This window comes from Numenius arquata, chromosome 10 (assembly GCF_964106895.1).
Source record: "Numenius arquata chromosome 10, bNumArq3.hap1.1, whole genome shotgun sequence".
Lineage (NCBI taxonomy): Eukaryota > Metazoa > Chordata > Aves > Charadriiformes > Scolopacidae > Numenius > Numenius arquata.
The window spans coordinates 42,640,668-42,712,756 of record NC_133585.1 but is presented as its reverse complement, the minus strand read 5'-3'; the positions used below and the strand labels follow the sequence as shown (position 1 = coordinate 42,712,756).

Genomic DNA, 72,089 nt, shown 5'->3' with positions numbered 1-72,089 from the left:
TAAAAGATATTACTTTTCCCTACAAATCCTGTCTCCTTTATACTTTCAGAGCATCGCGTTTCCAAAGAGCCTACCACAGCCGCAGCGTAGATAAAGCAGCCATCAAGGGTTATGACGAACACTTTTTTATGTCCTCTTCTTTTTCTTTTTTTTTTTGTCCTTTTTCTTGATGTTCACATTTAACCACTTCTTTGGTTTCCCTTGATGTTCTGGATGTTTTGGACTGATCTCTGGCCTCGTTCTGCTGTTCAGCTTCAAAGCTTGAAGCTACTTGGGGAAGAGAGAGCCTCGAGCGCGGTCGCCGAGTGTTTGGCACGAGAACCCCTTTGAATTTGCAGCGCGGCTTTGCCTGCAGCTTGGGGGTGCCGGCTTAGTTTATTAAACCCGCCTGAGTACAAAAACTTACTGAAACACCTAACTGCAGCAGAACAGGCCTTTATTACTCTGTTTTCTCCATGGTTCTGGGTAAAAAACCATGAGAATTCAGGGGGTCAGGTTTCTTAGCCTAAAGTGGGGAGCAAGAGCTCTGGTGGGAGTTTTGTGGGGAGCTGTGGTTCAGCCTGGCGAGGCTGAACTTCCCCCAAGAGTTTCGGTCTCAACTTCCGTTTGCATTTTGTGGGTCAGCACTTGGCATTTTAGTGACACAAACTTCTGTCCCCGCTCACCAAGGGCTCCTTGGTTTCCCTGTTAGTTATCAGCCATATAAATGTGTAGAGAGATTTACGGGGGAGATCCCTGGCCTGAAGACTTCACAGCTGAAAGAGAGGACAAAAAGAGGTACTTTCTATTTAAGTAGAAGGAAAGTGAGGGATCACAGAGAAAAATAAAAGCCACAGGAGCTTGTGGCGGCATTGCTTAGATGAGAGATGCACAGCTGCCTTGTTTTGTCTCTTTTCTTCTGCTATTTAGGCAGAGGTGGACATCCCAGGAGCGTATGGAAGGGGCACATCCTTCTTTCTGGAGGAAATATTTTTGCAAAAGAAAATTAAAAGAAATACAATGGCTTTTCAGATGCGGAATAACAGAAGTAAAATGGTTTTCCACTCCACTTGGAAAACACAACTGAGAGGGTTTTTAAAAGTAACGGGATATTTGCTGTCATTTTTTCTGCTTTCCCTGCTTTTGGCAGGCAGATAGGACAGTTTAGCCAATCTTTAACACCCTTCTGCGTGTAATGTCAGTTCTTCCGGTGCTGGTTTTATTTTACCATCCAATTACAAACATCCAAATTTGTAGGGTCTTGAGCACCCAGATCGGTTCCTCTTTACTAACCCCATCTCTCCTTGCCCCTCGCTCTTTTTCCAGCTGAACGCACCCCAACAACTTGTCTTCACGGCCCATCCGTGCAGCGTTCACTGGCTTTCAGCTGACTATTGAAACAAATGAGCGTATGAGCTAAAATGATCCAAGCCGTGTTATACTGCACACTTGTCCAAGTCTTAGGCAGAGAAGGCATCTCCGTTAACGTTATAAGAAATTCACACTGCTATCTAGTTCGTCAGCAGGTTCCCTATCATTTGTTACATCTTTTTGACAGTCGAGCATCAATTTAGAAATGCCCTGCAATGAACCCAGAGTGAAGAATGGCTCAAGGTCAAGCAAAGGAGGACACGTTGCGATGCTGAGCCAGTCTTAACTAACAGCTGCGGGTCTGAGCAGGGTGGATGTGGATGTACACCCTTCCTAATTCTCCTCCTCGCTGGCGAGTCAGAAGGAAATGGGCTAGAGTGCTGAAATTTGTCTTCTGCTGCGCAAAACACCAGGCGGAATACTAGCCAGTCTTGGCTACAGAGCATAAAATCTCATTAGTGAATAGAATAACCAGATTTCTTACTATCTGCTTATGGGGCTGAGGCCACCATGAGGAGACACGCGGCCAAGCACGCACCGTCCCTTCTCACAAGGGCTGTCTGATGCCACGGGAGAGGTTGGAGATATACTTTATTTACATTTGAGATATGCCTTATTTACAGCAAGCCCAAGTATCTCTTCACAGTTGCTGTGCTTTGGCAATATAACCAGCCCTGGAGTGCGTTACGCTGGAGGCCATATTTTGGGAGGATGAATGAGAGTCCTCATTTTGACAGATACCAATACAAGTGATTGTGGCCCAGTAACATTTATAGTGAGCAAAAATCCAGCCCAGACCAGTAATAGAGATGTTCTTGGCACTTTACAGAAAAGTTGGAAACAATTATCGGAGCCAAAGGTTAAAAAAAAAAAAAAGAGAGAGAAAAAAAAAGAGTGGGTAATAATTGTGAAACATTAAAAGCATACTGTTGAAGGCCCCAAAAGACTATCTAGGAGGAGAAGTTTCATGCTGGTTACCAAACCAGCCAGCCTAGAGAGAAAGCAAAGGAAGAGTTAGAAACATAACAAATAGAGTAGAGGGGAAGTTGATGGTGATGAGTAAAAAGCAGAGATTAGGATCAGTGGAAAATTAATAATTAAAATTGCACCTGGAGCACTCTGTGGAGGAGACATGCTTTCCCTGGCAAATTAAAGGAAAAATAGAGTCCTAATAACACTATCAGACCATTAGCAGGTGAAAATAGTAGGTTTTGTCAATAATATGCAACTGCTGATTGAGCATTTCTGTTCTGGTATTCATGAATAGCAAAATGATGCAATCAATCACACCAATATGAAGATGATGGTAAACAGGTAGAAATATTTCCCCTTTCCACTGGAACTCTGGGTGTTAGTACACATTCAATAGCACCTTCAGGTGGGACCACAGCCTCAGCTGTCTGCCACAGCTCCTCCCCAGTGTCTGGGGCAACCAAAGAGCCTGTTAGTCAGGGCCAGAATTGCTGGCCTTTTTAGAAATGATAAAGAGGTGCTGATCCCAGCTCAGGCTGTAAGACAGTGTGGTTCAAGAGCGGAGTCAGGAGTCCCTCTTTCAGAGACTGGCATCACCAGGAGAGCAGCTGGGAGCAGTAACTGCTTGGGCACACCAACTTTTCATCCCTGAGTGCACATAAACTTACTACCAAAAGCACTAGGCAGCTGCTACCAAAGCGTGATGTTTTCAAAATCATGAGATTTGGACAACTCATTTCAGGAGCTAAAGCAAAAATGAAGGTGGAGAAAGAGGACTCTGACTATGATTTTCTCTGTGTTTTGGAATATTTAGGATGCTCCAGAAGACTGAAAGATGCAAATACTGTACAATTATTTTTTTTTTCAAATCATGAGGTGTCCCGGATGATTGTAGGCTGGTTGGCCTCATACTGAGCCCAGGCAAACTAGTTGCACAGCTGATGCCAGCTTCAATTAATAGAGTACTAAAAGAGAATAATGGAGTTAGTACCAGGCAACATCTTGCCAAATTATGGTTTTGATGAGATGAAAAGTTTGGTTGATGAGGATATTGCAGATATTCAGAGTGTTACATAACATTATATTAAAAAGAGTGATTTAAAAAATGCAAATATATTTGTATTCAGGAAATTGCCATGATGCAGCTGAATTTCTGGAGGGATTCTGTGGAAAATTGTTCACAGCCTGCGTTTTTAATACTTTCATTGGTGAAAGAAAACATAGTCATTTCTCACAGCTTGCGAGCAGTGCAGAGGTAGCAGTGGGTGAGGAAGATGAGAGGAGACATACTTGGTCAAACACGGTGCAGCATCACCATGTGTTGAGGCACAGAGAACATCGGCTCGACTTGGTTTCAGCCACTGGGAAATGGACACTGAGACAGGCTTTTGGAGGACGTGGTGGCTTTCTGGCTGATTATTGGTGCACAACACCCCAAAAGGGCTGGCATGGTCTTTGGTGGACGCATAGGTGGGTGTGGGGATTCTGCTTTTAGTGTGAGCCCAGCGTCTCAGGAAGGTCAGTGTTGAGCTTAGCAAGGAGAAGAAGGAAAAACTGCTTCACCGCTAACTATAAGTACATAATGTGACAAGCATTTACCATTTCTTTTCGAAAGATTTAATAAAACCCAGTCAAAGGAAAAGAAAATGCAGACTTGAAATAAGGTGTATGTTTCTGAGGGTGAAACAGCACACACCGTAACAACGTGCCAAGGGTGGAAGCTGCATCTCTGGGAGATGACGACTTGAGTTGTGCTGTGTTTTACCCGCTGATGCTGTCTGGTGCAAAGAGGATTTGGTCTGGGGAGTTGCTGAGCTGTGTGGCATGTCAGACTGAGAGATCACAGCCCAGCTTTTGTCATCGGCATAGCCAGTGGCCACCACGCCGTTCAACTATTTATTAGAAATTAGGATACCCCGCAGAGAAAGCTGTGACAAGCTATGCCGAAGCAGCACTTCCTGCAGCGTAGAGATGCCTGGAATAACAACGAAGTCTTATAACTTGGATCAATAAACAACGAAGACCTGCCACCTCTTACGCGTGTCCTGCTTAGTCACTGCTTAGCATCTCAGCGAGACCTGCCTTCCCCAGCATCCCAAGTCCCCCATAGCACCTCCTCCTCGCCCTTTAACTCCTGCAAAGATCTCACTCTTCTTGTCACTTGCTGCAGCCCAGGTTACTTTGACACTTCCAGTGTCTCTTCTGAGTCACTGGCACTTCCAGAAAGTGAAGGCTGTGGAAACTTCTTCCTAATGGGCAGGAAAATTACTGCCACTCCACAGGCTTTCTACTAAACTACTGAAAGTGTTATTTCAACATTAGCATCTTTCCTGTTAGTTCCAGTAGGCACAGATCCCTCTTGGTGATAGTGGATACATGCATAAGTGTGCAGAGAATCAGCTCTCAGGGTTATGATCTTGGTAACTCCCTAGATACCACATCAAAGTCAAAGAAATACAAAATAAATAAGCTAGTAGTTTTAAATGATTATTCATCCTCCCTCAGCTGGGAGCTGCAGGCTCTTACAAAGGTACGCTTGCTGTGGGATTCAGAGGAGAGTTCCCCTTACCTCTCGGCAAAGAGAACACTTGTAGAGCCATAAGAGGGGCACAGAAGCAAAACCAAAGCTTTGACTCTCGGCCTCATCCTTCCCTCTTTGTGGCTTCCTTCAGGTTTTGGATAATCCAGCAGCCTGAGGAGCCCGGTTTTGCAAGTTGCATCTGGTGTTTGAAAGGCTGAGGTTATTTGTACCCACAGCAAACAGTGATATACGATGGCTTTTCAAGTCAAAAGCACTCAGAGTCCTCCAGTCTCTAAAAAGATAACAAAAATCATACAATCTTGTGCTTGAAACATTACTGCTTTTATGAAGACAGAAGTATTTATAAGCTTCAGCCGGCTTTTAGTACTGGTAATATTTCTCATCAGTAATGAGAAAGCATTTCATCAACAGAATACACTTAAAGTAGAGCTGTACTTCATGTGCTGGGGACACAACAGGTTAAAGTTTCCTCTTGTCTTCTCGCTTGTGCCCCATCCCTTTGGAAAAACATAGGTAAATATATCTTTGGATAGCCCGCGGTGAAATGAGTTGCCGTGGGTAAAATACCGTCCTGCTGTGAGATCAGCACCTAAAAATTAGAGGATTTATTGACACATTATATTCTGTTTGTTCCATTTGAGGCCAAATGTTGTTCCACATACATAATTACAGGTAACAGTACCAAGTATGTGAGAGCCATCAGGTCACCATCAGGGGCCTTTGCTAATCGAGATAACCAGAAAAGCAAGTGCAAACTTCACAGGCTGTTTTGAGTCCAGCTTTGTGGGGGTCAAAGTCTAAAGCTCCCAGGTACCACTGATGCTTCAGCAACTGTGTCCTCGGTGAGCTTGCTAAATAAAAAGTGACACATTTAGGCAGGGCAGGAAAGGGATACTTCACAAGGAGCTCTGATTTCCCAACTATCACTCAACTCTTCTCCAAGTATCAGGCATATTTGCTTTCAGGCAGTAGCACAATCAGCCATCATAACCCAATCACCCAGCATAGTCCCTTCCATCCTTGCTGTCGCCTCGCAGGAGATCCAGGATCTTGCAGGAGATGCTTGTTACCCACAATAACTTCCACTGGGGTGGGAGGTTTTGCTGACCTTGTCACAGGGTTTCTGATGCTTCCCCAGGGCAGCGAGCTTTCATGATCCTTGTGCCTCTTTCTTGGACACCTACTTAATCAGAGAGTTACCTGTGCATGGGCCTTCCTAGTTTGATCTTTGGTTTGGATGTGCCAGACAGCAAACACACACAAAATGTCATAAAAGGGTCTCAAAATATAATCTTACCCTTCAGCCCATCCACAAGGAAAAAAAAAAAACCTTTTACTTTTCCCCCATATGCTTTAATGTTTATAAAAACGGGGGGGGGGGGAAGACAAATCCTTTTTTTGCCACACCTTCTTATGAATATCCAACCTTCTTATGATTATTCAGTGTACTAAAATGTTACCTGTGGTTACTTTGCTCCTTAATTTCACATAAAAACTTGGATGGAATTTTCTGATTCCTGCTATATGCTAAATACACAGCTCTCATTACAGAACATGTTGGTGGGACTATTAAGCTTGACTGCCCTTCTGACTTTTTCAGAATTGAAAACATTTTCTGAAATCATTCGATGACACTCAAAAGTGCCTTTTTTTCTTACCAAAAAAAGGCATGCAGGCTCTCCTGCTCATACGGCAGTGTCACTGTGTAGCAGGTACACTGCCGAGACATTGAGCCGGTCAAGCAGTAAGCAGTGAAGTCACTGGAGAAATAAAACAGGTACAAATCACTTGAAATGCTAATTTTTGCCAAACGCATAACCTCCTAACCTCCTATGGCAAAGTGTGATACGTCAAATGAAACAGGAGTAAATACGCTGATGGGTCGAATTTACGGAGAAGTCAGCACGGGGTGAAACGACATGGGAATTTATTATTCTTATCAGGCACTTTGCATGACTTCTGCATGCGGACTGCTGGGTGTAACGCCGCTTAGCCCTTAGCACAGGCTCTGTTTTGCACAGAGTAAAGGTGTTTTGCACCCTGTCTGCCTAGTCAGGGGCATAGTTGCTGCGCAGTGTGAACACCCAGGAAAGAGTGCAAAATACCTGTAAATCCTACCTCGAGACATTCTCAGTGATTTCAGTGCTTGCTTTCAGATTGCCAGCTTAAGACAAAGCCCGAAACACTGCATTTTTCCAGGTGTAAAGGCTGAATGCCAAGAAATAATCAAAAAAAAGAAAGAAGGAACATAGCAATATTTTTTCTGGATTTTTAGCTGAAGCTAAGTTTATCTCTGAATATTTTACAAAAGCAACCCATATGAAATGTGAGAGTTCTCAGGTACCTTAAAAACAATGCTTATTTAGTCTTGCACAAGTCAGTCGTAATGTTGGGTTAATATCTGTTTAATTCTCCTACAGTGTTTCAGGCTCAGGAGAAAAGCACTGTATCTCAAAAATACTCCAGAGTTAATCAGGGATGTGGCAGCATCTGCTTAAGAGAGACCCGTAATTGAATCATCCCTAATTAACCTATCACCTCAGCAGAAGGGAATAGGATGTTGGTACCACTACTGAAATGGATGAGAGTGATGGGAATGGAAAGGGGGGAGGATGAGGGGAAGAGAAATAAAGCAATTTGCCTAACACCTAGTTTTATAACAAATTTGGGAGGAGGGAGGGAAAATAAATTAAAGCATATGAATCATTAAATCTTTTCAGTATATTTAATCAGACTGTAGTTTTAAAAAAATTTGAGCATATTTACATGTTAATCAGTGCATGATTTAGGTCCAAGAAATGTTTTCTCCTTTGTATGGTTTGGGCTGCTGACAGTATTTACAGGGGTTTTTTCTTATTATCATTACTGCTGACCTAATTTGTATTTGTAATAATTATAATTTCAAACTAGGAAAGAAACCCTTTGAAAACTAGTGGGCAGAAAATAAAAGCAATGTCAGAGATCTCAGCACAGGAAATACAATATCTGTTGTATATTTATTGAATGAAATGACTGCACAAATCAAAATGAGAGCTATTTCCTATTTGAAATAAATCTCACAAACATACAAGACAGAACCTGAAGAACACTGCTTGATTTAATGTTGTTGTTATATTTTGTGCTAGATAGCTAATATACAGTAATTGCGATTTGTTTCATGCAGTGCCCTGCCAGACTGTTTTAGATTATTTGAAGACTGTACTTCAGCATCACAACCAGCTTATGGTACCACAGCCAACAGACCATCCGACTGAGGTAGTATACAGTGAAGACAAGCTACATCTCTTTATGTTTGACAAGTCACTGAAAACATGCAGGCAAATAAATCAGTAGGCGCTGGAAGAATATATTTAGTAGTAAAAATATGTAAAATGTATTGTTAAACTGTCATTCTTAGGTACAGTAATCCCCCAAATGGAGGAGACTCATCACTAGTATATTCTAGGATGACTTTACTGAGCAGTGCATAACTCCCTCCATTGGCACCAGCTGCACTTGCCCTGCTTTGGGTAATTTTTCTCTCACCTTTCCTCAGAAACACCACTTTTGTGGGTAGAATTTAGGCTAGGGCTAGCATGGTGACAACTCTAGCTGGGTGACTGACAGTGGTGCCGGTGCACTGGGGCTGCAGCTTGTGGGGGGGTGGGTACCGACAGGTCGTGTGTATGGATACAGGCACATATGTATATACAGTTAGTATAGCTCTAAAGCAGCCCCGAGATGGTTAACACTAAAATAGACGTTTCCTTCATTTTGCAGACAGACCCAAATATAGACTTCTACAAGTCTTTGGAGTGTTGTTGCTTCTCGGAAAGCATCCCAAACAAAATTTGAGTGTTGACAATTTTATACTTGATACGGAGTTTGGGGATTTTTGTAATTATGTTGTGTTTAAAAGTGCTGCAGTGAAAAGCAGGAAATTCAAGTTCTCCCCTTCTCTAGAAGGTAGATGTATAGATTTGTCCATCAGCTGTAGTGTAATTCACATTAATTTTGCTCCACTGTGTTTCTATCCAGGCTTGTAAAAATGCCTTGGATGAAGTGGTTTTGTTGAGACTATTCTAGTTTAGACTTCCTGTAATTGAGGCTCTTGCTATGTATGTTTTTGTGTATGTAGTGTACACATGTCACTACCCATTATTTACGCAAACAAAATCAGAACATGGAAGGCTTAGGTCTAGTCTGACCTCCCTTAGCACATAAATGATACGTAATGCAAGCCTCGCGTAGTCGCACTCACCGTAGGTTCACTGAAGATGCTTTGCAGCAGTTCAGGGGTGCATCACTTTGCTCCTCCATTCAGTTTTGTCCTGTGCAAATTGATTATATTTATATTTATATTTATATTTATATTTATATTTATATTTATATTTATATGTATCATTAGCTGTTATCACTCAAATATATCCCAAGGATTCATTTTCCTTTTTCTAATGCTCTTTTGCCTAACTAAAATTTTCAAGCACTGTAAAAACTGAGGCTGCTCTGTAACGTCCCACATGGAATAGCTTGTCATGATGTGACAGAATTTTTTATTCAATTAAACACATAGATGCTAATCTTTTATTCATAAGCTTAATCATGTACAAATACAAGCATGAACGCATTTGTACTTTGGTTCTTCCTTCAGGGTCTGCTTATTTCATTTCTGGAAGGTTTTCTGTTTGTTTTAGTTTAATGACTGCTGGACACACCAAACTGCATCGTATATTCACCGAGAATCTTTTGCCCAGAAGTGCTTTACTTTCGGAGGACATAATGAAAGTGTATCTGTAGCAGGAACCCGGTAATTGTTTAACAGAGTAGCATAACACTATCTCGTGCCTTTGGAGTAAAACGAGGAAAAATATCCTAAATTTCAGGGAGAATAAGAGAGAAGTTTAATAAAATTGGAGCTGAGGAAATTACGCAAAATTTATTGCCTTCTCCTCAGTTAATAGTAATGTGAGCTCTCATGAAATTTAGATGTTGGGCCTTTCTGCACCCTGTTTCCATCGGTGCGATACATTTAAAGACAGAGCTAGCTTTTAGGATAGCTTGCTACTTAGCAAAGCCATTCATGAGCATCCATCCCTAACACACATGAGCGAGACTGGAGCCTTACCCTGTGCCATTGCTGGCTTCCATTGCATTGCTCCTGCCGGCCAGGGCTCAAAAGCAAGGCAGTGCCTGCAGAGTTAGCTGCAGCTTGTATGTTGTACTGGTATCAGTAAGAAAGGTTCTTGCTTCACTACAGTGTGTTTGGTTTTTTTTTTAAATAGGGAAAGAAGTAGGTTTCAGGAATCTAAGGTAGGAAAATAATTAGCTTTATAGAAAAGGGATACTGAGCTAGCTGCTGAAAAGAATTAGTACTAATGTCGGGATCGGATGGTCCTGTGTGTTACCTTTGTCATGGGACAAGCCAAGGAAATACTAGTGTCGGCTCCCACCAAGATGGAGCGGTCACAGTTGCTTCCGCATAAGAGCATCACACACTCAAAGAGCTTTCCGTGCTGCCTCCCTGCTCTTCCTCTCTCCCCAGCCCTTTTGCCACGTTGGCAGAGGACCAGGAGCTGGGCTGGGTGGAGGGTAGTGTTCTTTCCATGGCAAAGCTCCTCAGCCCTATTACTGGCTTCCCAGAGGGACGTGTATCTGGCAAAAATTAAAGCAGCTTCTTCCATCATGAGTGCAGGGAGAGGAGTTGGCCCTGGCCCTTTGGCTGTGGTGAGAGTAGACAAGTGAAGTGCAAAGAGAAGCTCTCCAGTTATAGACAGAGTTGGACTGTAGGAGAAGTGTCTTTTTCTTAGGGATTACAAGCTTGGATTTACAAGCTAAAGGGTTGAGATGTTTTGGGGGAAGGATAGGAGCCCATCAGACAGCCAAAGCCCATCTCCTCCTTTATATTTTGGCTTCCTTTGCAGTGTTTTGGATTCGCTTGGAGCTGCCTTTGCCAGCAGTTTGCACCAAAGCCAGCTTGGTTTGCACCGAGGCAAACAAGCAGCAGGGTCACACGGGCTCAGCGCCCAGTGGTGCTAACCCCCCTGGGAGGTGGTGGTACCCTAAATCATACAAACAGATTCTCCAAGGACCCCCTCATCGCCGTCTTCACTAAATTCAACCTTCCACATAATTATCAAACTTGCAAAAGAATTTTAAAAAAATACCCAAGGAAAAAGTTCAAAGATGCTCCCAACCTGTGTCGGAGGATGCCTTAATAAACATATGAAAGGAGGCAAGGGTAGGCCTTAAAATAGTTTTCAGATATCAAAGATCTGGAAGCGAGGAGGAGAACTTTGCAACAGTGGCTCGCAAGTGCAGCGTGCTGGTGACTGCCTCTGTTCAGCATCAGACCCTTGCTTTTTTCATTCATTGTGAACTCCAATCAAAGCGGGGGGCTATACGAAGCTTTCACTATTTAGGCCTCCAGATTTATGTGTTTTCATAAAGAGGCGTAGCTGTAAATGTGACTGAGTCTCTAGGAGGCTGTGGGCTAAGGGTTGGGTTTCTTGTGTACTTCAGTTATTTCAAGTGTATTAACAGCACCATCTTACGTTAATTGGGTAATCCTGAACTATAGTGTTTTATGGGCAACAAGAATTAAATACAATTTAGGTACAATTGACCAAAGAGGGCTTATAAATGTGTGTGGATCACATGAATCCCCATAATTAGTCCCACACATTCATTTCATGTTGGACTATTGAAGCACACAAATTATAAAGGTTAAAAGCAAAATTTCTTTCCAGCTGACATGGTGGCATTTCTGTAAAGCTATAATTTGAGTTAATACGGCATTCATTAATAATAATGAAGCTTTTAGTTTTCATAGTTCCTTTATTTATTTTCTTTATATTTTTCACAGTAACATAACTGCTGTCAAGTTTCAGGTGTGTTCTACAGAATTAATAAACTTATTACAAAAATAGACCAAAAGAATCACCTCTGAAGTAAACTGCCAGCTGTGATGAAGTGATCCATTTGATCACACTCTTCAAAGACCCTTTTTTATGCATTTTAACAGATTAAGAAGAAAGGTTATACTTAAATAGAATAACCGGTCCCTGGTTCTTAACTCTTTTTAACCTGCTTGTTAAAGTGGAAATTATCAATAGCCACCTCTCCAAACATGTTCCTTCTACCTCACCAAATTCGAGTTCAAGAAAATGGAAATGTAATTTTAAAAGTACTCGTTCTCAGTAAGAGCAATTACGCGTTCACTTCAGGATGTGTTTCGCTGTCAGTATCGTGGATAGTTAAAAAGCATATTTTTATTGCAACTGACATCTTTACTTATTTGCCTTGTAAAATAAGCAATGGAAATATTTCACTTTTTCAGGGGAGCAAGCAGTTGCTGAACAACTACCCTGTCTACATCACTAGTAAACAGTGGGATGAGGCTGTAAATTCTTCCAAGAAAGATGGACGACGGCTCCTTCGCTATCTCATCAGATTTGTTTTCACAACCGATGAGCTTAAGTACTCATGCGGCCTTGGGAAAAGGAAAAGGTCAGTGCAGTCAGGAGAGACAGGTCCTGAAAGACGTCCTCTGGATCCAGTAAAAGTAACATGTCTCAGAGGTACTGCATCTTTTCGCTCAGTGTCCACCATATGTGATCTCATTTCACCACATTGGCTCTGGCTCAGTAGAAGCATTTGGCTGACAGTTGCAGAACTAGAAGGGGTTTCAGAGGCAGGTGACAAGCAGCCAGAAACCCTCCACTTTTTTTTTATTTATACATACGTACATATATATATGTACGTATGTATTATATATGTGTGTATTATTTTTTTTTGAATGGGAAAAACCATGGCTGCTTATTTACAAGAGGAGACAAATAAATACAAGGGCACATGACACTGATATACTTGAAAATGCAAGGAAGGAAAATGAGGCAATCCTTTTATCCTTTTATAATAAACAAACAAGTCATTCTTTAACACTGCTATACAGCAAAATTAACCAAAGGGATATTTATAGCCTAATGTGTAGTAAGCATATGACGCTTAAGGCCACAGTGCATCGTTGGAGTTAAAAGCTAACCATGTTTCAAAATAGGTTTGAACATTTTGTGGGGCCAAGAACATCTACAGGTTGATTAGAAACAACGTGTATACAAATACATTGTCAAGGACTTAATTCTTGTTTGGAGCACTGACACAACATTGACTGAAAAAGTAAGGGAACAACTTTCCCCCATGTTTAGCCACAAAATGAGGGGGAGTTTTGCAAGCATTTCACCGTGTCAGAGAGTGAGGAAGTTGGACAATACAGAGAAAGAGTCTAGATTGAGAAGAATTCTCTCTGTTACAGCAGTTCATAACTTTGGTTTCCTAAAATTGTTAGAAAGGCCTGTTACTAGGCTTTATAATGACACATACAAAATAGGGCTTTTTAAAGACCAGTTAAAAACATGTTTGTGCTATCAGTGTCTGCATTTCATAAATGCTTATTATTTCTTTAATTAACTCAATTTATAGTATTTTATGAGCACATGCTTAAAATATAAGTTGAACTGACTTCAAGAGCTAATCAATGCAGTGTAAAAAGCTAAATATTGGTCAGTCAGCGATAAAAATATTTTTAGTCAGTCAACTGGAGTCTAAAGTGTTTATATACATCAGACAGAGCATCTGCCCATCTAGGGTAAAAGACTTCAACAAGGCCAAGTAGATCAGACTTTTAGTTGGGGTACATTGATGTAACTAGGCAATGAACTCAGATTTTACATACAATCAAATTAGGCAAAGATTCTCTTTTTCTACTGCAAAGGAACCTGTTAACCTCTTATGTGATACTCTGTCAGACCTTATACTCTATCAGAACTTAAGAGAAGGGCAAGTCCATTGCATACCATGCTGCACAGAGGTCAGGAGAGAGACTCAGGGTTCCAGAAGTTCTCCTGGAAACTGAAGACTGAATATGACTGTATTAATCATTTATAAATTACTTTCAATTTCACCTAATAATTTATGTACAAGCAGAGAGTTAATACCCTTTGCTTCCCCTTTGTTCCCCTGCTTCCCACCAAGACTAAAGACTCCACCTGTAGATGGACTTTTGCTTACGGCCGCTCTCCTTTCTGGGGTCCTGGACATACAGAATGTGTGGAGCGCTCCTTGGGAGAAAAAGAAAGGCCAATTTCCTTAATTTCCAGAAGCTTGAACAGGAAGCAAAAGCATTCAGTATCTAAAGACCAGTTAAGAAAGAGAGTAGACAGCTCTCCCTTTGGTGAGAACATCACAACTTTCTCCAGTGCCAAGAGTTAGCCACTGGCTCCTACCTATTTGCAAGCCAAGGTAACAAGTGTCTGAATAATTCTCAGCATGTCCAATTATGCCTTCCCACCGTACCAGGGAGTACAAACTGCTCTGCCTCTCCACTCAGTAGTTTCAACATCTATGAACATTTTTAATACATCCCTACAACTGACTGATGTCTGGAGCCAGCTTTAAAACAGCTTGGCATGCTTAAATTACAGCATTGCTCCTTTATGTGGTAACCATTTCTCTGAGAAAAACACCAGTCTGTGGAGCCCCACGTGAACATAACTAGGTAGGAATTACTGTTGCCTGTGTGGATTTCCAGGGAAATGAATTTAAAACCGAGATAGCTATCACTTTTGCAGATGCACTGCTGAAGGAGCTATGCAAAAATCATGTCCTAATTGTCCAACAGATGAGATACCTTGCAGGCACAGGAACTCACGTAAAAGCACAGCGCTCCCCGGTCTCAAGATGTGGTGACAGTAATGAAGTTACCATACGCCACTTATTGTGCTGGTGGCTTGTCAACAGTAGAAAATAGAATTTAAAAATATCCTGGGACACACAATACTGCATGAGGGAATAACTAATGCTACGGAATAAATAAGCAGCTCAGTTTCCATATGAGGTACAGTGTATCCAATATATCTAATAAGGTGCCCTCACATTTAAAATCGTATTTGGACATGTCAAACTCCAAATATACCTATTTGAGCTATGTCTAGCAGTTAAAACTCCAGAATTGGTAAGGCACCTTCTGCAAGTTTAGCATATTGCATGTCAAAGAATCTGAAAAAGAAATTATAAAAAATGTAATCATCACATACAAATAGCTGTATGTGGAAGCAGCAGCTACTTAAATAGCCAAATTACATGCAGTACAATTCATTTTCTCCTGCATTGAAAACTATTGCAAGGCTCCCCAAATTAGCCCTGTCATCTCATTTAGCTATTTCTAAGGCCAATTTCGTCTCTAAAAAATAGGCGTCAGATTTGGGAAGATGGAAAGAGCTGGACTAAAAAGGAAAGATATTCCAAATAGAAAGGAGCACCAAATCGCAATAGTGATAGTGATGTTTTCAAGCAGGTTGTGGGCTACTGCAGCCTGCAGATGTTGGAGCAGCCAGCAGAGGGGGATCATAAAGATCCACGAGAGTAATCACCTTAAGGTATAAATACACAACAGGTTTCAAATTAAATACATTCCGGTTCATGTTGACTTGTACATGTACTGGACATGCTGAATCACAAGCGTCACTTCGAATTAGTTCTTCTCATTTCCACAAGAAGGGATTTTATCTCCAGGTCCTGTGCATCACATAATTAGCTCAGGTATAACAACATACACTGCATGTGGAGAAGTACGCTTGTACAGAAATAAAGGAGGTCCAAGTGGCATTATCATGGCATCCCCCATAAGGCTTTACTTCTGCTTAAGTAGAGCAGTAATGCCCCCTTTCTTACTTCCCATGAGCTTTTGATGCCTGGGCAATAGCGGATGCTGCAAAGACAAGTTGGTTTTTTATCCTTGCATGTTTTCCTGCAGAGTTCATTAGGATGCATTGTACTTCCAACCCAGACTGGTGGATGCCATCTGAAGAGCAAATAAACAAGGTATTCAGCGACGCAGTAGGACACGCTCGTCAAGGGCGTGCAGTGGGGACTTTCCTTCACAACGGGAACTCGTATTACGAAGGGACTGACCATCCGGGATCACAGGATGAAGTCTTCAATAGAGGTATGCAAGACGGATCTGGCGATTGATGGCAGTGAGAGGAACCTCATACAGCAGTAGTAACCACTTAATTTAGGAGAGACTATTTGTTAAACATACTTACCCTGCTGTCATTTAAGAGTCCAAAGCATGTTTGAACACATACTGCATACATTTCAGCTTCTCCATCCTACCATGTCCCAGTTAACAGAAAGAAATCCATTTCAAGACCTGCTCTATGGGACTTCTCAGTGCCTATTATTTGCAAATCCTTCATAGCACCCTCAAAGGGAAATTGCAGTTCACTTCATCTAGTTCTAGAGGAAAGGTCATGTAAAAATGATAAAAATGTCAAAAGAAACAGCAGCTACCATCTCGTCTGCCTGTTGATAACAAGCCCAGGTCTGGACCCAGAGCAGCTGGGTACTATTTGCTTTGCCCGAGTTGGAGATGTAAGAACAAGTCTGCACGCTTATAGCAAATGAAGAAGTGGTCTCCCATTTCCTAACAGAAAATAACATAATTATAAATGCTACCTTAAAATACCACACAAGATGGAAAATTCAGGGACTTCCTTTAGCCAACTCTGCCAGGAAATTAATCTTCCCGGGTAAAACAGCAGCACTCGTCAACAGCAGAATCCTTCAAAGACCCAGAACAATAACAGGCACTTCTAATAGATAAAAATTGCTTTGTATATCAGATAGACACTATATTTATCTAGATTTCTAGGAGATTAGAGTTGATCATGACAGTTTTCATTAAAACAAGATTGCTAAAAACAAATTGCCATTTCAGAAGACAGGTTTTGCTTTGTCTGTTCCTATTCTGCAGCCATATTATGTAGCTTTAGAGGCTTTAAATTGCCTTTTCTTGGGTTTGGTTTCATTTGTGTTTCATATCCATTTCTTGAAATAGATGAGGCAGTGTGCTGGTCCTAACAGTCAGCGGTGTATTCAGGGAGGGGTTGGGTAAGAAGAGCCTACTTTAGCCTTCTGTTTTAAGTAAACATGGAGTCCAGACTAACTGAGAGCTGTAAAAAAGATCTGTGTTAGAGCAGAAGCCAATTCATGACAGCGTACAACATTGGAAGCAGATGCCAACCTTAAAAAGAAAAAATCAGTCCACTGAAAAACCTTTCATTTTAAAGGCTGATGTCCCTCCAAATTGATGCACTCCAGAAATGCACAATGCCAAAGAAATGATACCTTTTCCTTTCTGTGTCAGAGTGTTTCCATCTCCTTACCCTTGTCCACTCACTCAGGCCAGTGCTGGCATCCTTCAGAGCCTGAATTAGCTCTCCTTGAGGCAACCTTTCCCCACTGGCATGTACAGGGAATCAGTTTTTGGAAAGAAAGTTCACTCTGCTTTTGACCATCCTTAGTGCTACCTCATCAGCGTTGACTCTCCTGAACGCGTATCTCATACTCCCCAGCTTTCCTAACCACCTTCTGCAAGCCACGAGAGAAGCTACTTACTGCTCCTTTTACCCTTCTCCTCTCCTTCCTGGCCTCCCCGTGTGTGTCCTGGGCAGGGCAGGAGACGCCCAACCCCTTTCTCAAAGACCAGGAAGGTCCCTCTGGGCTGAAGCACACCTCTAGCTCTGTCATGACCACGCACAGAGGACTGGGCCAGACTTTCAAAGGCCAGCTCACTCACATGATAGTTTCTTCCCACCATCTGCCTCCTCTTTGCGTGTGGCTGTGGCTGGTCTCTCATGGCCAGCCCCTGCAGCATCTCGGGACACGGGCTCCACCGCACTCCCCTGTAGATGGGACCTCGTGCAGACAGGATATGCTTTAGGCCCTTAAATGTCCGATACCTCTCGGTTCATTTTATTTTTGGTGATTTTTGAAAGGGGGTTGAAAGATACTTGCCCCAGAGTAACCCATTTAATTTCTAAAAGTGAATGAGCAGTTTAGTCACACTGGCGCTCACCAAGCCAAGGGGTTTGGGACACCTTCCCTCACTACAGGCAGGAGGTGACTTGCTTCGAATGGTCAACGGTGCGTGGTGGCCTCCGGAGGAGAAACTCAGTGTATAGAAATGTCACAGTACAGGTAATCCTATAGTAGCTTTTCAGTGTTGAACTTACACTTTTTTTTAAAAGAACTATAATAGAAGATGTTACATTGCTCAGATGGTGTAAGTCTTGCTGGTCTATGTTTAATGTGGTGACACTTGCCAGAACTACTTGGTAAAACATGTCAGAATGTGTGAGTCAACATTATACTGTAGAGTTGTCCACGGCAATATGTATCACGCTGTATTTTTGTAAACATTGTGATGGTTTCCTTACAAATGTTTAATCGTATGAGGTTAAAAATACAAATGCTTCTTTTATAACAGTCAAAATTATTGGACTGGACAGACCTCTCTTACTTAATAACCTAAAGATTTGCTGAAATAACTAGTAAGCCTAGCTTTATTTTTAGTGTAAAAAGTGTAGCCAGCCTCCTGGAACCACTCACAATCCCCTGCTCTCATATTGTACAAAATAACCAAATGTATAGTTTCAGCCTGGAAGCCGCTTTGGCACTAGAAATGGCTTTGCAGGTTTGGACCTTTCTTTACAAACAACATTTTGCCCTCAGTTGCTTGTGTGTGCTGTCAGTGACGTGAATTGTAGTCACAGACATTAGCAGACACCAGCTCATCTTCTTTTGTTCATGTTTGGTTTTAAAATAACAGAGTACAACAACTTTTCTCGGTTGTCTGTCTTTGTTTTTATTTGCCGTCATGGCCACTTGACTCTCAACCCACCCATTTCATTTAAAAAAAAAAACAAAAGCCACCACAAACCTTCACAACCGCTTATTCTGATTAATTTCTTCACGAGTCATTACAAATCCATGCACATTGAAGTATCTCTATATCCACAAGATGTTAGGTGTAACGCTATGGGACCTGAAATAATAGATAGCACGCAAGCCCTCGCGGAGCGAGATACGCGCGTCTAAGCAGGGTGCTTTGTAAGTCAGCACATCCCTTCCCAGCGCCGGATGCAGGCGGCAGGCTTGCGACAGAAGGGAACCGCTATCTATCATGTCACTCCAGAAAGTCCCAGGAGGATAGAGATTCTTGTCTTATCCTTCCATGCTCTTTAATCTTACTGTCATTTATGTATCTGCCTTCTCTCAAAACTTTGTGTAGCAGTACCGCACGCCCATCTGTGCCAACATGCCTTCGCTATATTTTCTATGACAAATATTTGTGGAGAAACTGTGATTAAAAAACCATTAATCCTGATATTTTTATTGTTATGGTGTAGTTAATTCTATGAATACTTTCTAATGATGATTGTACTGTGTAGAGTAAGTACAGGTTAGGGATAGACCTTTACCAGATATTGTACAAAAGAAGTGCATAGTGTAATATAGACTAGTAAGGTTTTTGTGACAATTTCTATAGGATGTGTGAATTGTTTTCTATGTGGCAACACACATTTCTTTTAAAGAATATAAAATCTTAGATAATTTTTTAAACAGTCAATATTTTTTAATTATAAAGACATTTGTTACCTACAGTTTACTATTTCAGGTGTTAACTCTAATTTGAATATTGGTTTTATTACTACATACCTCCAGTTCCATTTGTTCTGTTGCATAAAAATGCACAATAAAAGTTAGTCTCTGGTTAACCTGTCTCTGTCTCTCTCTTGATGTTATGTCAGTGTGACACCTGTCACAACTGGCTCTCACTAGAAATATATATGTGTATATATACATTTTTAGATGTAGATTCATATAAGAGGCTAGAAGGTTATCGTTTGCGTTAAATGCTTGTTCAGTATGAAGCACCGGCAGGCACGGTGCAAGATTATGAAGAATTCAACTATGAATACAATATAAATAATTTTTGCCTCAAAATATAACCACATATATTCATGCACTGTTTAGACAGAAAGACTGCTCAGAGGAAGTACCCATCTGCAATCCTAAGACCTGGATTTTCAAGCAGTGAAGTTTAAATCCCATTTTAATTCAAAATTCAGCGATGGCTGAATGTCTCCTGTTCTCTTAAACGCTTTAGAAAATCCTGTCTCCAAATAATTTGTAGAGGAATTACAGTGACAAACATCCTCCCGGCAGCCCCTTTCTGCTGGGCTGGGAAGCAAGACTGCTGTCATCCATTAGAAACGGTTGCCAAATATTTCCATTATAAAACAACGATTTTGGGTGCCTGTAAGGTTGCAAAACTAACCGAGGTTGGGCTCGTATTTTCTAGATCAGGGGTTTCAGCCTACTGTATTTTTTTTTTTGTGAAAATCGTCATTAGTGAAAACCCTTATTAGTGAAAACCAAACCAAAATAATCTCAGGTAATTCTGAGAAACGTAGGGTTAAAAGAAAAAAAAATAGTTGTTAATCCCTCTGAAAAAAAAAAAAAAAAAAGAATAATAATTCTCATTGGAAAGTTCTGACTTCCCAGACTTCTGGGCAATGACTTGAAATGTTAGAGGGCAGATCCGGAGGCAGGAGGGAACGTGGATGGGCAGCACAGGCAAGGAACCTGCAGGAAAAGCTGGCAGGGATGGAGAGCGTGCAGGTAAGGGACCAGAAGCAGCAAGCGGGTGTTTGAAGCTTGGAAAGATCACCAGGGAGATTAGGTCTAAGGGCAGAGTCCGTAAGGATTTTCACGTAACCGAAGGGGAGCAGGCAGCACGGCCTGGGGGTGTAATTCAGTAATGTCACGCTTTATCACTCTTCCACTCAGTACCCGTTAAAGATACGGGCAAGGCAGCAGTAAAACCGTGCCCCCGCTCTGCCCCAGCGCGGGTCTGCTCAGAAGCAGGGCCCACCGCTGCCGGCAGTTACGCCTTTGCTCAAGTACGGCAAGGCATGGCGTGGGGGGGGTTGGAACTCGATGATCTTTAAGGTCCCTTCCAACTCTAACCATTCTATGACTCTAAGTACTAAGATGCCCCTGAAGAGGACGTTTAAGGTCCAAGTCTGCCATTGAATCTCGTGCTTATGAAGGAATTTGGCTTTTACCTCATTTGCTTAGAACAAGCTCCTGTGCAAGCTCACATTATAAAAGCCTTTGTAATCTCTTTTTAATAAAACTACTCAAGTTGCAAAATCTAGGCCCCAGGAGCTCAGTTAGGGAGGAATTGCTGTTTTCTCTGCCACCTTCCCTCTGCTGAGCACCCCTGTGACTGGAGCCAGAGGAAGGAGTATCAGAATAGGAAATGCTTCCATCACTCTGGAACTGCTACCGGAGTCCCAGGGAACACAGCATGAGGTCGCATGTCTCAACCTGCAGCCTGCTGTGCCCAAAACTGAGGAACTGGGAGAGTTCTACCTCTTTTTAGAGGGGTTTTGTGAAGATTAGTGCTTAAGAACTCAAGGCTGTAGCGATGAGCAAAATAGAAAAGCCTTTGGAGGAGGCAACAAGCCTGTGTGCAGAGGAGTTTGAGCACGTGCAGTACCTAAAACCAGTTCACAGATTAAATGATGAGGATAAAACAAAATACCAGATGACTGCTGATGGAGGAGGAGCATCCTTCTGCCGGTGGCTGGGATGCTGGGCAGCAGTAGCACTCCAGGGAAGCAGGGACTCCCTGCCACAGCCCGAGTCCCTGGGAATACGGGGCAGATCTCTCTATGTGACCTTGCCCAGTGAATACAAAAACCCTCCTCCAAAGGCTCTTCAACATCTTAAGTGTTTGAAAGCAGCTTCTCCTGCAGATGTATGGTGTTAAGGAAAAAAGATAACCACCGGCAGATTGACTACCTGAGTTGAGAGAAAAAAAATCTGACGTGAAATTACATAACAATGTTGGGAAAAATGAACCACCTTTGTCCTTAAAACCACTTTAAATTCTCCCACTCATGCAGCAGATATAATTGCCACTACTAAGGCAGTCTTTGTAGAAAAAGGGAAAGAACGGGTTTGCTAATGACTCAAAGTAGTTTCCCATTAGGAAAGTTAATATTAAATTTAGTTCCCATTTAGGAACAGGGTCAGTTGTACAGCAGAAAAAGTCTAATTAAACCTTTCAAAAATGCTTTGTCGTAACATCAGTGAAAACCTGGAAAGTCTTCTTGCAAAAGGATGTGAATCTGAAACAGCCAACAACTGAACTATTTATTGAACTGATGGAAAGGATTTATTTTTTCTAAAGAACAATCCAAAACAAGAAGCAGAGCAGTGAACAGTCCTAACACAGTCTCTTGACAAAAGGAACGAGAAGGAAACACCCAGGCTGCCTTTCCCGTCCACAGCATCAGAAGACAGTTCCAGGGTGAGACTAATCTCCAAGAAGATAAAAAAATTAACCTTGGCACGTTCATAAACTCACCAAATGGTAACCAGAGCATCGCTGCCCATCTCCCCCGATCATCCATAGGTGTCCCATTGCCTACTGAGCAGATGGAGCTCTTTGAACAGACATCAGAATTAGGCTTCTCCACCCAAACCCCTTGTTTTGAACTACGTGGAGACTGAAGCCATATCCTGAAGGTCAGAACCAAGGAACTCAGTGCAAGGCATAAAGGAGAAGGAGCAGAATGGGTCGAAGTCCACTTGCATCACTAGCTGAAGGCAGCAGTGATGTTCTTTGCCAAGTTCTCTGTGGGTGGCAAATTGCTTTGCCAGCCCAAGAGTCTCAGAGGAACTCAAAGGGAGGGGTAAACCTTACAGAGGATTCCCTTTTGAAGTGTAAACTTGAAAGCAACGATTTCAGTCTCAAGTTCCTCCTTCTTTGTCCTTACACACGTAAAACGTTAGATTTGGTATAAAACCTTTAAAAATTATACAGCAGCTTTTAAATTACATGTTCATTTAAGCATTGCTTAGTATTCACTACTAAAGTGAACACCTACAAGACAGCATGGGAAAAGACAGCAAATGGAAGGACATTGTCTTGTAATACACTATTTTACCTTAGGACAGGCTCTCAGAGGTACTCAGGTGCTCCATGAGACCCTACTGTAGCTCCTGTTAAAACAGAGGAACTCTGATCTCGTTCTCCTTTTCACAGGTGCTAAACATGCATTTCACGCAGAACTTAAAAGTGAAGTTTTGGTTCCCAGTTAAATAGTGAACCTTCCAAAGGCTTCATCCTTTCTCTACCTCATATTTTGAGCTTTCCATTGGATTTCCCAGACAACATCTGACCGTCTTCAAAACTGATGGAAGATGCACATCAGCAACATACCCTTTTCTTTAGCTCTATTTAAGTAGGTAAGCAAGGTCAAGGAAGTTAGACAACATCTTCCTGAACACTGTTCCTATTCCTCTCGTTCCCTTCCTATCTTTGTGAACCAAGATGACAGGAGCATACCTATTTCCTTGCATTAAAAACTAAGCTCTTGGTGGAAGCAACAGGTCTGAGCTGTTTAGAGAAGCTGGGGACAGTTAGGTTCTAAGCTATAGCGCGGCTTTCTTTGATGGCAGAAAAAGGAAAAATGCCCTCATATTTATGCTCAGAGAGAATTAAGCAATGTGAATGGTGTATCCAGCAGTAGGCGTAGGCATTTGAGGTCATAAGCAGGCATATCACGGAAATTTTGCACAACTGTGACTCACAAGAGGAATATTTCCTCATTCAAACTCAACAATTACCAAAGCAAATGTTATTTCACATCTGTCACCACGGGACCAAATCCCAAAGGCAGAGATCTCATTTCACATTAAAAACCAAAACTAAAAACCACCACAGATGTGGGGGCTCCTCCACTCTCATTCCTCTTCTATTTTTCTCTCTTGCATTTAATAGACTAATACCTGCTGAAGGGAATTAAAGGCTACAGAGAGACTTCTCCCGTGAGAACCTTGTCCCCAGGACTAGAGATGGGATGCCTTGCCAGTGCCTCACCCTTAGCCTACAGCTCGGGCTGAGAGAAAGCCACCGAGAGGGAAAGGTATGATTTTCATTGTTCTCCGCTCGTGTTTGTTCTGCTGGGGATACCACCTCTTGATCCCTTCTCCAGGTGGAGAGGGGCTAGAAAATGGGCTGCCAGGAGAAACTGAGAGCTGCCAAGAGAATTCCCACACCAAGGAATTCAGCCTTGAATTCAGCCCTGAGTGTCTTGCCTGGGCATCAGCTTTTGGTAAAGATTAGCACTTCAATTTACCCTTAGCATATAGAGGTCAAAATCATGCATCCCTAGAACAGCAGCAAGCAGAGAACAGTGATAAAATCATGCATCCTCATCTTTACTGGGTTTCAGTTGGAGTTTTTTTTTTTTGGGGGGTGGGTGGGTAAGAACTTGGACAGCTTTGCTGGGATTGTCAAATTAAAGTTATTACATAAATATAACATATAAACCCAACCTCTTTGAGATAATCTCCATACCCTCAGCTATACACGAGCTGTCTCTCTTACTCCCTTTCTTCATGTCACCCTCAGATCTGGGTCAGGACTGGTAGTCCAAACTGGAGACGGCGCCGGTGGGGCGTCTGAGCCAGGCAGAAAGAGCTTGCTCTGTGCTGGGGAAGCAACTGCGCTCTTCGGGAGCGAGTGGGATGAGAGGCACAGTCGCCAGTGAAGTACGGAGCGTTAGTAAATATAGCGGGGATACCCTCGGCAGGGTGCTCACGTACTGGGCACATGCTGTTTAACAGAGAGTGTGCTGCCAACAGAGGCAAATTGAATAACAAGCACAAATAGATGGATATAACCTTTGTTTTGCACCCATAAAACACTGTTAAACGCATTTTGAATTCAGAAACGTAGCAAATCATCATCAACTGCCTAAAGCCAGTGTTCTTGCTTACCTTTACAATATATATAAAATATATTGAAATATATTGAATTAACAGAACACAACCTTTACCGGCTATGTAACATTTTACTGAATAATTACAACTTTCAGACATTTTACAGGATGTACCGAATTCAAGTATAATTACAAAAGAAAGAACATATGCAGAGAAGTATTTAAATGTCTACACCTCACTAATCAAAATGACTCCCCCATACTAATATGAAGTAAGCGAGACACGGAACGAAAAAGCCAATACAGCAAAAAGCGTCAGGATGGAGGGGAAGAGCATTACATTTGATTAAAACACTGCATCGAAAAATGTTTCAACTTTGAGATTGCCCTTTGAAAGTTCTACCACCAGTGAAAATCCTCACCATTGACTTTCGGATTTAATACAATTTTGGCAATAGCCAAAATGCTTTCGAAATGCTTCAGACATTGTTCAAATACTTCTTCTCACATAGTTCTTCATCGTCTTTAACTTGAAGAGAAACTTACAAAAAAACCCTTTATATCATATCATTTATACACCGCCACATATTTTTTCTTCTGTCTTCAGATTTGAAGCAGCTGATGACAGCCTCACAAGTTTTTATAACCAAAATTTAGACTGTATTTAAAAATCAAATGTTATCCTTGAGTGCGGAGCTGTATTGTGCTATTTTAAGACGCCTTCTCCCCATAACAGCACTATACAAAAATTTGACCAGGCTTACTGTTAGCGTAACACAAAAAGTAACAAAACTCTTTTATTTTAATTGATGGCTTTGATTTACACAGAAAAGAAATTGTCCTCAAGAGCCTTGTGTGATATAGGATAGAACAACAATTTTCTGCCTATCTACTATAATCTGTTAGAGTATGTCTGTGGTATTTCAAAAATGCACCTCCTTTCCACATTTTGTTTTGAATGTTTTCTTTAACGCCTTTTCAGAATGTGATGATTTAACTAGAAATCTTGCTTATCCACAAATATTTAAGCAACCTGAAAAATAGACTGACATTACAGTCCATTGCAAGAATTCTGTAGACCTTGGAACACCGCACCTTTTTTTTAGTATGGTGCTTCAATCATTTTCTGGCTGAAAGAATCAATCCATTTCCTCTTTAATTCACTTCAGCTCCCATTTCCACAATTAAAATTACTCACCCTCCGCTCACCAAATACACACCTCACCAACAAAGCTCCAGACTGAGATTACACCATCGCCCTTAGCAGTATGACTAAATTTTCAGAGGACAAACAGGTTTATACCTGCAAGACTGAGTATCATATTAGTAAACAGTCAAAGAGAAGCACTGATTTTCATTACAGGAAAAAAAAAGATCTGAGTTTTTGCCGGGGGGGGAGGGAGGAATCACCCAACTATCTGCATATTGCTAAAATGAAGAGAATGTCATATTACCTAGTTTTATGCATTCTAATAAAAAAAATCATTTCTTACTGTTCTTCTCCTCTCCAACCATCATTTCTTATTCTTGCCTACATTTTTTAGATTGTATTCATCTTTTCCTATTCCCAAATGCTCAACACCTTAGGTTTTTTCCTTCCTTGCATTCTTTTCTTTTTACCACACACTTTGTTACAGTTTCTTTTCTTTTGCTTCAGCAAAGCCTGATTGACTGCAGTTTCTATAGCCCATACAACCACTTAGAGCTCCCAGCACATTTTATTTTCCTCAAAGGACATGTATTTCAAAAATCTGACTATTGTGCTTTAAAGCCCGGATTCCTATTTCTTTTTATATGCAATAAAGATATAGTCTACTTTTGATCTTAATTATTTGTGTCTCACTAACAAGAAAGGAAAAAATTACTCATTTAAGCTATGCAACCCTTCTACAAAAAAAAAAATCTTTTCAGTACACCTCAACTTCTCATAGACATTAAGCAGGTAAACTGCAAAAGAGATGTTAGTTGTACTCTCTATTCAGAGCTAACAATAAGAATAGAAGCAGCACAATACTGAAGCTAGAAATAAGAAAGGACATTGTCATCATATATTCACTTCTGCAATGTAAGCCTTTGGGCATGCACGAAAGTTCAGGTTTTGTACAGGAGTCAATATTAATCAATTGCTCTATTCTACCAACCCAAAATGCCTAAAGAACATGTGACCATAAAATGAAATACTTTTCTTTCAAATGTTAAACAATGTGTTTCTGTGGGTTCTTTTGTAAGAAACACATCTAAATCAACTTCAGAAAAAAGGATTACCCAACCAAGAATTTTTAAAAATTGCCACGCTTTCAATACACAAAAGCCAAAAAACCCTTTGCAGGAAGCCTGTATTGGACGCACTCATCATTACTAGAGGTACTTTCATAATGCATAATTTTTTCTTTGTTATGGAAAAAAGGTAAGTCAGCTAAAACGATAACAAATAAGGAGAACACAGAATTGCAATCAGTGTATTACCTAGACAAAACATACTTAAAACTCTTCCCCATACTCACGCTTATCAAAGAGGGGCCAGTAAAAATATCTCAATAAAAACCCAAGTCTCTGAATACAGCTGAAAAAACTGCACCTGCCAGAACCAGAAAACTCTGGTATTTTTGGCTAACATGATTTTTAGCTTTCAAAACAGCAATCACTACTGTCAACTATCACTGAACAAGAAATCCAGAGACCACGAGTAGCATCTAGCCCTGCTATTAAAAACTTAGGATGCTCATAATGGCTTCCTCCTATAACAGTAATTTAAAAAATAATAAAATCTGTGTGGGAATCCAAGGAAGGAGAAAATCAGAGGTTACAAAACCTTCAGCTTGAGTATGAGTCAGAGGATAAAGAATGCAACATGTCCTGAAAACCTATGTTCTCCTGTTCCCTGAGTCCCTGCTACTTCCAGACCAGAGCACACAGTAAAGAGTCTCTGTAATACAGAAGAGCTCTGAAGTATTTACTACTACAATATGCTTAATAAATGCTTCAGAAAGCAGAGGGGTCCAGGGGGACCACATCAAACACTGAATTCCATGGCGTATAAAGGAGGCAATTTAGACTTGAAATTGATTCATGGGGGAAAGATAATCACTCCAGAATTTTATCTTTTACAGCAAAACAAATTCTACAGGAAAACATGCATTATTAGTGTCCAGCCAACTTTCACTTAAAATACATTAAGATCACTCAGCATATTGGAACACTAAGACAATGTTTTCAACCATCGCAAGTTTTACAGAATTGAGACACTGCACAACACATAAGTGATCTTTCACAAAGCAGAGGGCAGTAGTACTTCGAATAGAATTTGAAAAAATAGAACCAGGCCAGTCTACAAAAATAAGGCCAGTCTGCCTTGCCAGACTGCAAGGCCAGTCTACAAAAATAAGTTATTTTACAAGAACACACCTTAATTGAAAAAAAATCCTAGAATATAACTTTGTTAGCTAAATCCTCACTCATTTTCCTTAAAAATTCTTTTCCTTAAAATCAATCTAAAAGAAGCAAACAACATGGAATTGCATTTGTGATAAAGAAAAAATCCACTCCTCCACACTTTATAAGTTTTCTTTAATTCTGAGGATTCTATCATGTAATTCCAGAAATCATGTAAATGCATTAGCTAAACATTTTCCCCAAAACCACTAAAACAAAAGTAAACTAACTAATGGACCCACATCACCTCAAATTTTAGACCATAAAGACAGTTTAGAGAAAAAAAGCAGTAGAAATGTCAAAACTGTTAAAAAGAATCTGCAAATTATAATATATATTAAAATGTAACAGCTTGGAATTACTTTTCCTTTCCAACCTTGACAGGCTCAATGAATCAATATTTTCATCCAACTGCAAGACATGTAAACTTACAAAGTACTGCCAAAACCAGTCTGCCAGCCCTCCTGTCGTTCATCACCATCCAGGTCGTTTTTAAAAATGGAACTGGGTCCGCAAACTATGCAACTGTTATGGACCCAAAAATATTCATGTTCTGGCTTCCTAAATTTAACATATTGTGATACTATATTCAATAACGTAACTGGGAAACAAGGATCTGAATTTTATCTTGAAATACAAACAATATGTATGTGGATGGGTATGCTTCTGACTCAGGTAAGGAAATTTAAGACCAGAATTCATACGAATTACATCTCTGATGAATAAGAAAACATTTTTATAGACTCTTGGAGCAGGTGTCTTGTAAGAATATAAACTCGTGCCTCCTCTTAAACAGGATATGGGAACACTTTGGTACTGAGGTAACATTTACCAACCTCTCAGTGAAATTTCCACCCTGCAAAGTGCATGCTAACACTACTCATGCATCAGTACCTCCAGCATACACACCACTTGTGTCACATTGGCTGTCTCCACTAACCTCCCCAGTAAGAGCATTTTCCCAGTTTTACTTCCCATCAGGTATTTAAGATTTCTGGAATAAGGGGTTTATTAAAGTGTTTATTCAAATTCAAAATCCATATAAATATTTTAGGAAGAAGGAAAGAGGTTATGCATTATCAGGTTCCAGTGCTCTTCACGAATAAGACTAACATGAGCAGAGTGCATACTGAGATGAGATGAAGTTTACATGGAAGGGCAAGGAGAAAGGTAAATAATTTATAATGTGCTAAAATATGCCTTATTTACTGGATACATACACTTCCAAATTACTTTTAAACTGCATTTCAAATCATCAGGCTTAAATATACTAGCTAGTTCTACAATAGGAGAAACCCAGATAATGTAAGCCTTCTTGTGGATTAGCCATAATAAGCTAATATGCTATAAAGAAGCCACCAGTGAAAAGGGATTATGGACAAGGGTACTAAGAGATCCCTTCTCCCACAATTAATGTCCCGTCTGTAACTAAACTCTGGAATGTTTTTCTACTTAAAATAACCAGAATGCAAAGTGCTTTGCAATTGTCAAAAGGCGTGCTATTTTAAATTCTTATAATTCACTGGCAAGTGACACTTAGTATGAAAAAAACATTCTAAAAAGCTTTTAGTCAAATCTGGACATATTGGTCTCCACAACTATTTGCTGCAATGCTTACAATTTAATCTTAAATTGATTTTTGAAGACTTGTGTTTCATATCAACATTTCTTCTTTCAGCAAGTCGGTCATTACTCAGCAACTGAGTCATGGAGGGTCTTATTATCACCTCTCACCCATCAGCAATTCTGATTTTACTGAAATATGTTAAAGTGCATAAAGGATTTTCCTCAGAGTTCTTTATATGCAGTTATTTCACTTGTATTTTAACTTGCATGGATCAGTACTCATGCCCTTATTAATAAAGACTGGGTCTCAATCTTATACAACTTGGGTGCCTATTGCAGAAAGCCTTGAGGCTGATTATATACAGTGCTAGAATTGCACATTTCAAAGTTATAAACTCTAAGCACTTATCTCAGGATTATTGAGAAACAGCAATAGAATTACTTTACTTTCCCAAACAAGCAAGGTCAATTCTTAAAAAAACCCCAAACTAAGCGCCTTAGAATTCAGATAATGTCTAGAGGTAAATAAATTAAAAATACAATGTATTCATTTGTTTAATTATAAATAGTTCTAATACAATTTTTAGTACTGTAACTTCCAATGACATCTCTTACACCTTCTAGCAAAGACCGTATTGGGCAATACAGCCTATTAAAAGTGTAAAAAAAAAGCCAAAATGCCAGGTTACTTTTAATAAGCACTACCATAAATATCTCCCAGATTACATCTGAAATACTCAGAAATAAGAGAACAAGTGTCAAAGTAGGGAAAAAAGAACAAAATTTAAACAGAGGAAGTTCACTGAAATCTCTACACAGTAATTTCTTCACAGTAACTTAACATGCTCTGGCTACCCACATACAGTTGACTCCACTAAGGACAAAAACCTTATTTTTCTGAAGTGCGGTTGATAATCACAACAGTGGCAAAAAGAAGGTTTCCAGGTCATGGTACTTGAAAGAAGGCCAGCGCCTGTTTGAAAGAATTCATCTCATAGAAAAGAAAAGGAAAACTGTGAAACAATCACACAGCTGAAATATTACAAATAGTTTAAGGTTGGCAGGTTCCACTGGAACAAACTCTTCCTAGCTAATCTTAATATCTCCCAAGAACCTTTAATGATATCTTGAAAGAAACTAAAGAAGTGCAAACTGACTGCAAAAGGGACCAAATGGAAAAACTAAGTGTGTTGTATATTTTCAGGCAGCTATATTTGCCTAACTAAACCTCAGGTCTTAAGTTCTGAATTGCGGTATATTTTCTGACAGACTCTGCTGTGGAATTTTAAGTCAAGTAGCTGTTTAAAACTGATTTTGCCATGGAAATTTTTGTCTGCAAGTCTAGCGCTCTTCCAGAAACAGAAGCAGTGCTCACAGTCCAGGAAACCTACAGCAAAAGTAAGGGAGGTATGGTGGTGAGGTCACTGCAATTCCAGAAGCTTTTCAGCCCTTTACATGACTTCTTTCCAAATAGTAGCAACCTGAAGATTTCTTCTGTCAAGTCTATAGTATCTCCAAATCCACATGACGAACATCAGGATTTCGTTGCTGAAATGAAATGTCAAAAAATAAATTTTTATTGAAAATATTCAAAGACATTTTTGCATATTGATACAAATAATGTACTTCTGGTATGATGTTGGCAACTGGATAACAAATCCCTTTTTCTAGTAACATAAGGATGACTAACACAGGGACTATTTTATAATGAGGAATATCTTCAACAAACATGGCTCATACTATAAGCAATATTTTGAAGGCTAAGCCATCTTTTTATTTGACAACTACTTTTCAACATCACAGATTAATTAGTTCTTACGCTTTATAAAGTATGATTGATTTTAAGAGGGTAGTTTGTTTTCATATTAAACTGTCCAAATAAAATTTTCTTAAAGTGAGATATATGTAACAGATACTTTGCTGACTAATGGGTAAGATTGCTGAAATAATTTATTCTATGCCATTGAAGCTATTTATAAAGATTCAAAATACCATTTCTATTAAGAAATATGCTTTTTCTGATATTGTAGAAATATGTTATGGTCATTACATGGATCGTATAATCCATGAGAGGTTTACTGAAAGTCACTGCTTCAAAGTCATCCAGCAAGTGAATCTGACTAGCATATTTAGTAAAGCATATTCGACAGCAACACAATCACTGAAATGCCTGCCTATACCAAAAAAAAGTATTCATGTTTATAAACTGATTAGTCATGATCCCACTCCTCAAAAACCATGAAGAATTGGATCTTCTGGTGCAATTAAACTCAAAAATAATATTTTTATTTTTAAACAGCACCACTCTAGGGATAGGAAATAAAACTAGAATATTTATCAAATATAATATGCAAAGACAGCCATGCTCTTGAGCAGCGTCTCCTGATGACCAGAAAAAGATAGTCATGACTGGTCCCTATGTCTGGCAGTCCATATACTTACAGTTCTGTATTCATGCCAGAAAAGGTAAGATTAACAGCCACAACATATTTATAAAATTAAAAACTGAAACAATCCTTTGTTACATCAACCAAAGGATATTTAAATAGCAGAATGAAAAAAAAAAACTAATGATAAGAAGGTTATGACAGGCTTATAAAAGTAGTAAACACTGCACTACTTCAACAAGAGCTAAAGGTGTTGAGTAAAGCCTTCATCACACACTGGTGAACTTGATAAAATGCTAAGAACCAGATTTAAAAAGTAAAGAATTGAAATTTGCTTCTTTACAACCAAAACAGATTTCAACAGCCTGTAAGTAACCTGACATTCTGAGAATACAGTAACAAAGACACAATCAGGTCTTATTTCATGAAAATATTGTTCTACAGTGATATAAAACTGACCAAAATACATAAACTGATCAATGGCAAAGTAAGGGTCTGTAGCTGGTCAGAACTTAGTTCGTGATACTATAACAAGAAAATTTGCATTAGGATTATCAACCTCTTCCCCTCTGCCACATTTACAAACAAAATCCCAAAAAGTAAAAGCAGTGATATTGTTTAAAATGTATCACAGGATAAGCACTCTCTAATAAGCAGCTAAATGTTACCTTTAGGTCCTTCTCAAGTCTGTCTACTTCAGCTCCCAGTGTGTCAATGATATTCTCACCATGCTTAAGCATGAAGGCTTCTAATTCTTCAAGGTTTTTCACTTGTTGTATTTCCTAGAAAGAAATCAATTTTAAGAGGTTGAGATGAGGAAAAGAAAATAAAGGAGTAACACTACAGAAGGTTCTGACGTATTTCAAGTGGGGGAAAAAAAACACCACTTTTCAGCTTCTGCTACTTCCTTTCAAAACGTCATCTGTTCTTAGGTCTCAAAGGCACAGAAGAATATTATCTATTCAATGAAAACATCTGGCTTACCATTACACCTGCACTCGATATAAAACCCTCCTAATGGATTTTCTCTTTTATTTTCCAAGTAAGTTTAGAGAATCTGGAAGTTTCTGGGGTATCCCTTGCTCACAGCAAGGCAGAGCAGGCTCGCCCTGTGTATTCTTTCCTCATTTTCATACATTCCTGCTATTCCATTGTACTGCTTACTCTGAGCATCACATTATATCCGCAAGGATTACTATGAATGCCGATGTCAATGGGCCTCCTCCATAATACCAAAAAACTTGAAGACAGTTGAGAGGAACTCAGCCTAGGAGACCCACAGCATATGAGACTGAAGGAAGGGGGCTGAGGAAGACAGGATGCTCTGCTCCTCCCTCCAAAAACCCAGAGACATCAGAAGCACCAAAGCAGGTATTACAGCACTGTCATGAGCTTTCCTTAGAGGTCTCACAGCAAGCTGGCCAGAAGCTGTTTGCCCTGTAGTATCTCAGCCATAATTTATACAATACAGCTGCACTATGTTTAAGACAAAAACTTCTTTACGGTGAGGGTGACAGAGCACTGGAACAGGCTGCCCAGGGTGGTTGTGGAGTCCCCTTCTCTGGAGATCTTCAAGACCTGCCTGGATGCAGTCCTGAGTAATGTGCCCTAGGCAAACCTGCTTTAGCAGGGGAGTTGGACTAGACGATCTCTAGAGGTCCCTTCCAACTCTGACAATTCCATGATACTGTGATTTCACGAATTATTAAATAGCTAATTCTTCTTGTGTATACAATTACAACACAACATAATTTTCTTTCCCTTCCCCGCCCCCCATTACTCTAAAACTGAAGAGGAATAATATAATTGAGCGATCTTAAAAGATATTCCAGCCACAATAACCTGTGACTATGATCACAGCAAGTCTAACAAGAAAAATAAATGAGATTTCTCTGAATGACAGCATTTCAACAAGTATTTCACAACTTTAAGAAGAGTAATGTTAATAACGATGCTATTTGAATGAGCTAGCTCTTTGCAAAACTACAGATCGCAAGGCAAGCGTTAAGTCTGCCCCTGACTTCAGGTGGGTGAGTCCTGTTGAGAGCAGCTGTGCTTCAACAACGGTTCTATAGCTGACACTACATGAAACTACAATGACCTGTGTAAGAAACAGTTGCCTACCTAGAAACAATCAGGAACAACTTTCCCAACAATACTAGTTGGAAGAACCTATGAAGGTTCTGTGCAAATGCCAAAGGGAATAGTGGATAAAGAACAAAAGTTAACAAAGCCTTTGAAAAGAAAAGCAGGGTACTAACCAACTGCAACAGCAAAGCGACTAAGACTTGGCAATATAAAACCCAGCAAATCTGTGGCGCCTCAGCTGTACAGAGCTGATAGCACTCTTCCTTTCAAGAAATATATTAAATAATCCAATACAAGAACAGATCACTTAGCGCACTATATATAATATACACACACACTTATTTTGACTTTAAGGGACGGTACGTTTTAAAAACTGGGACACCGACTAATGCTTTAAAAAAAAATGCAGTAATTTAAACATAAACTCAGGGAACTTCAAAGTCACGTTTAATGGACAATCATAAAATACAGACACCTGACACCTACTTTTCATTTTGAAAAGGTTGCAGAAAAATCTTGTAGCTACACAAGCAAGCATATATAAGCAATAGTTACAGGTGAAAATGGGTAAGCAAGCAAAACATTTTGCCCACTTAAAACTCTCCTGGTAATTTAGATAAATAATTCTTTACTTCATAGCTCTCCCATGTCAAATTCAGCTCAAAGTAGTTTTGCATTTCTATATTGAAGAGAGGGATCAAAAAAAGCTACTCTGAACTGCACCAAAATCAGACACAGATGCTTACTTAAGGATGGTTAATTGTTAAACACTGTCAAAATGCTAAGTCATGTGGTGCACACAATCCATATTCAAGCCTAGTCTGAATGGCAGGATCTGTAAACTGCGACACTGCATCTTCAGCACCCAAGGCAAATGGCTCTGCCAAAATTGATGCTTGTTCTCAGGTGACAGGATTCCAGTTTTAACTGGAGACCTTGCAATTCAATAAAAAAATATTGGAATAATTATGTTCTTATCAAAATAATTTTGAACAAATCTGCATTTTCTAACAAAAAATTGAATTAAAAATCTGCCCTTCTCCTACCCAGACCCTACACAACCCAGAAGTGGATCTATTTTAGCAACACATAATATGATTCTGCATACAGATATTTAACACACTAACACAGAGTAAAAACATCTGCAATCCTTCAAAATGAAGAAGTGGAATGCATCTCATCTACTTGAAAATCTTGGGTTTAGACATACTTGAAATTGGAAAGTAAGTATCAAATGGTGGAAGTTACAAAATCATTTTTGTAGACATACTTGTAGCAGCAGTTCAATGTCTTGTTTTTCCAGGTAAGAACGAGTAACAACCCGTCCATCAAAGTCTACTTCTGCCTTGAATCTCACTTTGCTCATTCCCATGTCTGTGGCTTTAACATCATGAATTGCTCTGAAACACATAATTTTTAAAGAAAATGTAGAACAGCATAAAACAAACAACTAGCTAGTTTGACTTCTGATGTTAACAATATCATCACACTAAAATGATTGTGTAATTTTAAAACACTGTTGCGTTTGATTAATGTACCCTCATTTTGTCACCATGCACTTCCATTAAATACCGAGTGATATTTAACCAATTATACTACTTCCACAGGTATTTGCTACACCAAGAAAGGTATCCCACATCTATAAAGGGCTCACTGCAGTAAAAGACAGGCTACAAGAAGCATCGCAGATTAAGAACTAGACTAATAGTATTTAGAAACAAACAAAACCAAAAAATAAAAAGTGAGAAGTTCTCCGAGTTAAACTTTTAAGTTCAACTTGCTACTACACAGTTTTTGCGCATATACATGCAACTATTTAAAAATATTTAACTACTCTCAGTTCTGAGGTGAAGAAAATAATGTACTGCCAATTACCGAAAGCATACATTGAAAGGATGCTTCTGTAATTGCAAAGTTACATTTGATATAAGAAAAAGTTATGGATATTGTGCTTGGAACTCATTTTTCATCATACTGAATATTGATCACAACTAATCACAACAACACTATTTGTAAACCCTGGAAATGTGTACTTATTTAAAGGTTCCTAATAGACACTAGAACATGAATGTTGCAATATGTTTCGTATTTTGGTTGTTTGAAAACTTCTGGGTTTTTATAGCATAGTTTTGTTCCAGTTTGTTAAACTCCGTGATGTGTGAATACAGGTAGTAAACAAAAAGCCCTCTTTTCCAGGGATAATAAGATATGAAGCAAACTTAGGACGCAGACATATTGTGGTGGATTTCAATAGCGGAATAGATGTAAAATAAAATCCTCTAGTTTTTTTTCTAATTAGATTAACACAAACTTAGTTAATCTTTAAAGCTAAGTAGAATTTAGAATTGCCACAGCAGAGTAAGTTTCCACATTTTTCCATCAAGGCCAGAAAAAGAGTGGAGACTAAAATATGGGGCATAAATCACAAAGAAGTTTCAAATATTTGAAATAATTTCTTCTGACACTTCCAAAGCAAAACAAGTATCGGAGGTCAACTATAAAATATTCCAAAGACTTTGGTTTTATTAACAGAAAAATGTAATCTTGACAATTTGTTAAATTCTAGCACAAATTTTAGATTCAGCAATAAAGCTCACTTGATGGCAAGTACTAAACTTGCTTTCCATCCATTTTACTAAGTTGTGCAATTTCACAGCATCTTTAAGTTTAGCATGCCCTTTGTCTTAAGCAAATTCGATCTTCCCAACTAGAAGTGCTTCTTCTCATCTGAATGTTTAGAAATTACAACTAACTTCACCAGGGGTGCAGGAAGAAAGCAGAAGGCATATTTTGGAAGTAGCCTGCTAGAGTGAACAGTCAACAAAGAACAGGAAGCAGAAATTTAAGATGAACAGTCACAGGAAACGTTTATGGAATTTTTTTTAATACTCAGAGTGGAGTAAGCACATTGAAAAAATAAATAGATCATGAACTAAATATAGAGACACCAAAAAACACATCTTAGTAAACATTTAAGCAGATTAGAAGAACTATCAGCTTACTGGTAGCAATAAAGAATTTCCAGCTCCAATCAAATTTACACAGCTATTTTGTGGGAAGCTACCATATCCAAACAGTATTAACTGCAGTGACCTAACTGGCATCCAACTACCTCCTCACACAAGAGGGTATTTAAGATAACAGATGTGGTTCAATGAGGGTTATTGAAGAGAATTTGAATCCATGTGATTTAAAAATGTTGAAGATACAGTGCCTATCAGAGCTAAGCAAGAAGATAATAAGAGATATTTGAGATTCTCATTAAGCAGTAACTTGATAACAAAATTCAGTGGAATGTAAATGAAAAAAGTCTACCTTTCTGCTTATAATCTGTCCGGGAAAGATAAGACAGTGACTCAGGAGGAGAAAAATCACTAATAATTCAAAAATACAAATGTGCACATACTAAAACTTAAGCTACAAAGCTTGCTTATAGAAGCTTCTGGGATGGCTAGTGGACATCATCAATTCAAACTAAGGAAAAAGAGCAAGTTTCACATTAAAGAAAAATTTGTTAGAGGACATCAAGTCCTTTTTTTTTTTTTTTCCAAATCAGAATGACAGATTTTCCAGCACAGCAGTAGACAATTACTCAATTGCTATTACAATGAAATAAAAATTTAAGATGAAACTGTCACTAAGAATGCTTAGGGATCCACGATTACATTCCATAAGAACAGAATCAGGACAGTCTGCACCACAGCATATATTTTATTTCACAGTTCTGAAAGCCTTATGTCGTACACTTCAGTTAAGCTGAACACAACAAAGATTTAGGCACCAAAGGTGTGAATCAGAGTTAAGAATGGAGTATTTGTGTAGCAAAAAATGAAATCAATTTTCCAGCTGAGAACAACTCTGAAAGCCCATTCTGGATCATGAATGAAATAAGGACTACAATTAAAAATTACCAAGCAAAATGAAAAGAAAGGGGAAATAAATAACCATGAGCCTAAAAAAGAAATCAGGAAGTCCAGCAAATTGATAGGAGAAGCATAAAAAAGGGCATTTTCTGTGATACAAACCAACACTTTAAGTATAGCAGAAACAAAGGATAACCTGAAAACAAGTCTGCCAGTAGATGGAAATGGTAAAGATGTTACTAATGATACAAAATAGGCAAAAACATGCAATAAGCTTTTCTTTCTCTATCTAAAAAAGCAAATATGTATTACTACAACAAAGCATTCCACTATTAGTAGCAAAGAAGCATACTGGATATTTAAAAGAAAAAAAACATTTCTAATTCAGCAGGCTCCATAACCTGCATTCAAGAGAAAAAAAAAAAAACTAGGAATAACAGTGAATGCCAATTAATTTTTCATCCTGCAATACTGATGAGAATTTTAAAAAAAGAGAAGATTAACAACACTGTGCCAAAATTTAAGAATGGCAAATGAGGCAATCCATTTAACTAAAGACAATGTCATCTGACAACCCAAGGAAAAATAGTGAAAGAGGTGGGGAAAAAAAAAAATACATTAAGAACATTACATTCCAGTCATTAAGGTTTTAGGGAATGCAGATCTTGTCAAACAACCTTCTAAAATAATTCAGATTTAGCTGAAAAAGATACCAACAACAGAGACATTTCTTTTAGTAGTACAGCAGTTAGAATTGTCTGATAAACCAAATACTTAATAGTTTGCAGCAGAACGTGGTGTTCAGGCAAGCTATTGCTGGAATAGTAAATTGTAAGTGGTGGTGGAGGTGATGGGAGGTAAACATCAGAACCTGGGGATACTTTGGTCAGTCTGGATTTAAAATACCTTCTGACAAATACTAAGTGATTCCCTAATAGATACCCTTCATATTTGGCAGAACACATCTGTAAAGAAAAATTGCAAACCCTCCCTGAAAGGCCAAGGAAGGGCTGTTGTTGCAAGCAGCAACTGTGAAAATGATTGCATGAGATGTCAGGTAGTTTGATAACTGAAGACCCTGAAAGGTTGAAATAAAAACGCCAATATTAGTCACAGTCATAGAAGCAGACGAGTACTCAGGAGCTTCTTTTACATTTGGTGTCAGTAGGAAAAATTTAAGAGTAGGACATACTGCTACACAACCCCATTATGAAAGTTTGAACATTCAATAAAATGATGAAAGTTGTACAAGCCCAAAGCTATGATGAAAATGTACAAGTAGCCTTTTGAAGAAATACTTTATGATAAAAGACTTCCTCATTTCACAGGAAAAAGTTGAAAATGAAAAAAACCAAAAAAAAAAAATAACCAAAGGCTGGAATAAGAAAAAAATTAGAGTATCTCTCTCCCCAAATTATGCCTAGCTACAAGCAAGGGTAATATACGTTTACATCTCAGAAAATTCTGAGATCAAGACCAGGTGTCTTATTAGAAGATGTTAAGTTAACCAAGCTCAAGACATTAGGCTTGTTACAAGAAAAACTTGGTCAAAGACAAACTGTGCACTAAAAGAAATCAAAGGGGATAATGTAATGGATCTAAGAAAGAAATCACTCAAGAGAAAGCACATTCAAAAGATCCTGCAAACAGTGTTATGAGAAGTACTTAAATGTGCTTCAGCTTCTAACCTTAAGAGAAACACGCACTTGCTTACCAATTCTTCACTTTTTTTATTCTTCTTTTTTAAAATTAAGTTACTTCTTGTTTTAAGAAAATATCTACAGCAAGGAGATCAACTAAGTCTGCTCTGTTGAGAAGTTATAGCCACCTACAAAATGGAATATAATATAAAATGGATAGGAGAAATTTTATGATTCTAGCCTGAGACAAGCAAAAGCCATCTGTGCACTTTAACTGTGCAAACTCACCTACTCTAACACAGCACTGTTTACACATGCTCCACCATTCAGACTAAGCCGGGGCCACAACAAATACTTTAACAGAGTTTAGTTACTGACATGTGAAAGTTCTAACACAATCCTATTCCAAAATAGGAGTCTCCTTTAGCTTCTGGAACGAAGGGCATGTTGTTCAGATCTGTTGCTTGCAACCGAGATGATGCAGCACTTAGTTTCTCTCAAGTATTCTGGTGTTAACTAAAGGGCTTGGTTGTTTTCCCCCCAGAGCTCAGTAATGACTATGAATTAAAAAAAGTACTAAAATATTCCAGCTGATTTACACAGAAATATATTCCTGAATAAAGATCAAGAAGAAAACAAAAAGGGGTTTGCTTCTAAATCAAGGTTAATAGGGTTAAAGTAAGCTAAAACAGCTCCTTAAAAAGCATTTAAACAAGAATTCCGTTTACAATGAGCTATAAGTTTATTTCACTGCAAATTGCAAATTTCCAAAGAAAGAGAAATTAGCATTGAGTTCATTCTGTAAGCATCTCACATGCAGAATCTATTACATCATAACACTACTGCAGCACTTTACTGCCAACTGCTACAGAATTCCAGACACTGAATATTAACAGTAACAGAATTTAAATATCTAAGTGCTAATAAACCATAAAAGCAACATTACAGCATTATTTAAGTGCTTGCATTTCATGTATTTGAAAATAGTTTTACGTTTGTGATGGCTTTCTCATTAAGTCATTGTCAATTCCTGTAATTAATGTAATTGTTAGAACATACTTGCAGTTTTATTTCAGCTGTGGAACATCTGAGAGGTACGAGTATTTGTTTATTGGAATTTTTAGCACAGAAATGGAAGCTAGTAACAACTAAGATTCTGAAAATATCAATACAGAAGAATCCACCCTAAAAATAATAAATGTCACTGAATTTCTCTCGTTTAAAATGCCTGAACTATTTCCCAAATGCTACTTTCCTGCTTCTTGCTCTTAGTAAAGAGTGAGCTGTAAAGATTCTTACCTTACTACAGGATCACTTTCCAGTAACTCGGTGAGTCGCTGCAGTTGTTCAGGTTGAATGGATCGTCCCAGCAGGGCTTCAGTGTTAGTGTAGATTAGAAATGCTGACACAGTTCCTAACAAAGTTCCAACACCTAGAGACCCCACACTGTCGTAATAAGGGTTTCCTAAACAAGACATGTCAAATTAGTTTCACAGAGCATTTCTAAAACGTAGCAGACAATTCAGATTTCACACTGAAAGGAGTACACAGTTTTGGCAGGGTGTGGGGGGGCCGGTAGGGGGGCTGTTGATTTTTGCTTTCTGGTGGGATTTTTTTTGTTTGTTTTGGCTTTTGGTTTGCTTGAGGCTTTTTTAACACACTGGCAATTCTTTCCTCCTGTGGGACAAGACGAAGCTGAAAGAAAACAAGTTATCTTAAGATAAAGTCTCAAATCCCTCCTGTCCCTCAGCCACTCTTGTCTCCTGCAGGACTAATAAATGAGTAAGCCCTTGTCAGCTATTTCTCTGTATAGATTTACCTTTATTAATATAAAATTATGTAAATCTAAACACAGGTAGCAGCACAAAATCCTGTGTTCCTCAATTAGTAACTCAAAAACCTGCACAAGTATTAACCATTCCTGGAACAAAGCACTTACATAGTAAGTTTTAAACACATTCATTCATACTCCGATTTGTAGAAACAGTAATGTATTTTTAACTTCATGAAGGAACCTAGAGATGGAATAAAAGCCTGACTTCTATACGAAAAATGAAACTTGCAATTAACTCGCTAGAAGACACAAAGAAACAAAACTACCATATTTATTTTTTGAACAATTGAAAAGGAAAAGCCAATACTTAAAAAGGGACAAATTTCCTCTTTAGAAAATGTAATTGTGCAGCAAAGATAGACTTTGAATCAGTTGCCATATAGATGATCCTACCTGTGTGAGATAGGTTTGCTACACTGTTCAGAAGCAGCTACTGTAATCTGAAGATAACACTAATAGCACTAGGTATCAAAAGGAAGGAATGAACTGGGTCCTTAAATCCTCCCCACACGCACAGGGAACTGCACACCACTGAACAAGGAAGTTCAAAAATCCCAGAATGGACCAAAGTGATTTACTTAACTGACTACAATAAACATACCTTTAGTAAATAATAGCCTAGTTGGTATGATAAAATAGCTCAAAAGGAAGTTAAACCCATCTGCATGCATTCTTTCAACACAACCCCACCAATAACAGACATATTAAAAAAAATAAACTTTTTTTATTTTAAATATTTTCAACTCAAACTACTAGAAATCCAATCAGAGAACAGTATAAACCTCCAGAAGTTTACACAGTACAAGCATCAGAAAAAGAGTAGAGATTTAAGTTAACCAATATAAACTAAATGCTCTGTGTTCACACCATGCACAGGAGGAACTTCACATCCTGCTTGCCTCAGTCCAAGGTAGAATTTTACCTGTTAAAGAAGTAAGACCCATACAGGTAGCAGCTACGGCCACACTCAGAACTGCTGCAGCATCCTCCAGTAACACCACATTTGTACTAGGATCACGACTCTGCACGACTGAGTATACAACAAAAAAATTACATTGCTTTGGAAAGCTTTGCTTTACTACATTATGCACAGTACTTAAACTATACTTACACCATCAACTTAAGAGAAAAATTTCCATAAGTATATAGGTGTAAACTGGATTTTTGCATATGCACACACTTCTGAAAGCATTCATAAATACACAAAACAAGCCTTGTGCCAATTATGGAAGCTTCTCCAAAATGTCTGAAAAATCTAAAGAGGCATTTATTCTGAAAAATGCAAGTAGTTTAGTAGAAGTATCTAAGTACTGTTACTTAAATCAACAGGTTTTCACCCAATTTGTAAAATGTATTTGCTACTAGAATGGAAAACAGATCAATAAAGCAAGGGGAAATGTAATATAGACAAAATTGTTTCTGCCATTATGCAAATACCGGTAAATAGATTCTGTTTTAAATAACCACATACCTTATTGCTATAACGACACATACCATATTGATAAAATGACAGACCCTTGGCTTGAGCACTCCTGCGAATTTCATTTATAGCAACAAGTAGGGTAGCTGAAACAACACCAAAGTGAGTTGCTGAAAATGGTTAGAGGCAAAAACACTTGTTTCCATTTGGAAAGGGGGAACTTTTCTTTATATAATAGCAACAGGACATCAAGAAAGTTCTAATTATTGATATTTTCAATAATGACAAAGCATAATGTTACCTTCTTTTCTACATGCATGTTTCCCATACAAATCGGAACAGTTATATTCACTGATAATTTAATACCAAAAAGACATTTTACATATATTTTCCAAATTATCTGTTCTTCAAGTTCTTATTATACAGATATATATAATACACAGACATTATATATTAGATAAGAAAAAGTCTTCCCACTTTTTGTTTATTTGTTTACAACACATGTATTTGCACCAGAGCTCAAAACTTTGCTGCGTAAGCAAGGACCAACTATTACTGTAATTACATTGTACTCTTAGAGATTATAAATACTGAAATATAAGTATTTCTCGAAACTGCGTACCTCCTTCAGATACCAATGACCCTGCTAAAATGCAGTATGCCTGTATGGATAAAAAAAAAAGTCTCAATTATTATGTTATATGCATATTTGTACAGATCTCTTCACCATAGGCTATCCAAACCCACTCCCCACTGTGCCCTGTAGCTGTCCCTAAACAAAAAGCAACGAACACTATTAGAAATATGTAATATATTAGTGCAAAATTGGAAAGGACCACCTCTTGGGAGGTATGAAGAGAAGATGCAGGGTTTAAAGAACAGCTCATTTTAGTATAAGATCAGTTATAATTTAACATTTTTTTCTTAAAACACATTCTCATTAAGGATGGCTTGAGTTAATTGTATTGGGATTCAAACTGGCTCAGGAAGTGAATTTCAGACTGTGTCATTACTTTCTATTAAGTCACAAACGTTAGATACAATATCAAACAAAATTAGCTTACCCAAAGAAGAGATTCTATAGGATGAGGGTGGAGTAAACCTATGATGCCATGATACCAAGAAAGTCCTGCACCCATCATGAAAATGCCCACCCCACTGATCAGGGAGGCAATATAGCGCATGTTTGTGAAACCATACCTAGATGAAAACAAAGAAAGTGATTTAGCAAAATAAGGTTCTATATCTCTGTGAACACATCTACAAATTTTTTCCATTAATTTTTACATGTCTTAAATTATCATCATATGACTAGGCATCTATTTAAGACAAAGCTACTAAATCCAACCTAATCAAGGGGGAAAAAAAGCCACTTGGAAAAGGGTATCCAGTACACAAAAGGACATCAAGAATAGATATTTTTCTAATTTGTTTTAAACAAGCTATTTACATAGCTGTATTAGCTCTTGTGCAGAGACTGAGGATTTTACTACTGTAAAAAAAAAAAAAAACAACCCATGCATGTCATTTTTACATTTTATTGAAATGCTACTTCTAAATGAAAACTCTAACCTCACAGGCAGCCAGTCTACACCTTTTATAATGCTAATTTAAAGGGAAGAAAATTTGTGACATCTTTAAGTAGTCCAGCGAACTGCAAACATTCAACACTTGCAGTTTCTAAGAGCAGTGGGAAGAGGCAAAGCAATATTAAAAGTGTGCCTCTAGTCCTTTTTTTTCTTTTGCATTAATAGCTACAAACAGTACATTTCTTTAGTCACATTTAAAAAACAATAGTACAGAAAATGATATTGAGGAAGATCTGATGCTCTTGAAGAAAAGCTTAACTACTTCTGTAAATTAGATGTATTTTGAACTAATGCTTAGAGTATGAATGACTTGCCCAAACACGTGAAGTGTAAAGCAGGTCAACACCAAGAAAATATCATGAAGAGTATAGCTTCTGACTTTCATAAGTTGTAAAAACTTATCAGTAATATCCCTATTACTCAGATAAAAACAGAGAGTAGTTTAAATCAAACACATCTCCTTACAATACAAGTTGCTGCCTTGCAGTAAAGCACTTTGTTGAAAACAGGAAAAGGGCAGTATTTTTTATTTTCAAAAAAATCTTGTCATTCACATGAAAAGTGTTTAAAACCAAAGTAAATCTATCCATTGGAAGAGGCAGAAGAGGCCAGAATAACTTAAAGAAATAATGCACATTAAAATAATACACATCAGAAAGCATACCATAAAAAAGAAACCATTAAATATAACACACATCAAGCCACTGAAGCTAAAGCTCCTGCAGTTTGGAAGAAATCCCTTTTCTTATTATATCTATTGTAAAATCAGAAACAAGGCTCTTCAGAAATGATACAAAACAGCAGATTAAAAAGAACAAGGTGACACACAAACAAGAACTCATCTTACTCCAATATATAATTACCAAAATCATTATTTACTCAAAAAGCTTACGGATGACTAGGGTCAGGCGTCCTTGCAGACTGACTGATGCCCAAAGCTAGCAATGCCTATTTAGGACAAAAGGAAAAAAATTTTGTTAAGAAAAAAAAAAAACACTGTAAAAAATTTAGAGACATTCTGTATGAACAGAACTTGAAAGATAAGGCAGATACAATTTGCTGATCTGCACATATGCTTTGTTACTTTTGTTACTATTTTATTAGAGCTAGAATATAATCCACAAAAACCTGTCATCTAAATCTACCACTCCCAAAAAATTGTTAATTATGCATATATATGTAAAAAAATATATAGGTAATTATAGTGTTTGTATACATATATAATTACTGTTAATTATAATTTTAGAATTGCAACCAAAAGCAAACATTACACGGAATCACAAGTGTTGTTGCTCTGCTTCAATGTGAAGGAATGAAGTTGTTCAGGGAACAAAGCTATTTAAATAAATCCCTCTTGAAGAGAAATTATACAGAGACTATGGTGATGACATACTACATTTAGAGCTATAATTTTACGCTGCATCTTCTTTCATCAGTGAGCCAAATTATCATTTTTTTATTATCTGGACAGCACTCAATAATACTTTAAGACCACCAACACATCATTCTTGTCCGGGAGGGGCAGGGATCAAGGCAGACAGGAGTAAGCACATAACCCAGATTAGGAAGTGGTGTCAGAACAAAATCTCAGTAAAGATAAGGCTGGTGACATGCATATGCATTGTGACAAACAAAACTAAACCTTTCCTGGGACTTATTTCCTAGTGTTTTTATATTTCACTAATATTATAACTCGGCTAACCTTTCTTGGTGCACTTTCAGCTTGGTATTATAGGGAAAACAAACTGCAACTGAAGTACAGAACAATTGATTATATGAAAAAAACTATAGTTTGGAAAGAAGAACAGAAGTAATTGGGGCAGGTAGTTTGAAATAATGTAGATAATATTAAAAATCATATCATATTAGCAGAAATACTAGTACTAACACCATTCAAATAGACTTTATATAGTGTTACAGGTTACTCTTCCTAGATTCCTTCTCCATTTAAAGTTTCTAGACTAGGTCAGTTATTTTACTGTTAGTTTATAAACCCTCCATGAAATTACTGGCATCAATATAAAAAAAATAGCAGCTAGATAAACCTGTAGCAGCCACTAATTGAAACCACTACTTTTGGCAAGTTAATTTGCAACAGAATAACAACAGCTTTGCACTCAGATTAGGGAACAGCAGAAAGCTCTGGGCTTAGCAATATTCCTAAATAAGGTGAATTTCTGACAAAACATGCCTTCATCTGCCTACAGTTTGATAAAATTGTATACAACAATAACATTCCTGTGCAAGGGAGATTTGCTTTTGTTTCTGAGAAGCTAAAAAAATATACACGTATAATATGTGCACATAGAGAAGAGCACATCTTCCTCCCACTGTGAGCACACAGAGCTGGTTGCGCTCTGGGCAGGCTTTGCAACCTGAATGACTGAAACCAGAAATTATTTTGTAATAAAGTAAAACACAAAAACACCCTTAGACGAAACTGTTTATTTAAAAAACATCTTGAACAGTGTTTTGCCTCAAAATTATTTAAACAGTCATTAGATTAAGTACTAGCTTTTTTCCTCCTAGAATATATTACTATTAATTCCAGGAAGCATGTAAACCATGCAAAACAGTTCAAAAACTATCACAGGTATTAAACAGGAAGAGCACTGTAAATATACATCCCAGCAGCATCTGAAAGTCATTTTAAACAAGAGTTCTGGCTAATAAACTTGGAATTTCTAGGCTTCTCTACACCGCTGATGTTATCTATGAGCAAACTTTGTAAAGAAAAAGTACTTTGCCGTGCGCTCTAGTCCTCCTAAATAAAATAACTGTCTTCATGTCTCTGGCGCTTACTATTTAGATAGTATAGGCAAATTAAGGAACACTAGTAGATGGAAATCATTGCTTTCAAGTGTAATACAACTACTCTAAGTATCAGTCTTCATTCCTGAATAATTATTACAAGTGCTAACTTAAGCAGAACGGAAAAAATACTCACCTGATTGCATGTGTCTGCTAGAGAATGTATGGCTTCTGAAAACATACTAGCAGAACCCGTGTAAACCCAAGCAAGTAGCTTAAAGAAAAAATTCAACCCATTTCTGAAAAAAGACAAAAAATAAGCTAAAGAACAACAGAATATTTTGTCTTTAATATTTTCAGCAAAGCCACAAGTGCTATATAATCATGCATTACCTGCCAGCAATTGGTGAAACCAAATATCAGTTCATTAGAGACCTGTACAGGCAGATAAGGCATACACATTTTCTGCATGGTTACTGTTAAAACGCCCTTCCAGCTGAAGTGATACGTAAAGACATACAATTTATTTTTCCAAAATTGTTAACTTCTAAGCAGTCTTAAGTAAGTCCTAAGACTACCACCACATTCACTACTCAGATCAATTAATTGGCCAGCAGTGAGAAAATACAAGCCTTAATTTCCTTTCTCTTTCTTCAATCCTCTGCCTCCTATACAATCCCTCCTAATAATGGAGAGAAACGTTCCCCACTTCCAGTAGGATACAAACGTAAGACACCAGAGAGGAAGACAAGGCTGTCATTAGATCATTATCTATAGAACTTTTCCATTAAGATGTCCAGTGTGACTTGTTGAGTCTTTTTTAGGTTACAAGCTCACTGGAGTAAGCAGTGTGTTACGTTGTACAGAGCAAAATAACGAATAGCACTAATACCCAAGCCTACATTCTCACTTCAAACACTCACTGTCAGAATCAGTAGGTTAACTGTTAGAATCATATTACAAAGAAAATCAGACTACAGAGTTAACATTCTCCTCTATCTTTTTTAATATATTGGAGTTTAGCTTATTGGTAATTTTTAAAAGTATTAAAATGAAATTAAATGTTATAAATAAGCATTAACAATATCTTGTAGTTGCATTTTTGAGCAACCACGTGTCAAGAAATTATATTTAAGTTAGAGGAAGCGCAAGTCCAGCCCCCTGCCATACACCAAATTATACAGTTGATTAAATGACATTCATTTCCAAGGTCATCCTTAAACAATTTCTGTGACAGTACATCCACTTCTTCAAGCAAGAGGTAGCACTGTTTTCTATACCCCCCTCCATCCAAGGACCTGAACGTGCTTTACAATTTTTAATTTAATCTCATTACCTCATGAGATGGTGAAGCTTCATCATAATTTATAGATAGGAAGTAAAAAAATGCTTAAGTTAGTAGGTAACTCAAGAAGAAAGGAAGGCTGTTGTAACACTAAACCATAAATTAAACTCCCTGTGTTAATTACAAGTTCTTCCAACTCACAACATAGTGCATCTTTAACAGAGAAAGAAAATGAAATAAATTACAGTAAGATTCATGAGCACAGTCTCTTGACTTTTGTATTGTTCTTCTCAATGTTGTATTAATGGAGGTGACAGCTTATCTGAAGGCACAATTCAGTTGTGGGGCCCCCACCTGTTCAGATGACACAACAGGCACTCAGCTAGTATTTTATTTCACCCCTACAAATTCCAAATTTGTGGGGGAATTTGACATCCTAGAGATCTGAGAAGAAGCCACACTAAGACTTTCAAATGTCAGGCCCAGCAAAATCTATCTGTTAATGATGTCTAGCAAGTTGGGAGACATAGGATAGAAAGATGAAGAGTGCGACACGGGAAATAATTACAAAAAAAATAGTGAGTCTCCAGAACCATCAAGGCTATTTCGTGTTTCCTGAAAAAGGTTGGGTTTTCACTGCAAGTAAATTATGTATTGATATAAAAAAAAATTCACCACTGCATTTGAAAATAATAAGCCCTGAAGGCCTAAATTCTGCTGAAGAAATTGCAGAGATTTTAAACAGAGAAACTTTGCAGAGAAACTGCAAAGATTTTAAACAGCAGAGGAAAAATAATCCAAAAATCAGCAGTCTGAGAAGGCAGTTAAAAGACTCTGAATCAGTTTGAAACAGTTATCTTTTACATCGGTGACCAGCAATTCAGAAAGTATTTTCTCTATTGTACTGAACTGAACTGATTCATTTAGCTACCTCATTTCTATCTGCATGGACTTGAAAGAGTAGGAAAGCTAGGTAAAGTCTAAAAAAGATTTATTGTAATGATTTGGACATCATACCACGAAATAACAACAAACCATGATTCATTAGGTACAATTCTCTTGCTTATTAAGCCTACTACTATGCAGCATTTTCTAATAAGCCTCCCTTCTGCACCTTGAAAAAAAGCAGTTTCATCAAACACAGCTGTTTACAACCGTATTCTAAAGCCCACATAGAAGGCATACATTCACCAGCAAAGTGGGGGCAGGAGGGAGGCTGTTAAAACAGATATACACCTTCATGCTATCAGAAGATACGTCAATTTTCTAAAAATTTAATTCGTAACTTTAAAATTTATTGATACATGAAAAGAATCAGCCTTCCTTTGGGGAAAAAAAAAAAGTACACAAATGCAAAAGTAGATCAAAATCAGTTATTCTCATCAAGATTCCCAAATTAACAATTTAAATGACAACTTAAAAACATTCAAATAAATGAACTGTAAACTTGAAAAAATTAAAAGGCATTAATATTTTGCTTTTACATATTTATCATTCCAAATTTGTTTCAAAGATAACCACCTCAAAACCCTAAGATGTATATGGGGAACAGGAATTACAGGGAATTGAGAAATATGTATGGCGAATTGTACCATTATGTGAATGCCTGCTATTTATACTCTACCTTGCAGCATAAGATAACAGTTTAGAAGGACCTGGTCTGATTTACACAACCATCCCTGTTTACTTAGATAAAATATTTTGGCGTTTTGAGAAAGGAGAGTAAAAAAAATGTGTCAAAATTTTAAAAAATGAAACTGAAAATATTCAGATCCATTATGAATCTATGGGGAAAAAAAAAAAAATCTTCTATTTAGGCTCTAAATTTGAGAACTAAACACATTTCATCAAATTTATTTCCAAAGAAGCAGTAACACTACCAACATCCTCAATCACTACTATTTTTAAGAAAATATTACATACCCTGCAAACTTTGTATTGCTTGAGGTAAAGCATGAGAATGAAATCACTTCAACAATGCCAGACTCTGAAGAATGTTTTGCTAATAACAGACCATTCCCTTTTTGAGAAAAACCACTGCCTTCCTGTATTTCTCTAACAGAGCCTTAAAGTTTTTCCTCGCACACAGAATTCTATTAAACACCACAGAGCCTACCAGCACAGCTGGTCTATATGCTCTCATGGCCATCCATAGAGAACTTTGCTTTTGATTGAACCACGCTGCATCCTCACTGGGGAAGCCTCAAGTTTGTGAAAAGCCTACCAAATCATTCCAACTGGAGAAGTCAAGACAGATTGGCCTTTCTTGACCCAAAACCAGAAGCCATTAAAAACCAGGGGCCACAAACGAAGAAGCACTGATGGTGGCCTTGACTTAAATCTCTGAAAAGTCATTAGGTATTTAAGGGCCACAAGAGATCCTTTAACTTCTAAGAAAACAAAAAGATGACTGAGCAATAATACAACAGGCTCTACAAACTTCTGCTGGCATTCCTCTATAAAAGTGCCTAATCATCCAAAAGGTATTTATGAAGTGCAGAGTGCCCAACGTTTATAGCAATGTCCTATTTACAAACCAGGAGGAAAGGTCTGTTTTCGCTAGACCATTGTGAGAGAGTGAAGGGGGTAGAAGTGACCATATACCACCAACAACATGCATGCTAGCAGATTTATGTTTTTAGCTTGGAAAGCTCTGAATAGTTAATAGTAGAATACTCAATAAAGAGGGAGGGTTTCAGTCAAACGAGCTTTGTGGGTGTGTGTCCCCCCAAGCAAAAAGCATATAGTTTTGTAGGAAAACTCAAAGAGTTATCTCCTCCTCAAAATGTTGATTGCTGTGCCAAAAAAGCATTTTTCTTATGTTTCTATTTTGTTCCCTTATATTCATAGTGTCTTAGCAAATAAATACCTTTTATAAAATCAAATTTATTTTAAAAATTTACAGGTTTTATGGCAAGTAAATTGTAGCCATCGTTTCCCGAGAGAACTTAACAGACTTCTGTGTATTTCATGCCAGATAGTCTGTGTTCATTTGCTTTAAATCAGGATCATTAGTTTTGTTTCATTCAAACTTGTAAGACACGTGACAGGCAAAAACCTCCTATAACATCCCCTTCTTGATTAAAGAGGAAAAGAGCTGAATAGCAGCAGAAAGGTGAATTCTTTTCTGTTGGTTATATGGAAGATCGTTTAAAACATATGAACAGCCTCCTCTCAAGAAGGAGCAAGAAAAAAGGACAACCTTAAATGCCTGCCTCTCCACATCCTTCAAAATTTTAGGTTTTTTTGCTTTAATAAACTGTTCAGTCTGATCAGCTTCAAAAACTTTGCACTTCTTTGATCAGAGACATATTCTATCCCTGATCTCTATATACTGATGCATATATTTACCTAAACTCTCTCCCATCAACAATAAAGAAAGAAATCTATTAACTTAAAGAGACACAGGTATCTTTAGCTTGAATACACAGGATAATAAAAATAAATTGTTTTTTACTTGCATAAACAAAACATTTATTTTTTTAAACTTACATGCAAATAGCTACCATTACCACCTTCCCTGGTCCCTTGAAAAACATAGCTGCTGCACTGGAGCGTGGCTATATAAAGAAATAAGAGATTATTAAAATAAAATAATCACATCTTGACCTCATGAAGGACTTACTGTAAAAATTATTAAATAAAAGCTTTGCACTGCCCTGCGTTGCACAAGTGAAGCTACAGTCCTTGAAGCCTACTAATTTACCACTAAATGCTCACCCAAACTGCAGTTGGGTCTTACACAAATGGATGGCTATAAAAAGGATAAACAATCAACAAAGCCTCCACCAGGGGCCACTGCAACCATAAGGACTGGAGCCAGCTGTGCAGCAGAAAGATTAAGAAATCATTCTACCATAGCAGAGCACCTGGATCTAGGGAATGGGTCTGTTTAAGCAAAGAGGAAGGGCCAGTAAGGCACAGAGCAAAGCGTTCAGGTCCTGGATTGTTTTTTTTTTTTTCCCCTTAAGAAACTATTTCATTTCCTTCAATTAACAATATATTTATTGTACATATAGACTGCAGATGAAATCACAAATACACCTGCAATTTTGTTAATAAGGAGGCAACTGACAAAAAAACCCCCACACCTTACTGGTGGATTACAGTGCCACAGCAAGAACCCATTTAAACTGGCATCATAACATTTACCACTGCATTACAATCAGAGATAGATCTGGTACATTACAGTGCAATAAATCTTCCAATAGTACTCAGTTACGCTTATGCAACCGTTTCACAGCTTTTTCCTTCAAAAGGTGTCACAGTACATCTTGGGGCACTTCTCTAGCCAAACACTTTAAAACATCTCTTACCTTAGTATTTCCAAAGAACTCCTTGTATTCCCTCAACAGCCTTTGGTTTCTAAATAGATCTGCAATACAAAATTGTTACTTACTAGTAACCAGTAGTTTCAGGAATTGAAGTCTGTTCTTTTTATGCAGCAGCCAACTTCTAGTAAGGGCTACATAGTCTATCTTTCTTTGTGAAAAACTCCTCTCCCGGTATTGTTAAACACATATTGTTATATACTCATGCAAAACGCCAAATACAATCTGTTAGGATCCTATACTTTGCTGCTATTTCTACCAACAAAGGAGGATACAGAGGGAAAAACTCAAAATACGCTGCACCAAATCCAGGCGTTCTACTGCCCCTCTCCCACCCTTTAACTGCAAAGGAGAGGGGGAAGGATGTTTCAAAGCAAGTCTCTTAGTATCAGTATTTTTCCATGCACTAATGATGTTCAGTACCTTCAAAATAAATATTGGTATACTACAGTTTTATGGATTATGTCCACGAATTTTTCTGCTGGTTCCTAAAAATTTTGAAGCTACTGACTGCACTCTCAGTACAAACAGATACAAGTGTCTGCAGCTCCAGCCTTTTCACTGGGAGGGTGTTCCAGTGGCACAACTGCTTCAAACTAAATGAAGAGACCTCTAATTTTATGGTGCATAATTGGAGTAAGTACCTAGAAACAATATTGCCTCTACTGTGATTTTAACCGACTAGACAGATCAAAATCCATTACAAACTACTGATCTGAATGTGTCTGTTATTGATAATACCAGCAAGGATAACAACAATTATTTTAAGCAAAATGATGATTTGGGGGTGTTTCCCCCACTTCTGAACCACAAAGGTAAAATAAATTCATTTCAGAGGAAAAATAAATGAGTAACAGTATGGTATCATTATTTGGATTGTTTCTAAGTCTTTTCAAAATTCTCAATTAAAAAAAATCCAAACCCATTGAAAATGTTAATTATAATCTAAAAATTGAAAACCTTCCAAAAAAAAGTATGATTACAGATCTCAATTGAACGCATATTCTTGCTGTATCACATAGATGATAAATTGTAAGACAGTAACAGAACTATATCTGCATAGACAGTAAATGTGTTACTCTAACACTATGCTATAAAAAAAACTTATCAGTAATTGCTCATTCCAAATTTGGATGTTCTCAATGAAATAACACACCATCTAGTGGATTTCTAACAATCATACTTCGCTGTTTACATCTGAATTTATTTGAAAACTCTATACTCACTTTCTCTGTACTTGATCTCTGCCTCTTTACGTCGTTTTCTTTCTCTAGCAAGAGCCTCTGGACTACCCCAAACTTCAAGTGACCTGCACAAAGTAAAGGTAACTTAGCAATTGTTCTATTTATGCAGTTTCTTTTCAGTTTGACTACATCACAAATGCCTTTCCTAAAAGCAAAACAACACATCACTCTTTCTGATAAGAAGCCACACAGCTTTAAAGAATAAAAAGCTGGGCAAGAAGGAGCTGAGGACAAGCACTTAATCTTTGGACACGTGAAACATACCCTCCAATTTTATATACACCATGTAATTATTACAATAATGAGGATATAAAATGTGTTTAGCTAGAAAATGGAAAACATTACTGCCCTTTCATACTGTAAACCTGACTTTTAAAAGTTTTTTCTCTCTCTCCCTCATATAATCCATTTTAAATGATCCAAACATTTTCTTTCATAAAAATGTTCTTACTTTGCCTCGACATCCGATCTCAGGTACACAGTAAAAGTCTCAGTATCATCATGAGGGCTTCGTCGTTTAATTTTCCTCAGCTGGTCTAAATCACTAAGGAAAGTGGACAAACAGTTCAGTGCAAGAAAGAGCTCGTATTATTCTAGTTTTTCTGTTATGTCTGGGCGATCTTCCACAATTTTGATATTTTTAATTTGCACTACAAAAAACCTGAAGTTGTTAATTTGAGCCAAACAGAAAAGATATGCAACATGAAGCAAGTTATCTCCAGGATGCTATTGAAAATTGCTGTTTTCCACCCTCAAAAGTGTAAATCACGTCCTCACACTATGAAATACTATAGATGGAAGACAAAGTAATAAAACATTGAATAATAAAACATCTGATAAATGATCTGCATGCAACTGACAATGTGCAAAAGTGCTAAACAAGAGGGTTCATGCCTTAACATCTCTAAATGGAAAACAGAAGTCGCATGACATGAAAAGTTAAGAAATTTAACCTCAAAACCTACACACCCAGCACAAGCTGCAGAAGGTTGGAGACAACAAAACTATTTGGGGGAACAGATAAATCTCTTGTGCTGAACTACACTTTAGGGCATCTACATTGAGAAGCATCAGGGATTATCTTTTTTCCTAAATACAACAGAACATTGCATTTTTAGGCCAACCAATTATCTAGTCCTTTTTTTTTTTTTTTTTTTCTTTCCCCTTTTTGGTCAATCCAGCAAAACTTTAGTGAGTTATTTGAGTTATTTCTCTGCACAACAAGCCAGTTATAATAAAAAAGTGGTAGAGGACTAAGCACAGTTTGTCACTGGATTTTTACCAAAAACCAAGGCTGGTGACACACACTATGTCTAAAAACTGGAGAGGAACAGTGACAACATAAAAAGTTACAAACAAAGATGCTAAGCTTGGGGTCACACACATAACATGCATGAAACCTGAACAACACCTCAACTATACCGATAGTCAGTAAGACCCATGGGCAGGTATGGCACATAGTAAAAAGCAGTAAATATGAATCAAGTAACAATAGTTAGGTTACAATGAATCAGATTATATTTATTCCTAATTACAGACTTCACGTAACATGAAGTTTCCAGTGATCTTTTAGAGATGTTCACATCAAACCATTACGACCCCAAAATGCTGAAACAAGACTTATTTGTCATTCCCCTCCTATGACTAGCTGTTCTAGAGGTGGACTCCCCCAACCAGATTTATGGCCATATAAGTACAAATAAATTACTTTAAAAAGCCGCTATGGAAACATGCAAACAAAGTGCAAGTTCCTAATCCTCTGTAACACTAAGTAAACAAGAACTAACTTCAGCCACTTACGATTATGTGTATCACAAAAGCACTTAGAAAAAGCTGCTGTGCAGAGTCACTCTACAATCACAATTACTTTTAAAACACATACAAACAAACAAATATTCACAATTTATATTTCAACTAAAACCCATCCTACCTGGATTTAAGACAAAACTCATTTATTGCTCTGACTCCAGTGATGAAGTTATTCTGTGTGTATTTTGGTCCATACTCTCTTTTTTTAAGGACTGCTTTCACTTAAAAACAGAAATAGATATAAGCAAGTTAAGTCACTCAGCAGAAGCTTCAAAAGGTAATTCAACCTAGTGTCATATCATCATACCTCTGAATGAAGATCTGAAAAACAATGCTTGTCAGTGAGATAGAAAACTTAAGAGTGAAGACAGAGGAATCGTAGAATTGCCTGGGTTGGAAAGGCCCTTTAAGATCACCAAGTTCAACCATCAACCCAACACTGCCAAAATCACCACTAAACCACGTGCCTCAGCACCACGTCCACCTGTCTTTTAAACACCTCCAGGCATGGTGATTCCACCACTTCCCTGGGCAGCCTGTTCCAATGTTTGATAACCGTTTCCGTGAAGAAATTTTTCCTAATATCTAATCTAAACCTCCCCTGGTGCAACATGGGGCCGTTTCCTCATGTCCTATCGCCTGTGACTTGGGAGAAGAGACTGACCCCCACCTCTCTACAACCTCCTTTCAGGTAGTTGTAAGAGAGCAAGAAGGTCTCCCCTCAGCTTCCTTTTCTCCAGACTGGAGACTTTGGAGACTTTTCTCCAGACTGGGAACAACCCCAGTTCCCTCAGCTGCTCCTCATTGGATCATTCTTCACAGGAATGTTCTTCATTGTGGAAATAAGAGTAGAATGATTTACCTCCAAAAATGCAACTTGCTAAGTTGTAGTCCAGGGCTCTCAGACATCCCATACACTTAACTGCCAGTCAACCACCACTCCAACTGTGATGGTGCTTGGCTACCAAGATAGCATTCCAATATGGCAAATCCTTGCTCTATCAACTGAAATGGCAACATAAAGCTCCATTTCTTTCTTTCCAACACCTAACCAATTCCACCTTCTTCAGGTAAGATTTTGACCTTTGCAGACTGTAAAGAGACAGAGCTGAGACAGACTGTATACATAGTTTTTCTCAATTACTACTTTCAAAATTAGCACATGTAATATTGGGCATTTATAACAATTAAAAATATACAGTCTTTATTTATATTGCTTGTATGTCTAGAAGATGTACTCTTATAACATCATTTTTTCATGCCCAAGGAAAAGAATACCACACCTATTCAGAAAAAGGACAAATGGGAAGTTTTTTCCATACACAGAAGGCTAGGAGTGATCAAAAGCACAGGAGTTTTTAAAAGCATAAATTCATAATAACATAACAGAAACTATCAGACTGAAGATGGAGTGAAATCAAATAATGATAAACTAAAAACAGGAAAGACAGTTTTGCTCTTATCTACTTATTTTTTTAAAAAACGTAATAACTAAAGACAAAAACACGTGCACAATACATGCACAATACAGGCACAAATGGGAACATTACAGGACTCAGATTAGGCAGTTCATGTGGTCAAAATATATTTAGAAGCAACACTGATTAGATTAACTCAGCGATAAGAAGGAACAGAGGAAGACCTGGAACAAGAAACAGGGGAAGATGAAGTATTCAGCTTAGCCACATTAAGCCTGAGATTGTGAATGGACATGCCTAAAACATGCAAGGAGGACAGACTGTAGTAACACACAAGAAAACAAATTAGCCTTTTCCTGACAAACTCATCAGCTTAAATGAAACAAAAACAGACACAGAAGAGTGAGTAATCGAAGGAATACCTCTGTATTTGATTTTTCAGAAGTCATTTCCAAACAACTGGGTACCAAACAAAGCTGACATACAAGCATGTTTTAAAATGTCATTCATACAACTTGTTACACAATTAAAGAGGAGCCAGAGCTTCCTTACACATATCTTTTTGACTAGTAGCAGACAGCAGTAAAGTTACAACACAGTAAGTATTTCTTTACCTTTTACTTGGATTGGCTCTTTAATGAAAGACTGTTTTTGTCCTGCATTGCTCGTATCTTGTCCTGAAAAATAAAAGAAAAGCTCACTGTAAACATGGAAGTATCTACTTTTCCTTTTAGTAAAGAGTTTGGTTGATGTAACAAAACAAGAATATCTCTTAATATTGCTTTCCATCTTGACAGATAAAAAACATTTTTGCTAGATTGCCATGATTTAAAACTCTCAAAATAAAAACCAGAAACAGTAAAAAAATAAATGACAAAATAAGACATTTAATATAGCATTGATCAATAAACTAGCAGCTTGCAGAAGACTACCAACTCACAACATAATTCAGAAAGTATCCTGATTTTTTAAAAAAATATTTTAACAGTGTACTTATAGTTTGGGGTCAGTTTTATGCAAAAGTTTGGATTAGTAAACATAATGAGTTCTATATAGTTTATGGCTGCTGATCACCCGAGGCTCACAGAGCTTTCAAGCTGTAATTCAATTTTAAGGGACTGAAGCTTTTCACTTACAAAAAACTAGCTCTAAGATACAGAATATTTAAACTAAAATCCACACTCTTGTGGCACAAGCTGGAGCTAGAGTGAAAACAAAGTATTTTAGCGGGATTTCAAAATAAAAACCAAAAATCTTATGATTCTAAGACATGGAACCAACATACCCACTCTTTTGTGTCCTAACACTCTAACATCGGAGGTTTGCCACATATTCAGCCATTAACAGAACTAAAACCAACCTCATTGGAAGTAACAGATTTTTAAAAAACATGATTTTTCAAGGAAGTTTGTGTTAATTAGTGAGCTACTCCTAGCTTAACATGTTACTCAGATTACTCAAAGGTCAGATATTCTTGAACCTTGGACTACGTTACTATCTTTTCATCAGACAATTAGTTATTGTCCTAACAGCAACTGAGGACTAAGGCTAGTAACAATCCAAGCATACTTTCTTGTACGCTAAGTTTATGAAACTGACCTTATCACACAACAAATAAGGCTGGACCATAAATAATTAACATTCCTAAACCAGTCATCCCTATGAGTTATTGTTTGACTTGAAAACAAAAGCAAAAAAACCTTTGCTGTTACTTTCCTTTCCTTACTTACCTGGTTTAAAACGGCAGCCAGCCAATCTATCAATACACATGATAAAAAACTTCAGCTAAGGTTGCTTAGCAAAAACTGAGTAATAGCTTCTTTTCAGAAGCTCTGCATACAACCACTTATGTCATTAAAAGAAGTATCACCAAAACTATTTAACAAAAGATTTGGTCATAAGATTTCAGAGGAGAAAAAAAAAAAAAAGGCACAATAATATCAAGATTTGTATCTATGCACAGAGACTACAAAGCTTACTACCTCGACCTAGGGAATGGACAAAATCACAGTGCATCAGTGAGAGGGGGGAAAAAAAAGGAATACTTCAATTCACAACTACTGTTTTTCAGACAAGCAGAGGTTGCTATGAGATAGAACTTTCCAGACGAATACATTAATATTTTCAATATCACACTAACAGGAAAAGCAGTTCCCAAGTTTGCTAATAAAGAAATGGAGGTCAAAAAGAGATCCATTATTTGTTAAATATTGAAGTTACTGGAAAGGTATGGGAATCTTTACAAGTAGTATATTTCCTTTTCAGATTTCCATCAAAATATGCCTTTTAAATAAACAGTAGTAATATATCCATAACACATAAGAAAGTTCTATCCACTAGGCTCCAGAAAACATCCCCTATATGAAGCGTGCATATAGCGATATGCATTCCAAAAATAAACTTTAAAACTATTGTTCATCTATGCACAGTATCTTTAGGCTGCAGTTTCATACACCCTGGCATATGTCAGCCCCCCAGTCTCAACAAAAGGTTATGCTTCTGACAGTGCCCATGTGGCACAGCTCCACTCAAGGCTTACTGCGACTCAAGGCCACGCTGCCACAACAGGCAGCGTCTCTCCTCCAGCCATTTTAGAGACAGAGAGCAGATCAGCTTACTGATCAATCTGAATCCTAGCTCTGCGAAACAGGAAAGCAATTAATTTTTTCACAAAACCAGCCTAAACATCATTAATGCCAGCACAAAAGAGGGATTAATCAGATAAGCGTGGGAGAAGGTGGGAACATCCCTTTTCATGACAATCAACAATTATATAGACTTAAGGCAATCACAAAAGCAATAGCGCTAGACTATCTTCACACGTCTGATTTTCAACACCAGTAACTGCACATTAAGAACTCAGAAAATACCAATAACTACAACCAGCTCTACAGTCTTTCACTGCATTCAGGGAGACATTTCTCTGCAAGAATCTCACCCTCTGGCAACCATCTTCAGCTCAAGAGTTTCCAAGAAATACAAACAGTCTTAAGTATTACCCTCTTCTAAAATCCAATCACAAACTTAAGAGACAATATCTAATTGTTACACTTAAAACAACATTTAAGATCCACTTCTGTACTTCCAAACATCAAAAAAGTAATAGTCTTAGCTGCCTATAGTAACTAGCTCCTAAAGACCGCTGCCAGCCTCAGGAATTTACAAATTACTGAAAAAAGGATGAATACCTGCTAGCCTGACAATAAAGAAAAGAACATTTACTTTAGTAGACCAACTAGTTTCAGACGCACAGAAAGAGAGCTTTCATTTTAAAAAGCATTTGTTCTCTCTCAAGCACAGTAGTCTTCTGAACATATTATCTGTGTAGTCGTACCCTTAACAAGCAGAAAAAAATGGAAGATGCTACAACGGAGGAAGGACAAGACAGTTCCAAATTTGACAAGCACCAAATTAGCACAAGACAATCAAGTTGAACAGCAAGGAGGGTCAGGTTATGTCCATTGTATCAAGGGTTTAATATGAATGCTGCAGTTCTGACAGGTACCAGATTAGAATGCTGCTCTTTACCAGTCATCTACAGCCCGACCTGGAGAAGTCAGAGTGCTCAGTATTCACTCATTCAATCTTTATCACTAGTTCATTTCACACAACAAACCTGAAATACTACAAAAAAGAATTCAAATAAGCAAAGTGGTAAAAGACAAGTAATACATTCCATTTCTTATCCTCCTTAAGTTACCTAATCCCTTCTGACATCCGCATTTTATCATCACCACTTTAAGTTTGATTAAACTTAAATCCCTTAAATACTAGAAAGACAAAGAAATAATTTCCAGCATTCCTTCTTGTTTATACATTTGAAATTTATACATAGATGCCCATAAGCTACAAAAACTAAGAATTCTGCAGCTGTAATATCACACAATTATCAATTGTTAAATATGTAAAGTTTTTACACTTGCATAAGTACTCTTTATTTTAGCTTAGTACTACCTGTTCCAGCTTTGTTCAGTGTTTCTTGAGGGGCTGATCCATTTGTGTCTTCTGATCCAGGATCTTTTTTCTGACCATTGGAGGTATACACTCTCACTTGACTCATCAACTGCACAGGCAGACGATTGCATGGTAGAATGTAAGACAGACTCCCACTTTTCATTGAAGCTTGCCATCCTAACAGGAGAAGGAAGAAAAAGAAACTTCAGGCAATGATTTTGGAAGGAAAAAGAAGGGAAAGCAGTCCAGCTATACCAGCAGAAGTTATGGAAAGTTAGCTTTTAAGTACTGATCTGTGCTTATTTTACACATGTTTAGGAATTACAAAATGGGAGTACGCAGCACACTTTCACTGCCTCCCTTTAAACATCCACTTCTAAATTTCATTCTAATGTTAGAGTTTTTCCCCCCATAAAATCAGTATGCACTTTTTCCAAAGACCTCTAGATGATCTTAAGAGGGTAAAAAAAGGAAAAAAAACCTTTATTTGGTAAGACTGGTTTACTGATACATTAAGTCCCATTCTAGTCATACTGCCTCAAAATCTTTGAAAAACAAGTATTTATAAAAGAACAAATACAGGCCACCACAAAACTATCAGCCAGTGTTGCCTTTTCATTTCACTCCATGTACGCTCTCTGTACAAATCACAGCTTACCAATTGAGAAAAAAAATGAACTGGGCGCATTACTTGTTAAGAGCAACTTGCTACATAAATTACATTGAAAAGCGCGCAACATTGTATAAAACATTTTATACAGAAGAATGCTAAATTCTACAACACTTACAACAGACAAACTACAAGGTAAATATGCAAAAAGGCTATTGAGAAATCACCCTGGGTGGCCAATCATCAATTTCAATAGACTAGCCAGAAGCAGAGTTGCATGCAGTACAGTCCAACCTGTATGAGCAACCAGTTCCTTTCAGGCAGCACAAACACTTCTGTAGAGTGTCTGTAACTCCTCCAACCAGAAAAGCAACAGGCAAACTGTCTGCTTTGGAAAGCACTGATTAAAAGAATAAATAAATTTAAAAAAAATAATAATAATTGAGCAGTGCTGGTAAGTCATGCAAAGTATGACTAATCATATATGAATAATGCACCTCCCAACAAAATTATATTTTATAAAACTGATTATTCCATAAAAACCTCAACAGCTTTCCTTTCATTTTAAGTCCTCTACAGTACAGAGGCATCTGCACGCCTGCATGCACTGATCTGAACCTCACAGAAGAATAATTTCACCCACAAAAAAGTCTGATAAGCTCTTATCGACTATTAGCTGTTGCTAATGCGACAAGAGCCCAGAAAAATCAACCTAACAGCCAACACACTGATTACAACTCAAAGAGACTACAGCAAATACATGGCACAAGATGAGCAGCGCTGTTTCCTTAGCTTTGGTGATACTGGTGCAGGTGAAAAAGGGACACTTCATCACCGTGTTGATGAAGATATTTTTCCTACTAATCCACACACACAAGAAACCACTAAAGAAAACGGTATTTGCTGCAATTCAAATAAGTGATTACATGTTGAGGGGCAAAACTGGTTAGAATTTGAATGTCACAGGATCAGTGGCCTAAAGGAAAAGCCAGGGCTCACCGCCCAGACCAACACAAATCCCCATAAGGTTACGCTTCAATTTACAGAATTACAAATTTCAACCCCGACACGGGCATGACGTATCGTTTTTACGTGAGACCGGGGCTGACAGGGCCGCAGGACCCCGAAGGCCCTTTGAAAACACCCCCGGGAAGGTAATTCCGCTTCTCCCCACGCCAGCAACGCAGCTTCGTTACAGGCTCGACCGGGGAGGGGGGGTTCCCGGCGGGGCCGGGCCTGAGGGACTCACCGTGGCAGGCGCGGGGGAGCGGCGCCGCCTGGCACCGCAGGTACAGGCGGTAGAGGCCGCGGCAGCCCCGCCGCTGGGCGGCCAGGGCCGGCATCATGGCGGCGACCGCAGGCGGAGGCCGGCCGCTCCCCGCCGCACGCCAGCCGCCGGCGAGCGGGTGGCGATTGGCATGGGAGAAGCCCGGCGCGGCTGCGGCGGCTGCGGGGCCCGGGCTGGCCCCGGTCGGCGGCGGTGGGCGGGAGGGCGGCGCCGCGGAACCCGGATGTACGGAGGGACCTCAGGGCCGGCGCGACGCCTCAGGAGCTGCTGCTGACGCATCCGCGCCTGCGCAGAGCCGCGCGCCTCGCCTCAGGGGGTCAGCTAACCTCGCCTCACCTCAGCTGGGTAACGGTGTTAACGCTGTCATCCCCAAATCTGTTGGGAGGATATTTTTTTTATGTGGAAATGCTCTTCCCTACCCTTAGGTCTCCCCTAAAACGCGCTTCCCGGGTCAGTGCTGATCTAATAAATCTCATTAAAAAAACTATTTCTTCAGGGTGATCCTGCATTCGGAGGGTTGCAGCATCCCGTCGTGCCCATCCCGGCCCTGCCGTAACACCTTCTCCTGCGCTTCCCACCTACAGCCTGGATCAGCACCATGCGTGTAATAAGTCCTTTTATATATATATATAAAAAAATTAGCAATTTTAAGTTTTTTCCAGGATAGCTTCGGTATTTGGTGGCTGGCAAACGGTCTCTGGCTTCCTTGCCTTCATTTGCAGGCTGTGAGGAACATGGGACCTCACCACAACTTAGCTTGGCAGGGAATTTGGATAATTAATGTAGCTGATAATCCACAAAGCATTTGATCGCTGAGGAGAATTATTACAGTGCCTGTCTTTAACACACCCAATTAGATTTTGAACAAGGTTTGCTGGCACATAACTTCTTTACCAGCCAGCTAGTGATTAGCATGGCCAATACAAGTTTTCGTAGAAGCCCAATGGAGACAGATTGAAGTAAAATACTTGCATAAAATAATTAACACCCATCTTCCCAATAGTCTAATCGCAGGCATACCAGGTGAATCAGCACTGCAACAGATGCTGTATCATTAAGTACCAGATGTACAGCAATGGAGTTAAATGCTAAATTAACTCCAAGTTGTAAAGTAGCAAAGGTGGAGTCAATTCACCAATTTTAGTTGGAGTCTAACATGCAGCTGGTGTATGTTTTGCTGGCTGCTTGTTATTTTGGCAAAAGCCTAACAGTAAAAAACAAGAAACGTGAGGTTAACAGAGTTCCCTTTTTTTTCCCTACGTAAACATATTTGAATGAATATAGAAACTGTTGAAACATTTGTAATTTCTGAAGAATCTCTGCTATACTCTAGAAGAGATGCTAACTCTTGCATTACTTCTAAAAATATTTTCTTTACATTTATCATTTCCTGTTCAAAACCAAATGGAATTACTAAGCTACTTCATCTTCTTTTATCCAGCTGAATAACTGAATTTGCCTTGTCTGGTTTTGTTGTGGTAAATATGAAACAGGAAGAAAATAAAGCTGGAATAGCATAGACAGATTAATAGATACCACCAGCATGGCAGTCAACCAGGATTTACATGATTAAGGGCTCTGCATGAGCCTTACTATTGATAAATATTGAAACTGGAGAAAGTAGACAAAGAACAAGCAAAAGAGCATCAATAACAGCCTATTCAGTGTGGGATAGCCAACTACATTAAGCAATTGATAATGAATTGCCATGCCTCATGGCATGTAGCTGCAGTATCCTAAGACAAAAATCTCAAATCCTTATTTATCAGCATCACAACCATTAGCTGTCAGTCACTAGCAATGAATGGAGAAACACCCTAAACAATAGGGAACTGTTTACATATTTCAGCACATTCAAACTGTATTAAACAACTTTTTGCCTATGGCAAAGACTACTACATATAGCCATAGCGAATAGGTGAGATCTCATTTCTCATTGAGTGGTAACATTTTTGTTCAATATAGTTGGAATTGCATCCTCAGGTTTAATTGATTACTCGATCTACAGCAGTACATCATGATGAAATTCTCCGATGTTACTACGGAGCAAGAAATCTGTGATATGGAAAGGCTAATATATAGTGAAGGATTTGTGTTCCTTATATGAAAAATGATGTAGTGTAAAGCCAATTTTAGTATTTTTTAATCTGAAATTAAAGATTTCAAGTTCATGCAGTGGGGGAGACTTGCAATGTACCCAGAGCAGCAGCAAGAGCTGAGGTAGTGACTTAATGTAGTTTAAATTACTCTCTGGGATTCCCATAACATCCTTCTTTGTGTGTCTTTCATTCAGCATAGGAAAGTTTTTAAAAGGAAAAGACTGTTTTGATTTTTGTACCTTCTATGATCCTACACAGACATTGTTAATACCAAGCAAATACATACTGATAGTTAAAAAAAAGGTATGAATACATACAGTGTTCAGTGATCCAAAACAGCCTTTTGAGTTTTTCAGGTAAAATATTTCAATTAACAGAAAAAGAGAAAATATTTCATGGCTGACAGGTGGATGAGGGAAATGACTCTTCTGAAACACAAAATGGTGAACCTACAGAAGTCTGTATAACACCACTTCGAGTCACATCGGTCTGTAAAGTTATTTTATGATCACCAGATCAAAGATCAACGTAAACTAGAAGTAAATAGCTTTCATTTCCAGCATGTGGATAAGTGTTTTCAGTTATTCACACACAGTTCATTCACCTGGACACCAGCAGTCATCTTCAGTTTCTTGAACTGCATGCAGCAGTACTCAGCCAGCCCTTTTTGACCCCAGCAGCAGCCAGGTGGCCAGTGACCTCCTGCTGCTGCTGGAGCAGCTCACAGTCCTCTCTCAGCACAGGCTGGCAGCCACATCCTTTCCTCAGGAACCCAGGTGATACACACCAGATCTTCTGGGAAGCTAAGCTCATGTCAGTACTGCAGAACTGGTTGAAATGGGAGTAGGATAAAGCTGGGGAGAAAGGGTTTTGTAAGAGCAAAAACATCAGGAGATAGGGCAGGTAAAGAAGGGAAGGAATATCAGGATAGGAGAGAGATAGGATAAACTGAGGGCTGAAGAGCGACAGCAGACACAGAGGCAGAGATATCATTTGGCCCTTTAGTGCTCAGAAGACTTTGGGGCACCACATGTTGTCTCCATGATTTGGAAGCCCTCCATTGCCACGTGCGCTTGGTACACGCAGGACAACTTAGCAGTAATGCAGCCCTGACAGGGACTACAGCTCATTAGGAGCAAGCCTACAGCAGACATTCCAGTTTGGTTTCATGGTAAAATGAGAACAATCAGGGGATTCGCTTAAAAAAACAAAACCCACAGTATGGCTCTGATTTAACACGCCAATGCAGGCATTCCTTTTAGCTCCCCGATGCTCTGTTTTACTAAAGGGAGACATTAAGCTTCTAAAGAATTCGGTCTCCCACTGGGAAATGGAGAGTCACTTGCCTATCTCAGCAAAAATCAATAGGAGTTGTACTGGGACATACGCAGCTACAATCAAATTAGGGAAAAGGGAAAGATTCATACAACTTATATCCAGAAATGTGCGCTTTCCTGCATGGTTATGCAGGAAAAGGATGAAAATATTACTGTTCCTGGATCAATAATCCCACACCCACACATATAGGAAAGATGTCAAGTGTAAAGCAGCAACATCCTAAGCAAAAAGGAATCAGGATTCTGCTAATACAATTAGTGCTTTATGACTGCAAGGATTTGACAATAAATGTTTTAAGATTTTTATTATGGGATGCTGTCACAGATCATAGGGTCTTTTGGCTTCCCAACAATCACAACAAACATTTGGGCTTGTGAGTAGTTAGTTCTTTAAAGTCTGGGGTTTTTTTAAGTCTGTTTTTCTTTCAGTTACTTCTTTAAAGAAGTCTGATTTTCTTTCGATCTTCTTTCCAGTACATAAGGCAGATAGACACTTGCAAAGCTAAAGTACAATAAATTGCAAAGAGAAGAGACTTTATTCTCCTGAGAAATTTAAAGGGAAAAAAGACCAATCCGTAGCCAATAGACACATGAGGAGCACATTAAATTAATAAAATATTTTGCTTCGTGGTTGCAAACCAGCCACTAGAGGTCAGTGGTTTGGAATAGAATTAGCACATGGAAAAAAATCCCATTTCATTTCAAATGACCAAATCATATCATCAAATAAAGTTTCCAGCCTTTGAATAAGGAAAATGAACTCTTAAAGTTAGCAGCACTTATCTTCATCCTAAAGCAGAAAGCTAGTTTAAAATTCTTAAAAAACATACTAGGTACATAACGCATAATATACTGAAACAACTACTCATTCTCTGCAGTAACATGCAGAGATGCACAGGAGCACAGGACTGGGAGAAGCTTCCTGCATCGTCAGGTCTAGTCTCCTGCTGCTTCACCTGTCCTACAATCTCTTACTTGAGCAAATCAAGGACCAGCTTAAAGCAGCTTGGTTCTTTTGCTTGTGAGGAAAAAAAAAATATTACAAGAATGTGAAATAAGCTTGGCTAGTACTTTTCAAGCATATAAAGGCAGGATATTAGAGGTACCTATACAGTGCAAGAATCTGTTTTAAAAAACTATTTCCCTCACAGTTGTGTAACACTCTGCAGAGAGAAGGCTGGCAGAGGGTAGAAAGAGGCTTTTTAATCAGCAAAAGCAAACTGTATAACATATCCAAATGGCAAAAACCCCTCAGGATATTAAGTGGTTTATTTAGTCATTTCTCTGCTGCTGTAAATATACGTACATCAATCCACAGCACGTAGACATTGATGCAAAAAAAACATCTTGCTTACCTCTGCCCCAGAGCGATGTTAAAAAATTTGAGAGAATTAAAAATGTGAATAGAGCCACAGGATACCCAAATGCACGCTCTGAACTAATGCTTGATGCTATAACTTTAGTTTCTAAGGTTTCATTAGTTCTCTGTATCATAGTTATACAACTGATAAAATGCCAGCGGATACATAAGAATTCAGAGAGTCAACTTCATATTTCCATCTGCCATTACAAAAAAAACTTGCTAAAAATGGCTTTGATTTAACCTTTATCACTGAAAGGATTCACAATGTTTTTTGTTGTGGTTTAGTCAGAACCTAACTGAAGTTGCTATAGCAGAAAGGTGAAAGGGTTTGTAATAGCCAAACATCTGTCACCTCAAAACACTGTTTGGTCAGATTTTATAGATTAAAAAAATAAATCCAAAAATGCTACAAAGCTACATTACAAATATCATGTTCTATATGTGTCTTTGCACAGAGAAGCAAACACACATGACAACAAAACTCCATGCAATTGCATATAGGATATCTTCCCCTAGATTGCCAGAGAAAAGCTTAAAAAAAAAAAAAAGCAGCCAAGAAGCCCAGTAAGCAATATAGATCATAGTGTTTATTTCTTTACTTTTCCACTACAGGAGCTTCAAACATAATGGGCAAGAACACGCAATTTCACTGCAGCTGTTTTCCATTTTAAGTAAACCAAGATCAGCCTGTCAGCTCTTGTACAATGTGGCAGCATCTGAACATGCTATTCCAATAGTATTTTCATAGAGACTAAATTAGAAATAATTTACAGCTGGAAAATTTAAGTACTATCCAGAGGATACCAATGGCATAAAACCATGAATGGTGAATTGAGGTTTGTGTAAATAAAAGAGCACCCAGTAAGATTTCCATACCTCTTTTTATCACAGAGCTGAACTCTTCTGCATTCTTGTTATTTTTCTCCCCATTTTTTTTCTCCTTCTGTTACATTTCTGCCCTTGTGAAAACCATAGTTGACATTGCTTTAACTCTTACAGATAATCTTGCCCTGCACCTTTTTAATTTCTGATTTTCAGCTTAATTTTCCTGTGAAATACCTCAACCAAGTGATGCACCGTCTTCAGCCAACATCCTCTTGCTCTTGCACCTTGGCAAAGGTGCTTAAGTGAACATTCATAGGAACACACACCAAATGAAAATAATACCATGATCTGCACTTGTTCTCAAGTTCCTCAAGTTTCCTCACCCAGGCAGGAGTCTGGACTGCTGCAACACCTCACAAGCAAGGCATCATGGTCAGGCACGTGGAAACCGGAATAAAGGGACATGAATTGAAATCAACCATTGCTTTCTTTTAAGAACAAGGTCTTTCATGGCTCCTCAGAATACAGCCCACACTACTGCTTCTGCAAATCCACAGCTGTATGGTGGTAGCCAGCTGTGGTAGGATAAAGCCCAGGGTTAAAGAGCAGTCAGCTATTTAACATGCCCTCCCAAATGAGCTAAGCCTAGCCCACAAGAGGGGGATAACACAGGGTCACATTATTAACAACACTAGTTTATGATTTTGCTCACTAGTTGCTAAACAAATTATTATACTGATGAAATTTCCAAGTAATCAGGCACTAACTACAACTCGCTTCCAGTTCAACAGTGGCACTTGTTTAGTTCATGGGATGTAACCACAGTAACAAAGTAACCTATGTTAACATTAAAGGACAGGACTCCTGCCAAAAGATAGGTGTACAGTTAACTTTCTCTATTAACACTTGCACTGAAAATATGGTAGTAAACTGAGCACATAGGTAGTTGTTTTTCTATAGGGCTTGGTGTTACCTATGCCAGATGTAAAGCAGAATACCTCCAGTGACTTACAGGGATCAGCTTTTTTTTGGTTTTGATACACAGTTTGATCTTCGTTTTTCTCTAGGAAACGCAAGTAGCAGTAGCTCACTGCATTCTGCACTACTTTAAACACAAAAAAAAAAAAACAAAAACCCCCACAACACCCAACACACACCCAGAACATTTAACATGGAAAGCTGTTGGTCAGTAACTCAAACTTGGAGATTTGAACAAGTGCTGTTTTGCAACACAACATTGGTAATATTTTAAATCCACAAAAGAAACCCTATACAATTTGATTTCAAGAACATCAACAAAACCATAGCTGTATCAATACAGAAAATTTAATTTGTTTCAAAATAAATATTTGACATACAAAGCACATACAGTGAAAAGGGGTCACAATAAATTACAAATGGAGATACTTGCTCCTTCACTGAGAAAAGCCCTTGATGTTTCCAATTTCATACCATCAAATTTATCATTCTTGCTGATTTAAGCACAGCACTAAACAAATATGGATCCCAGTGCTTTCTTTCACAGGTACTGGCATGGATAATTTACTGCAGTGATCCAATTTGAAAATCAGTAGGGACCAGTAAATCGCTGCATAAAAGAGCGAGCGAATGAGGTGCTTTTTCCTTAGTGTCAGCAGCCTGTGATTATTATGTTTATTAGATTTTCTTGAAAGGGCTTCACATTTTCTCAAATATGCAGGGGAACTATATTTCCCCTCTGAGCCCTTACATTAGCATTTTGTGCCTCAGTCCTTGAATACAAGTAAAAGATGAATTTTTCAATTCATTTTAGAAGTTTGTACCATCTGGATGGCACAGAACTAAGCAATGAAGCCCCCTTACCTGCACAGTATCTGCTATTACCACACAGCTAGCTTCTGCAGAAAAGTTAATAAGTAATGCTGACATTTTATGAAAAAGATATTTTTGCAGCCATGTTTAAGAGTAAATTCAATTACATTATCCATACTGATAATGCATCTTTGAAATAAAGGATTGCTTAAGGTTCTATCCATAAAAGGCAATTTAAAACAGCAAAGCCTGACTCCTCCTGTGATTCTAAGAAAATTATAGCACAATAGAAGTTACAGTACAGATACGCTAACCAATTTCAGTGTACAGTTTAACCACAAATACTTGCACTGCAGCAATTAAAAATTACAGATAATTACAACAGATCAGCACATCCTACTAACATTTAGCATGTAAGTGCTTGCAATCTTACTCTGTTGTGCTATTTTTCCTCACCAGCATGATGATGATACCAGGGGCCGTACCTAGTTCTTGTACATAGGAATCCATCTTTGACACTGCTTTAAAAGAACATGCTGTTCTAGCTCAATGGTCTTTGCTACCCTTAATCTGAGCACCATAAGGTACAATGCTTTTTGAAACTGTTTAAGCAGCAGTTAGTATCATTTTGGAAATGGGACCAGGAAGTCATGTGTGGTGCAGAAACAAACCATAGTTCCCCCTGGACAATGGTACAACTCTTTTCTATTTCCTGCTCTGCCAGAGCTTTTACATCGCTTCAGGCAAGTGGTCTCTTCTTCCATGCCTCAGTTCCTGTTTGTAAAATGGGCAAGAACTGTACTTCATTAATTAATAAGAATCTGTACAGGAAATGTTGCAATACGAGGCCTAACAATAAAAAGGTCCAACACAGATTGTACAAGATAACCAGCTACCTTATTTGTTAGGACACTATCACATATATAGTTAGCAGCTCAAAAAAGGTTGAAACAAATAGCGGCTCATAATTATACTTAAAAAAATCCTTAAAATGTTTAACTTAAAATATTAACAGATATTGTTCCCCTTGAACATCCATCAGAGAAGGGAGCAAAACATGAAACTGACAGCACAAAAATGACAGTAGAAGTAGAAAATTAAATAAGAGTCAATAAAGGAAAGGATGGATGCACTAGTGAATGACTTTGTGTGCAAGAAATCCCAGCTGGCATCAGCTGCTCCAACAGACCCAGTGGGCCCTGATGCTTTATTTATCCACATCTGAGAACAGACAAGTCTTATGCTGGAGCATCACTTCTACAGCAAGCTTGTGCACAACAAGGGTGAGGTCTGCCCACAGAATTTATGCAACAGCACTTTAACTTATGAAAGCTAAGATGATAAAAGCAGTGACTGGTGTGATTTATACCAGCGGAAACAATTACCACCTTAGGTAGACAACCTTTCAGCAGGACAAGAAGTTCTCTGCTTCACATTTGGGGTTGGCAGGCATTTTATGGTCAGTTGCAAAGTTTCCCTACTACAGATTTCTGTTACAGGCTCTGCATCACGGCTAGCTGTTGGCAGCACAGCAGCATAAACATACAGTTTTTAACCAGAAAAATCTCATGCTATATCAGGACACAACCAGCATTTCATGTTTTTAATTTAAATCATTAGTATAGAAACAGTCACAAACTGCAGTAAGGAAGCAAGCACAAGGACAGAATGTTTTTGCC

General features: G+C 38.4%; 2 protein-coding genes across 2 annotated transcripts in view; one reads left to right on the top strand and one right to left on the bottom strand.

Annotated features, from left to right (window-relative positions):
• The window catches only part of BEND4 (BEN domain containing 4), a 29,137-nt gene extending 13,266 nt beyond the window's left edge, over positions 1–15,871 (top strand). The window contains exons 3-5 of the mRNA XM_074155096.1: positions 8,028–8,119; positions 12,180–12,420; positions 15,654–15,871. Coding sequence (XP_074011197.1) covers positions 8,028–8,119; positions 12,180–12,420; positions 15,654–15,871 — 551 coding nt within the window. The remainder of the gene's footprint in view (positions 1–8,027; positions 8,120–12,179; positions 12,421–15,653) is intronic.
• A 12,166-nt stretch (positions 15,872–28,037) lies between these two features.
• Positions 28,038–63,180, bottom strand: SLC30A9 (solute carrier family 30 member 9). Its single transcript, XM_074154626.1, has 18 exons — positions 62,957–63,180; positions 61,098–61,274; positions 57,758–57,820; positions 55,847–55,946; positions 54,368–54,460; positions 53,899–53,981; positions 52,658–52,716; positions 51,834–51,901; positions 47,253–47,355; positions 45,198–45,253; positions 43,781–43,916; positions 43,339–43,378; positions 42,791–42,862; positions 42,219–42,326; positions 40,762–40,927; positions 35,230–35,359; positions 32,540–32,653; positions 28,038–31,032 (listed from the first exon to the last, which is right to left on the bottom strand). The coding sequence occupies exons 1-18, from the start codon at positions 63,051–63,053 to the stop codon at positions 30,988–30,990; spliced, it is 1,710 nt and encodes a 569-aa protein (XP_074010727.1). The 5' UTR covers positions 63,054–63,180; the 3' UTR covers positions 28,038–30,987.
• Between the last annotated feature and the right edge of the window lie 8,909 nt (positions 63,181–72,089).

Bases quoted from the DNA above. Each gene is read 5' to 3' on its own strand.
- SLC30A9 (XM_074154626.1), bottom strand. From the start codon at position 63,053: ATGATGCCGGCCCTGGCCGCCCAGCGGCGGGGCTGCCGCGGCCTCTAC. The intron at 54,461-55,846 runs GTAGGATGGGTT...CACTTTCCTTAG, and splicing joins GAGTTTTGTCTTAAATCCAG to TGATTTAGACCAGCTGAGGA. The intron at 51,902-52,657 runs GTAAGAGATGTT...TTCTTTATATAG, and splicing joins AGTTCTTTGGAAATACTAAG to CCACGCTCCAGTGCAGCAGC.